Raw genomic sequence first — 72089 nt, 5'->3', positions numbered from 1 at the left:
GTGGTCCCGCGCATGCGCTGTGGCGACTGTAGCGGGACTGTGCACTGTGTGCACCTGTGACCGCTGGTGACGTTTTGCGCAGGCACGAGGTTATGGGGGGCGCTGTGAGTGTCATCAGCAAGTGCCGCCCATAACCTCGTGACCGCACTTTCCCCTCTTCCTCCAGCATTCTGCGCAAGCGCTTGCTGGCCAGATGACCTGATGTCACCTCTTTCCCATCTTGCCCTGCTGCAGGCTAAGATGGGAAGGAGGTGACGTCGGGTTATTTGGCCGGCGAGCGCTTGCGCAGAATGCTGGAGGAAGAGGGGAAAGTGCGGTTACGAGGTTATGGGCAGGCACTTGCAATGCAATCACAGCGCCGCCCATAATCTCGTGCTTGTGACACACGTCACCAGCAATCCTGGCGTGGGCGGCACCTCGGGCGCAGTGGGCGGCGTCCTGATGGATGAAATGGAGCGTGGGGGGACGGCGTCAATGTGCTGGAGGAACAGCAACGGTCAGCAGAGAGCCCGCCGCCATGGACGATTTAGAAAATTTACATAGCAAAAGGTACAAGTTTATAAGGTATTTAATTTGGTTTAAAAGAGGCCACAAAAAGTACAAGAACCTTGCTAGAATGTAGCCCAGGAGCTGCAGAGGGGGGAACTTTTAGGTTTCAAGCTAAATTTCTGATGACAGGTTCCCTTTAAGAACCAGCCTTGGAGAACTTGTGGCAGTGACACTTCGTTCTTTGCATTCATTTTCTTAGTAAGATATAAGAAATGTTTTTCAGTTTTTAGGAAACTAACCAACCTTTTCATTAAAATTGTGAACAAGATAACAGGCTTAAGCTGACCATACACATTAGTTGGCTGTTAGTCGAATGATTCGTTGACCGATTTGGCCCACAGCTACAGTCATATGAAAAAGTTTGGGCACCCCTATTAATGTTAATCTTTTTTCTTTATAACAATTTGGGTTTTTGCAACAGCTATTTCAGTTTCATATATCTAATAACTGATGGACTGAGTAATATTTCTGGATTGAAATGAGGTTTATTGTACTAACAGAAAATGTGCAATCTGCATTTAAACAAAAGTTGACCAGTGCAAAAGTATGGGAACCTCAACATAAAAGTGACATTAATATTTTGTAGAGCCTCCTTCCTGGATCCTGGATGTATATACAGTTAGGTTCAGAAATATTTGGACAGTGACACAAGTTTTGTTATTTTAGCTGTTTACAAAAACATGTTCAGAAATACAATTATATATATAATATGGGCTGAAAGTGCACACTCCCAGCTGCAATATGAGAGTTTTCACATCCAAATCGGAGAAAGGGTTTAGGAATCATAGCTCTGTAATGCATAGCCTCCTCTTTTTCAAGGGACCAAAAGTAATTGGACAAGGGACTCTAAGGGCTGCAATTAACTCTGAAGGCGTCTCCCTCGTTAACCTGTAATCAATGAAGTAGTTAAAAGGTCTGGAGTTGATTACAGGTGTGTGGTTTTGCATTTGGAAGCTGTTGCTGTGACCAGACAACATGCGGTCTAAGGAACTCTCAATTGAGGTGAAGCAGAACATCCTGAGGCTGAAAAAAAAAGAAAAAATCCATCAGAGAGACAGCAGACATGCTTGGAGTAGCAAAATCAACAGTCGGGTACATTCTGAGAAAAAAGGAATATACTGGTGAGCTTGGGAACTCAAAAAGGCCTGGGCGTCCACGGATGACAACAGTGGTGGATGATCGCCGCATACTTTCCTTGGTGAAGAAGAACCCGTTCACAACATCAACTGAAGTCCAGAACACTCTCAGTGAAGTAGGTGTATCTGTCTCTAAGTCAACAGTAAAGAGAAGACTCCATGAAAGTAAATACAAAGGGTTCACATCTAGATGCAAACCATTCATCAATTCCAAAAATAGACAGGCCAGAGTTAAATTTGCTGAAAAACACCTCATGAAGCCAGCTCAGTTCTGGAAAAGTATTCTATGGATAGATGAGACAAAGATCAACCTGTACCAGAATGATGGGAAGAAAAAAGTTTGGAGAAGAAAGGGAACGGCACATGATCCAAGGCACACCACATCCTCTGTAAAACATGGTGGAGGCAACGTGATGGCATGGGCATGCATGGCTTTCAATGGCACTGGGTCACTTGTGTTTATTGATGACATAACAGCAGACAAGAGTAGCCGGATGAATTCTGAAGTGTACCGGGATATACTTTCAGCCCAGATTCAGCCAAATGCCGCAAAGTTGATCGGACGGCGCTTCATAGTACAGATGGACAATGACCCCAAGCATACAGCCAAAGCTACCCAGGAGTTCATGAGTGCAAAAAAGTGGAACATTCTGCAATGGCCAAGTCAATCACCAGATCTTAACCCAATTGAGCATGCATTTCACTTGCTCAAATCCAGACTTAAGACGGAAAGACCCACAAACAAGCAAGACCTGAAGGATGCGGCTGTAAAGGCCTGGCAAAGCATTAAGAAGGAGGAAACCCAGCGTTTGGTGATGTCCATGGGTTCCAGACTTAAGGCAGTGATTGCCTCCAAAGGATTCGCAACAAAATATTGAAAATAAAAATATTTTGTTTGGGTTTGGTTTATTTGTCCAATTACTTTTGACCTCCTAAAATGTGGAGTGTTTGTAAAGAAATGTGTACAATTCCTACAATTTCTATCAGATATTTTTGTTCAAACCTTCAAATTAAACGTTACAATCTGCACTTGAATTCTGTCGTAGAGGTTTCATTTCAAATCCAATGTGGTGGCATGCAGAGCCCATCTCGCGAAAATTGTGTCACTGTCCAAATACTTCTGGACCTAACTGTATATTTGACCATTCCTGTTTACAAAACAATTCCAGTTCAGTTAAGTTTGATGGTCGCCGAGCATGGACAGCACGCTTCAAATCATCCCACAGATTTTCAATGATATTCAGGTCTGGGGACTGGGATGGCCATTCCAGAACATTGTAATTGCTCCTCTGCATGAATGCCTGAGTAGATTTGGAGCGGTGTTTTGGATCATTGTCTTGCTGAAATATCCATCCCCTGCGTAACTTCAACTTCATCACTGATTCTTGCACATTATTGTCAAGAATCTGCTGATACTGAGTTGAATCCATGCGACCGTCAACTTTAACAAGATTCCCGGTGCCGGCATTGGCCACACAGCCCCAAAGCATGATGGAACCTCCACCAAATTTTACTGTGGGTAGTAAGTGCTTTTCTTGGAATGCCGTGTTTTTATGCCTCCATGCATAATGCCTTTTTGTATGACCAAACAACTCAATCTTTGTTTCATCAGTCCACAGGACCTTCTTCCAAAGTGTAACTGGCTTGTCCAAATGTGCTTCTGCATACCTCAGGTGACTCTGTTTGTGGCATGCTTGCAGAAACGGCTTTTTTCCTTTTTTCGCATCACTCTCCCATACAGCTTCTCCTTGTGCAACGTGCACTGTATTGTTGACCGATGCACATTGACACCATCTGCAGCAAGATGATGCTGCAGGTCTTTGGAGGTGGTCTGTGGATTGTCCTTGACTGTTCTCACCTCTGCCTTTCTGATATATTTCTTGGCCTGCCACTTCTGGGCTTAACAAGAACTGTACCTGTGTTCTTCCATTTCTTTACTATGTTCCTCACAGTGGAAACTGACAGTTTAAATCTCTGAGACTACTTTTTGTATCCTTCCCCTGAACAACTATGTTGAATAATCTTTGTTTTCAGATCATTTGAGAGTTGTTTTGAGGAGCCCATGATGCCACTCTTCATAGGAGATTCAAATAGGAGAACAACTTGCAAGTGGCCACCTTAAATACCTTTTCTCATGATTGGATACACCTGCCTATGAAGTTCAAAGCTCAATGAGGTTACAAAACCAATTTAGTGCTTTAGTAAGTCAGTAAAAAGTAGTTAGGAGTGTTCAAATCAAGAAATTGATAAGGGTGCCCATACTTTTGCACCAGTCAAATTTTGTTTAAATGCAGATTGCACATTTTCTGTTAGTACAATAAACCTCATTTCAATCCAGAAATATTACTCAGTCCATCAGTTATTAGATATATGAAACTGAAATAGCTGTTGCAAAAACCCAAATTGTTATAAAGAAAAAAGGTTAACATTAATAGGGGTGCCAAAACTTTTCATATGACTGTATCTCAACCAATTATCCCATACACAGGAGCGCTCACTTGGCCACACTCTTCTGTATTCTCCTTGAGAAAACTTCTAGCTGACATGCTGACATGTTGTTTGGTGGTTTATATCAGAGAGAACAATGCAATAGGCAGTTCAAATTTGTACATGCAAGTTTGACTTCTCTCACGATCATCAGTTGGCCGGTGCCCCCATACGCATTGGAATGTCGGGTGAACCTGTTGATATTGGTCGGTTCAGAGGAAATTAGTCTAATGTGTATGGGGCCTTTAGGGATCATTCACATTGCAATAGCAAGTACCCAGACCCTGCACTACAGTCCAAAGGCCTTATCTATTTGAAGACATTTTATCTAATTGATAGGCGGATTACAATCTAATCTATTCCCAAGGACACACACTAGCATATACAGTATATGTTGGCAGTAAAGACAAGAACTTTCATTCTTTATAGTCTTCACACCCATCTCTTTCAAAGTACAATTAGTGCAGCTAATTACTATGTTACTGTAAACTAGCTGTTTTACTTTTGATTTGCACATAGCAGGTGACCAAGATCCCTTTTGAAGATCATTCTTGAACTTCTGCATAACATTAGTCCTGTTTGCACAAAGTTAAGGTGTCGCGGGCGGAGGAGGGGACGCTGCGCTCTCCCACTGCTCGGGTCCGGCTGCTGCGGCCTGCTGCTGCTCGGTGGCTCGAGCGATGGGCCGGATCCCGGGGACTCGAGCGGCGCTCCTCGCCCGTGAGTGAAAGGAGTTTGGTTTTTGGCGATAGTTTATTGTCCGTGACGCCACCCACGGTTGTGGTGATTGTAGGAACACCACCGCTGCTCTGTATGGGAATCCCGGGAGCGGTGTCAGGGAGCAGCAAAGTTGTTAGTTCTCCCCTCCGTGGGTAGGGGGTGGTTGTCCCGGGGCCCAGTGATGAGTTGGAGGATGAGGGATGGCGGGGCCGGTGCAGGGCTTGGTGGGGTGCAGGGACGCGGGGGCAGCGCTGTGCCTCAGCCTGAGACGGTGACACAGTTCTCGGTAAAACACACGGCTGGAAAGACGGTTCCCACGGACGGCTGCTGTTGCTTTTCCCCGGTAGTTGACGGTGACGGTCCCTTTTCCTGCACCTAAGTCTATGTTGGTAGCGATGGGTTCCCACTGGTTACCCGCTCCCCGGCTTTGATATGTGCCGGAGGAGCCCCTCTTTGCCTGCAGGCGCTGGCCCTGAGAAACTGGTGCCTTGGCGGTGGCGGTGTCTCTCTCTAACGGTCGGACTATTGCCTTCAATCGGGACTTGGTTGTTGGGAGACCCGGAGGTCCCCTTCACTGACGGATTTGGCAAATTCACGGCGACTCCTAGCCTTGCCGGGATCCGAAAGGCCCCTGCCAATGGTGCTGGCTTCTCTTCGTATACCGCTCCGGTACCGCCGGGCCACCACCCGTCCACGGTCCTTTCGGCAACCTCCAAGTAGCCTCTCCTGCAGACAGTCACCGCCGTCTGCTGACCTTGCTGTTCTCAGTCCGGGGCACACACCCGAACCAACTTCAGGCTTTCTCAACTGTCTCTTTCTCTGTCACTACTCTCACTGTCCTCCTTCTCCTTCCTTTCTTGCTCCTCTACCACTTCACTGTTTACTTCTCCACTTCCCTAGCTGAACTCCTGGTTTTCCCGCCTCCAGGGCTGTCAACTTCTCAGTGGGTGGAGCCAACCACCTGGCCCACCCCCTGGTGTGGACATCAGCCCCTGGAGGAAGGCAACAATGATTTTTGTGTATCTTTGGTGTACCTATCCGGGGTGTAGGGTGTGGTGGTGTCATGACCTGTGACCCCTGGCTTGCCCAGGGCGTCACAAAGGTAGGAAAGAGTGATGATCACTGGGTCATCAAGGCAAACAGCAATGAAGGGGTAATTGCAACTCATCAAATACCAATAGGTTGTTAGAAAAGCAGAGTACAAAGAACAAAGAGATATAGAAACCTAATGGAGCTAGAAAAACAATTGAGGGGCAGGGTTAAGCAATTCGAAACACAGGTGAGAGCACAGAAATAATTAATTTCGATTAACCTGTTATCCTCCCCTGTAATAAGTTAGAAGGTAATGTTGAGGTTGTAAGATTGTCTTTTTGTATTTATTGTGATTGCCAAATGGTTGTCAGAATTACAATTCACCCAACAGTAATATGACATCTAATAGGTCCATTGCAAGCTTGGTATTACTGTAGGTGGGCCATCTAGACGTGGACAAGGACATGGCCATGTGGCTTGTCTTCATTTGATGCAAAAGGGATTTTTGCCCAACGATGCTGGCATTGCAATTTGGCTGGCTTCCCCCAGCAGTGTTTTCTGTAGTGTAGAATAAATTTGAAGGACTCTTAGAGGACTTTTATTTATCCCTGCTGCACCAGATGGTCAGATGAACTATTGCATCGTCTACACTGCCCTGAATCTGTGGTGTGGGGGAGCTTTATCTACCACAGTCTGCCTATTAATCAATTTGGAATGGTGTACATATCGGGCCTTCTGATAAACTGTCTTTGGCGGGGAAATGCGTTGAGGCATTTGGGGCGAACAAGGCAACTGCATCATATTAAGAGGACTCTGCAGGAATTGTAGTCCATAATGAAACAGCAGAATTGGCTCCACGGGTTTCCGTGACCATCCAGCTTTTTTTCTATGTGTGAATACAAGGAATCATGAAGGATCTTCCTGTGTTAAGTATCAACGCCTGGAGTTATATGAATCAGTTCTGCTTCATCTAGACTCTGGTCCTACTTTTGCTGTTTTTTGCAGTTTGTCTACTTGTGGTCTGATTCCCTCCCCCCTTCCATTGTTTTGCTTCCCTATAATTAGGTACCAATGTTAGGGAACATGATTGTAAGGGAGGGACAGCCACTGTTGGACGGGGGCGCCATATTTTTGGGCGAACTCCGTTGATAGTCAGCATAATATTGGGGTAGAATGATTTGAGGTTATCCGTAGGCTCTGGGACATCAGAATCTCTGGCATACATATCAGTATCTCTGGTATACTTATTGTGGGTTTTATTGTTTCAAGCCATATGGAGGGGGACCACTCCTAATGCTTCATCTCTGCATATGACAATGATGGAAAGGATACTTTTTCCAGTATGTTTCCTTCACCATTAATTCCACAGTGCAGATATAATCATCACTATTCCCACTAGGGCTCAAACCTAAATTTCAAACAGTATGGCCATATCATAAGCTCAATAGAAGAGAAGATCATTTATGTCCTCCTTATGAAAAATATAAACTTCAGTAGTATTACATCCACAGGTAATGTATATAACATGCATGAACTGTACTGAAAGGCATTTTGGTGATTTTGTACCTACAGGTTCTGTATGTTCAGCCCTTGAAAATTTGTGTCATCATTATGCCTCATCATAAGCAACATTCTGACCCACCAGAAGCCCTATGCTGTTACCTTTCTAATACTGTGCCATATGGTGACAAAGTATTGTTGGAAAAAACTACAGGGAGATTGTATTTCAGCACCAAATTTGTATCTCCTGCCAGAAAAACAGCACAGAAACAGTGTCAAAACTGTTTTTGTGCATTTTTTTTACAAGAGGTGCAGATTTGCTGAAATGTATATACCATATATTATTACATCAAATCTGCATCTCCTGGCAAAAAAATGCAACAATACTGCATCGAGATTAGAAGTAGGTTTTTTTGCCAGAAGATGTAGATTTGGTGCAGGAATTTGGTGTATAAATTTCAGCATCAAATCTGCATCTTTTGCAAAAAAATGTGGCTTTCTGCCAGAAGATGTAGGTCTGATTGAACTCAGTTCACCTGAGGTAAGGTCACTGAGTTCAATTAGATTACCTGAGGTGAGTTTTCCTGCAGTTACAGCTGCAACTGCACATGAACTCACTGACGTCACTGCTCACAGCTGTGGTTCAGTCAGTCTCTGACTACAGCCACAGCGGGCAGTCATGCTTTGTGCCCGTAAGTTGCGACTTCAGGATGTAGCAAAGTCAGGATCATCATGAGACCTCATGTGGATTACGTCGAACCTGAGTGTTTTTGGGGTTAATAAAGGGGGGAAAGGGGTGATTTTTTTTCATTTTATTTCAAATAAAGGGTTTTTTCGGTGTTTGTTTATTTCTTTTCACTCATAGACCCTACTAATTACTAATCTAGGACATAGTGGCAGCTGTAAGCTGTCATTAACCCATTATATTACCCCACTTGCCACCACACAAGGGCAATTGGGATAAGCAGGGTAAAGTGCCTGGATCGTCGCATCTAATGGATGTGACAATTCTGGACAACTGCAGGCTGCTAGTTTTAGGTTGGGAGGCTCAATAACCATGGGTCTCCCCAGCCGGAGAATATCAACCCCATCTGTCAGCTTTATCTTGGCTGGGTATCAAAATGAGGGGGGGAAGACCACATGCCTTTTTTAAAATATTTATTTAAATATTTAAAAAAAAAAGCTGCATGGGGTCCCTCTTATTTTAATATACAGCCAAGATAAGCACATGGCTGGGGGCTGCAGTCTGTAGCCATATGCTTTATCTGCTCTGTGTATCACAATATGGGGGCACCCTATGCCAATTTTTAAATTTATTTATTTTTATTACCATAGGTACACAAGCAGCGTGTGTGATTCCAACCAATCACAGATGCTGTCACAAAGGGTGGGGCGCGGTCTGAATGCAACCAATCAGAGACATTGGGACAGTTGGTTGGCATTGGAAGCAATTAATTTGTATGAGGGTTAATATTTGGACTTGGAAGCAGTAAGAGGTGTTTTTTTAATGGCCTGGATTTTCGGTCTGGGTTTTAGGAACGTCTGCTAGATCTGGGAGAGACTGGCCATTCTCCTACCTCCAGCTCCAGATAAGAGGCAGCTCATCTGCCTCATTTCTCTGTCTGGGAGTGGAGGCGAAAACTCCTTTGTTAGTTAGCTCTGCTAGAGACAGACTGCGTGTGAGGACGTGTGAAAGGCCTATATGTAACTGTTTTGTTTATTGTGTCTTTCCTTATACTTATGCGGGAGAAAGGCTGCTTATTTTCGTTACTTGGACGTGAATGGACTTTTATATCAAAACCACAAAGATTTATTTAATCACCCTACCTGTGTTACGGGGGGACCGGCAGATTAGGACCAGGGGGTATATATCCTAATTGCCAGTCGGGGCCCACCGTGCTCCAGATGACAAAGGAGCTGCTGGCACCTGAGGGTTAGGCGGAGACTATAGAGCTGGATGGCTCTTAGATAACCCAGGAACTCTGGGAACCGGTCACGTGTGTTGGGACACGTCAGACCGGATGACAACCCGATTAGCGTTTTGGTGCACCTAGCGCTACACCAACCACGTGTGCAGGAAACACGTCAGGCCGGGTGGTAACCAGGTAGCGTTGACCGGAAGACCGCCACGAAAGCGCCCTGTCGGCCACGTGTGTAGGACACGTCAGGCCAGATGGGTATACCAGTAGCGTTGACCGGGAAGCCGAGGAGGATAAGGAACACCCTGTTAACTCCACAGGGGTCCTGGGGCACGCTGTCCGTGCGCGTAGGGGGCACAACCGGACAGGTGGCTCAGCAGGTGCGTTGTCCGTGTGCGTAGGGGGCACAATCGGACAGGTGGCGCAGCAGGTGCGTTGTCCGTGTGCGTAGGGGGCACAATCGGACAGGTGGCGCAACAGGTGCGTTGTCCGTGTGCGTAGGGGGCACAATCGGACAGGAAGCACAGCAGCCGCAGCCCAGTTAACGCCACTGGGCTGCTATAGCAAGACTGGAACGGCAGGAGGGAAGCACGGCGCCTGACCCTGATGTGCCGAGCCACGAATCTTGGCGTGACAGGCACCGTTCGCCTATCCCTACCTACCGCTTCCCAACATAGGCTTATGCCGCAATGAGGCTCTAACATGGAGGTGTGCTCTGACTGAGCAAAAGTGAAGACTGCGCACCTCCATGTTGTCTCCAGCCCCTTTTATAACCTGGGTCCGCCCCAACCCCAGGGTGGAACCACCAAGGTCAAATAGCAGAGTGCCATGTGTCATCAGTGACGTCACATGCGACTTATCCGGAACCGCCACGTCATTGATGACCTCATAGCAGCCACGCCCCAAACACTTCACCAGTCATCGTCTGACGACCAATACTGAGGTGCCAGATCATAGGGGCGGGCCTCTGCGAGCCAGTCCGGAGTTGCCACGTCATCAGGACACCTGACACCCTCTGTCCTATCAGGGCCTGCCACCTCACGGACATGCTCAGTGAGGTCCTTACCGGACCTAGCCTCTGGTGCACTAAGTGCCTGAGCATGCCCAGTAGCCTGAGCAACAGGCTCAGAAAGCAGACTATCAGTTTGAGCATGCTCCGTAGGCACATCCCAGAACTTAGACACAGCACGAAGTCCAAGTACCTGTGCAAAGAGGCTGTTAGGGTTAATTGTGGGAGCATGCTCAGTAGCCTGAACTGAGGACTTAGTCTCAGACATAACACAATCAGTCTGAGCATGCTCCCTAGGCAAAACACCGGGCTTAAACTCTGGCTGGGGTAAATCGGCGCACGCATGCGCACTAGCCGCCTCTCCACACTTAGACGTGGTGGAAGGAACAGCCAACTGGATGACCCGAGGCACGGCCAAGAACGGCAGCCGGCGCCTGGGCGCAACAGGAACCGCAGCAGGCTGCTTGCGGCTATGGCGGCGCCGGTTCGTAACAACCTGTGCCTACCTTGACTGCTGCTGGTGAGCGAATCCCTTACATCGCATAGTGAATAATATGTGACGCCCTGGGCAAGCCAAAGGTCACAGGTCACAACACCACACGCACCCCACATTCCCTGCAGGTACACACAAGGTCAAAACTAAAATCCTTGTTGCCTTCCTCCAGGGGCTGGTGTCCACACCAGGGGGTGGGCCAGGCGGTTGGCTCCACCCACCGAGGAGTTCACAGCTCTGGAGGCGGGATAACCAGGCAGATGAGTGTTAGAGTTGAAAGTGAAAGGAAGTGAAGTGAAGTGGCAGAGGAGCCAAAGTAAGAGCAACAGAGAAAGTGACAGCAAGAAGCCTGAAGTTGGTCCGGGTGTGTGCCCCGGACTGAGACAGCAAGGTTGGCAGACGGCGGTGACCGTCTGCAGGCGAGACTGATTGGAGGTTGCCGAAAGGACCGTGGACGGGTGGTGACCCTGTCGCGGGTGGGGAGGAGTGTGTCAGCACACTATGCTCACCCCTTCTGCTCGGGTCCGGCGGCTGCTGCTCAGTGGTGGCTCGAGCTGTGGGCCGGATCCTGGGGGTTCTCGAGCGGCGCTCCTCGCCCGTGAGTGAAAGGGGGGTTGTTGGGTGTGGGAATAGTTTATTGTCCGTGACGCCACCCACGGTTGTGGTGATTTCACCACCGCTGCTCAATATGGGGATCCCGGGGATGGTGATGCGGAGCAGCCAGGTGTTGTGTTGCCCCTCCGCGGGTAGGGGTTGGTGATCCCGGGGCCCGGTGATGGTGAGGGAGGTGCAGGGCCTGGTGGGCGCAGGGACGCGGGGGCAGCGCTGTGCCTTGCGGCACTGTGGTACTCACTCAGCCTGAGACGTTGACACAGTTTTACGGTAAACTACACGGCTGGAAAGACGGTTCCCACGGACGGCTGCACTTGCGCTCCCAGTAGGTGACGGTGACGTCCCTTTTCCTTGCACCTTTGTTTCTGTGTTGGTAGCGATGGGTTCCCACCGGTAACCCGCTCCCCGGCTTCAAGCTGGACCGGAGGAGCTCTACTCTTTGCCCGCAGGCGCTGGCCCTGAGAAACTGGTGCCTTGGCGGTGGCGGTGTCTCTCCTACTCTGGTTGGGCTGTTGCCTTCAATCGGGACTTGGTTGTTGGGAGATCTACGTCCCCTTCACTGACGGATTTGGCAAATTATGGCGACTCCTAGCCTTGCCGGGGTCCGAGAGGCCCCTGCCCTGGTGCTGACTGTCCTTCGGAACACTGCTCCAGACCGCCGGGCCACTACCCGTCCGCGGTCCTTCCAGGAACTTCCAAACGGTCCCCCTCCAGACAGTCACCGCCGTTGCTGACCTTGCTGACCTGTCCTGCACACAGCTGGACTACTTCAGGCTTCCTTTCTGTCACCTTTCACCTTCCTTCAGTTTCTCCTACCCCTCCTTTACCACTTCCACTTCTACTTCTACTTTCACTTCCTTAGCTCATCTTAGCTGTTTACTCCTTCACTCCCCTAACTGTTCTGCCTGGTTTCTCCCGCCTCCAGAGCTGTGTCCTCCTCGGTGGGCGGAGCCAACTGCCTGGCCCACCCCCTGGTGTGAATCATCAGCCTCTGGAGGAAGGCAACAAGGATTTTTGGTTAGCTGTGGTGTTCCTAACTGGGATGTAGGGTGTTGTGGTGTGTGACCTGTGACCCCTGGCTTGCCCAGGGCGTCACATTCCCCCTTAGCAAAATGCAGACCGTCCGCGGGCTGCCCGTCCAACACCGGTTTTATTTTTTCTGAAAAATATAACATGGTCAAATAATAACATAAATACATTTTTAATAAATCTTCCCATAACGGGAGGCACATTTCTTTAACGTTGCATAACGGTTCACGGTTACGGTTTCCGCTCTCTCCCACCCAAGCAACCTGGCCCTGATGCTGCCCCTAAAGCCCAGGCTGCACCCCTTGACCCACAGTCCAGCACACCATACCCGAGCGGGATCTGTCCTTTCCCTCCAGAGGGTAGCCGCCGGTTCCTTTGGTGGCTGGGCCCCAGCCTGCTATGCTGAGGGCCCTCCCTCCAACCTGCCTCTCCGGAGGCGGCATTGCGGAAAACGGTAACGGCAAACAACTTATTTACAAGCCACTTAACGTTTGTGGTTGCCCTGCAAGTTCACGGGCTTGTCCATGGATAGTTCCCATGCAACTTTTTAAACGGTCCCCACGGGGACAACGGTGCCGGCTCCAGCCGGTTGCAAATCAAGCAGACAATCAGGTTAGGTACTCGGTAATCATTTTCATCATTTTCAACTTTTTCAAACTTTTAAACAAACAAACAACTCAGTAGTGGTCCCAACGGGGACTGCTGCAGCGGGCATCCGCTGCCCTTTTGCGGCTCAACAGTCCATTCTCATTCGTGGGACCCTAGTGTCACCTTCACATGGTGCACCGCTCTGGACCCCAATGGTAGCTCGCTGCAGGCGATCTTCTTCCATATTCATGCGGGCATGCACATCCGCTCTACACCCCTCTCGGGCATCGATCTCCCTGCGCAGCTGCTGTTGCCGTCGCTCCCAGCCGGGAGCACTTTCTGTTTGCTCCGGTTCAGCGTGTGCGGGGAACGGGCCCAGCCAGAGTCCCTCCGTGTCGGCTACGACCGGCACCTTCAGCAATGAGGGACCCCGCTGTGACATGGCCTGCTCTGCCCCCTGGCAGCTGCATCCCCGCCGTGCCTCCGGTGCATCTTTGCTGACGGCTTCAGCCTTCGGCTCCTTCCATGGAAGCGGATCAGGGCGGTCACGAGCTTCTGCTGCAGGTCGGTCCGCCGGGGCGGATTGGCAGGGTACCGCTACCGGTGGTGGTGGTAGCGGGCCTAGTGGCGGGGCAGCAGCAGCCAACACGGGTAGCAGGGGAGGTAGCAGGGCGAGCGGGTATGGACCGGGTCCCTCAGCCGCGATGACCGACCCACTAGGGGCACAGGGGCGTGGGTCACTTACCCTCCCTTCCAAGACTCCCTCCACCTCGCGTCTCCGTATGGCCGCCACCACTGCCGCCATGTCGGCCTCCCACTCCTCCATGAGGAGCTGCATCTTGACCTACAGACGGCTGCTTTGCTGGACGGTCCGGACTTCCACCCGAGCTGCGGGGCCAGGCGCGGGGACCACGGTGTTGTCGGTCGGACTCAGCATCTTTAGCAGCGGCCCCTTCCAGGAACCAGTCAATGGCCGCAGGGTCCTGGCGTCCCTGCTTCTATAGCTGCGCTCACATACAGCCAGCCGCCATCGCGTCCCCCTTAGCTCTTTCCGGCCCCTCCTCTCTCGGGGCGGGGTTTTGGCCTTCGCGCCTCTGCTACTCGAGAAGATGCTCGAGCGGGAACTTTTCGCGCCAAAGATGGCGACTTCTGAAATTTTTCAGCCGGATACCTCCGGCGGTAACAAGGCGCACCTCTACCAAACGGCAGAGCGTTAAGATCCTGTTCGTGACGCCAAGTTGTCGCGGGCGGGGAGGAGGGTGTCAGCACACTACGCTCACCCCTTCTGCTCGGGTCCGGCGGCTGCTGCTCAGTGGTGGCTCGAGCTGTGGGCCGGATCCCGGGGGTTCTCAAGCGGCACTCCTCGCACGTGAGTGAAAGGGGGGTGTTGGGTGTGGGAATAGTTTATTGTCCGTGACGCCACCCACGGTTGTGGTGATTTCACCACCGCTGCTCAATATGGGGATCCCAGGGATGGTGATGCGGAGCAGCCAGGTGTTGTGTTGACCCTCCGTGGGTAGGGGTTGGTGATCCCGGGGCCCGGTGATGATGAGGGAGGTGCAGGGCCTGGTGGGCGCAGGGACGCGGGGGCAGCGCTGTGCCTTGCGGCACTGTGGTACTCACTCAGCCTGAGACGTTGACACAGTTTTACGGTAAACCACACGGCTGGAAAGACGGTTCCCACGGACGGCTGCACTTGCGCTCCCAGTAGGTGACGGTGACGTCCCTTTTCCTTGCACCTTTGTTTCTGTGTTGGTAGCGATGGGTTCCCACCGGTAACCCGCTCCCCGGCTTCAAGCTGGACCGGAGGAGCTCTACTCTTTGCCCGCAGGCGCTGGCCCTGAGAAACTGGTGCCTTGGCGGTGGCGGTGTCTCTCCTACTCTGGTTGGGCTGTTGCCTTCAATCGGGACTTGGTTGTTGGGAGATCTACGTCCCCTTCACTGACGGATTTGGCAAATTATGGCGACTCCTAGCCTTGCCGGGGTCTGAGAGGCCCCTGCCCTGGTGCTGACTGTCCTTCGGAACACTGCTCCAGACCGCCGGGCCACTACCCATCCGCGGTCCTTCCAGGAACTTCCAAACGGTCCCCCTCCAGACAGTCACCGCCGTTGCTGACCTTGCTGACCTGTCCTGCACACAGCTGGACTACTTCAGGCTTCCTTTCTGTCACCTTTCACCTTCCTTCAGTTTCTCCTACCCCTCCTTTACCACTTCCACTTCTACTTCTACTTTCACTTCCTTAGCTCATCTTAGCTGTTTACTCCTTCACTCCCCTAACTGTTCTGCCTGGTTTCTCCCGCCTCCAGAGCTGTGTCCTCCTCGGTGGGCGGAGCCAACCGCCTGGCCCACCCCCTGGTGTGAATCATCAGCCTCTGGAGGAAGGCAACAAGGATTTTTGGTTAGCTGTGGTGTTCCTAACTGGGATGTAGGGTGTTGTGGTGTGTGACCTGTGACCCCTGGCTTGCCCAGGGCATCACAACCCGGCGGTACCGGAGCGGTATACGAAGATTAGTCAGCACCAGGGCAGGGGCCTTTCGGATCCCGGCAAGGCTAGGAGTCACCATAATTTGCCAAATCCGTCAGTGAAGGGGACGACTGTCTCCCAACAACCAAGTCCCGTTTGAAGGCAACAGTCCAACCGTAGAGGGGAGACACCGCCACTGCTAAGGCACCAGTTTCCCAGGGCCAGCGCCAGCGGGCAAGAGTGGAGCTCCTCCGGTTCATATCCAAGCTGGGGAGCGGGTTACCGGTGGGAACCCATCGCTACCAAACAACAACACATAGGTGCAGGGAAGAGACCGTCACCGTCAACTGTAGGGGACATCGGCAACGTAACCGTCTGAGGGACCCGTCCAACCAGCCGTTTGTTTACCAAGAACTGTATCGTGTTTACTGGCTGAGTGAGTACCTCCGTGCCGTGCGGCACAGCGCTGCCCCTGCGCCCCTGCACCTCCACAGGCCCCATAGCCCGCCTGTCCACCATCCCAACTCCATCACTGGGCCCCGGGATCACCAACCCCTACCCACGGAGGGGCAACACAACAACTGGCTGCTCCATACCATCACTCCCGGGATCCCCAGCCAGAGCAGCGGTGGTGTACACCCAATCACCACAACCGTGGGTGGCGTCACGGACAATCAACAATCCCCACACCCAAACCCCCTTTCACTCACGGGCGAGGAGCGCCGCTAGAGTCCCCGGGATCCGGCCCATCGCTCGAGCCACCGAGCAGCAGCAGGCCGCAGCAGCCGCGGCAGCCGGACCCGAGCAGTGAGAGAGCGCGGCGTCCCCTCCTCCGCCCGCGACAAATATTTTAAAAATATCTCATGCACTTGCTGCAAAATATATCTGCAGCGTACATCGACATGAGCTTCGGGTTTGAACATCAAAGCCCGTCAATTTATACTGCATATACAGGTGTGAATTTCACCCTTTTCTGTGAAGGTGTGAAATGTGCGGCTCCTCCATGCCTTCTTCACAATGATATTTTCAGCAGTAAATACAACTGTGGTTATTGCTGCAGCATCTGCAATGTGGAATCCTTACCTACGTGGAAACCCACATGGGAACCTACAGTAACTTAAAAAAGAAGGCTGCTATTGAAAGCTGTAGGCTGCTCACTTTGTGTAACACTGATCAAGGTCTTCCATTTAACAGAACAGTTAATTATCATCAGACTGTAATCTTTACTCATATATACACTGGTGGTGGGGGTGGAGAAGCGAGACTGAAGGTCACTCTACAGCTTCTTCAGAACGCCAGTGCAGCCAGGCTCCCATTGGGAAGCAGTCCATATACCAGAGCAGGGAGGGGACACGGCAGCACTCTGTGAGTTCATACAAAATATACCATAGCGTGAATGTTGTGTTTAACAATAGATTATTATGTCTAAAATGTATATGTATGTAATGCTTTTCTCACTAATGAGTAAACAATTCCCAATTAGACAGTGGTGACCATTGCTTCTTTATTTTTCTCATTTAAAGGTAAGGACTCACTAAAAGCTCTCATTTACATTATAATAAAGATGGCTGAGCTCGCCAATATTGGTGGGTTCAGTCGACAGTCTAATCTGTACGGAGGCTACCAACTCTCCCCAGACAGAAGATGGGGAAAGAAGGATCCACGTGTTAAATTTCAGCATCCAATCCTTGTTCTCCCTACTAGGTGTCCCTAGAAATAAACAGCTTCCAGATCAGCTTGGCACAGGCTCTCACATGGAGAATACAGGGGCATTCGGCCAAGCCAAGCTTTCCTACGTATAGTGGAGTCAGAAGAGGTAGCTCTTGCCCAAACTATTGTTCATTTGACAGCTATTTATCGTGTATTGGGGACTACAGCAGCTGCTATTCAGCTAAAGTAATATTTATCTGTGAACAAAAAACTGCACAGCCATTAGGAAACATTTGAGATTTAAGCTAGAGCATGATTGTGAGCTGAACCTTGGCCACGGTGTGTGTAGTTACCTGTTTCCTGGGTTCAAATATCTTCAAGGAGTTTGTATGTTCTCAGTGGGTTTCCTCCAGGGTCATACTGATAGGGAATTTAGATTGTGAGCCCCAATATGGACAGTGATGATCACGTCTGTAAAGCACTATGGAATTAATGATGCTACATAAGTCAGATATATAAATAAAGTATACTAATTTCTGTTTTATAGAACAGTCTATACTTCTGACCAACTAAAAACTAGGGTACCCTGATTATAGGACAGATATTATATAGGAATCCTGATATATGTGCTGGGGTCAGAATCTTGTTGAGTTAAGGCCCCGTCACACACAGAGATAAATCTTTGGCAGATCTGTGGTTGTAGTGAAATCATGGACATATTGTTCCATTTGTACACAGCCACAAACCTGGCACTGATTGTCCACAATTTCACTGCAACCACAGATCTACCACAGATCTACCACAGATCTACCACAGATCTACCACAGATCTACCACAGATCTACCACAGATCTACCACAGATCTACCACAGATTTATCTCTATGTGTGACAGGACCTTTAGTGCACTGTATTTAATCAACTTTCAACCTCAACTTAAGACATGTTGTAAGGGAGGCAGAAACACTAATGACGGGACCACACTGGGTTATGTGTGACCCTCGCATGGCAGCACAGCAGGAGGCAAGTGTCATGCGAGTGTCATTGCGACTGTGGTCCGATCGTGCGATCAGACCACATCTGCGGGGGGCAGGCCGGTGCTGCGGAGGGGAGGGAGGAATTTATCTCCCTCTCTCCCCAGTAGCCGGCAATTGCAATTCTCGCACTGCTCTTGCATTACACCAGTGTAACACAAGATCTCGAGCGCGATAGCACCCGCCCCATCGTACGGCCGACATGTGGTGACCGCTGCCGTAGCGAACATTATCGCTACGGCAGCGTCATGCGCACATACCTGCCTAGCAACATCGCTGTGACCGTCGAACCGCCTCCTTTCTAAGGGGGTGGTTCGTTCAGCATCACAGCGACGTCACTAAGCAGCCGCCCAATCAAATCGGAGGGGCAGAGTTGAGCGGGACGAACATCCCGCCCACCTCCTTCCTTCCTCATTACTGGCAGGACACAGGTAAGGAGATGTTTGTCGCTCCTGTGGTGTCACACGTAGCGATGTGTACTGCCGCAGGAACAATGAACAACATTGTTACTGCAGCAGCAACGATAATTGGGAAGAGGGGGTGATGTCACCGATGAGCGATTTTGAACGTTTTTGTGACGATTCAAAGTCGCTCATAGGTGTCACACACAACGACATCGCTAAAGCGGCTGGATGTGCGTCACAAATTCCGTGACCCCCAACGAGATCGCTTTAGCGATATCATAGCCTTAGGGTGGCTTTACACGCTATGTGCAATCGTGGCATTTTTCCATGAATTTTTCCTTGTTTATTTTAATCAATAAAAACAAGGAAAAAGCATCCCAGCAAAGTCTATGAGAATCCTGACTTGCTGTGCACACGCTGCTTATTTTTTCATTGCAGATTTTGTTGCTGAAAAAGAATCAACATGCCAATTGTTTCTGTGTTTTTTGTTTGCTTTTCTATAATCCTCTGCAATTCTTTATCACTACAGTGGATTATAGCGCAGCACTTCGCTTCACACACCGTACATACAGCATGGTGTGTGAGGCTCTAAGTAGCTAAGTAACCCGGGGTCGTCATGGTGATGACCCAGGATTACCATGAGTACAAGGAAAAATGAAGAGTACATGACTCGCCCACCCCAGGGCTGTGGGACACCCGGTGCTGGGCCGGACTAGTCCGGGGGTCGTCAGTGGTGGCGGGGCCCGACTCCGTGGCCCTGGTGGGTGTCAATTAAATATGGCTAGGTGAATAAAGTTTGTGTTCGTGACGCCACCTGTGGTATGCGGCTATTTAGACGCCGCTGCTGTATGAGGCCTCCGGGGTGATGGAATGGCAGCAATGGTGGTACTGCTCCCCACAGGTGGAGCGGTGCCCCGGGGCACAGTTGGTGCTCGTGAGAGTCTATGGTGTGATGTGTGAATAATACGGTGTAGGGCCGACAGGCAGTGAAAGAAACAGGCACAAACAGTAGTCTCTTTACCTTCTCCTCTTTTACTTGGCAGAAGTTTAGTCCAGGGAGACCGTCACAGATGGTAAAGATGATCCGGCCGGCCTGGAAGTGCCTGGGGGTGATCTCTTTGGCCAGTTGAGTATGAGGCCTGCTCCCTGATCTTTCCTTTTCTTCTATAGGACCCTGCACTCTGAATTTAGCAATGGCCCTCTTGCTGCTGGGACCAGTGGTTCATCCCTTTTTCTGTGTGGTAGGCTGCGCAGGCCCTCTCTGGTGCTTCTCTGCAGGAGTCCACACCGGGCCCTTGGGATGCAGCTGTACCTTCAGATTGCTTCTGGGCCAGGGGGGCTTGCAGCTTTCCTGCCCTCCGGATTCGGCCACCAGGGAAGGATTTTATACCCTGGCAACCACAGACTCCGATGTCTGAGTCTCTTCTGTGCCTCTCTGCAAATCTTGCTTCACTGGGCCAAGCTACTCCAGCTCCAGGCCCCAGTTCCACAAGACAGCACTACTCTGCGTCTGCTTGCTCTGACTTCTCTCTACAGACTGACCACTAACTCCTCCCTCAGGCCAGACTTAGGGAATGCTCCCTGGAACTCCAGGTTCAGAGCTCCCCCTGCTGGCCTGAGGGAGAACTGCGTTGGATGTTAAACTTACTGGCCAATAGACCCCCCAATTACCTCCAGGCTCAGCATTAACCCTTTGGAGGGGCAATGCTGTTGTGGCGACCAGGTCCTGGGGCGCCACACTCCCCCTTAGTTAGACTCAGTACTCCCGGACTGAAGAAAACAAAACATAACATGTTAGAACATTTCATCCCATTATGGGAGGCACATTACTTAAACGTTACAACTTAAACAATACTATAAGAGTCCAGTGTGGCTCCCTGCCGGGTGTCCATTACACTGCTCTATGGGGGACCCGCCGCGATAAAACCCCCAACGTAGGCTCTGGGCGTGCGTCAGACATTGATGACCCCACTCCATGCACGCCGGACGGGTTTTTCTTCAGGGGTGCTGAGCACACTGGTGCTAACTATGTACAGCTAGAGTGTTGGCCACCCATAGTCCAGTGGCCCAATTGTCCATTTACTTAATCACCTAAGACAAAAAAACATTTTATACAAGACATTTCAACTAACTATATACATTCTGTTAGGTATTTTACTTTCTATGCTCTATACCTTGGAGGGGGCTGTCCCCGAGTGCTACGTTGGGACCGGCGTAGCTCTGGGGTTTGTCCCTGACTACTTGGAGTGTCTGCCCCCTCTGTGTTACTGGTAGGCCTAACCCTGACAGGTGTGCGTGATGGTTGCCTACGGGGTCTCAGATTCGCCAAGGGTACGACAGGTTCACCACTGGCAGGGGGTTGATTCTCCTGTTCTACTGCTGGTGTGTCATCTGGTGTTGGGACGGACAGTTCCTTAGGTGGATCTGGAACCTCTTCTGTCTCCGGCTCGACCAACTGCGGGAACGTCAAGACTGGTACCACTATGGCGTTATTGATTCGGGTCCAAGTTTTGGGGAATTTTCCGAGGATTGTTTGGATCATCCCTTCCTCCTTTTCTTGAATTTGCGGACTTTCTTGTGTTTCTTCTTTTTGGATTTTGCACCGCTCAGGGCACGCTTTCAGGCGGTCTCTAGAAACTGTTTGATAGGGCTTGCCTTCATCCTTGCTTATGAGGCATACCTTACTATTGTCAAAGTTGGAGGGGATAATGGTGTAGGGTTCATTCTCCCACTGATCATCTAATTTATGCGCCCTCCGCTTTTTCTTGAGGACCTGTTCTCCAGGTGCTAAGGGAGTTGCTGGGGGCCGTTTGATTGTAGTTCTGTTCTTGTCTCGTTCTTGCTTGGGACAGGCTCTTTTCTACGCATTCCTGAACTCTGCAGTACTGCTGTTGTCGCTCTGTATCCCAATCTTCTATCTCTTGAACCGCTTCAGGTGACACAGTTCCCATCTCCAAGTCTACAGGTAACTTGCCAGGTCTTGCTCGCATCAGGTAAGCAGGGCTGCAGTTGGTCGAATTTACTGGGATATGGTTATACAGGTCTACCAGATCTGGTAACTTCTCTGGCCATTGGTTTCTTTCTTCCAGCGGTAGAGTCTTGAGCATATCAATAACCACATGGTTCATCTTCTCGCACAATCCATTGGTTTGGGGGTGGTACGGTGTTGTTCTGATTTTCTTACAACCGTACATGTTACAGAACTCTTGGAACACTTCTGCCTCGAATGCAGGACCTTGATCAGTCAGTACCCTTTCAGGGTAACCGTGAGGTCGACAAAAGTATGCCTGAAACGCTCTAGCTGCTGTTCTGGCCGTCTGGTCTTTCACAGGCACTACTACCAGGAAACAAGAGTAATGGTTCACAATGGTGAGGGCGTAGACATAGCCTGACCGGCTCGGTGTCAACTTCACGTGGTCCAGGGCCACGAACTCTAGGGGCTGCTTTGTGACAATTGGCTGTAGGGGAGACCTCTGGCTGGCACCATCTTTCCGCCTCAAGTTACACGGACCACAGTCTCGGCACCACTTCTCGACTGTCTTTCTCATGTGCACCCAGTAGAACCAATCACGGAGTAGGGTCTCCAACTTCTTCCACCCGAAGTGTCCTGCTTTATCATGGTAAGCTGCTAGGACCATTGGAGCATCCCTCTGTGGGACCACTATCTGCCAGACGAGTTCATTCGTTCGCCAGTTGACATATCTCTTGCATAGCTTGCCTTGGTAGGTGAACAGTCGTCCCCTCTCCTTCCACAGCTGCTGGGCTTCTTCTGGAGCATCTGGGCCAAGATGGGTCTCAGCTTGTGCTAGCTTTTCTTTGACCAATCGCACGGCCGGGTCACCGTTCTGTGTTTCTTCCCAATTATGGTGGAGTAATGGGTTGACCGAGACCTCGTGCTGGCTCGAGCGCTTCTCTCCTACAGCATGCTCACACTGGGAAACACCTTGGTGATGGAAAGCCGGTAACTCTATCTCTTCGAATTCATCCAGGTCTTCTCCAGATTCGGGTAAGTGAGGCATTCTGGACAGCGCATCAGCATTGTTATTCTTCTTGCCAGCCCGGTACTTGATGGTAAAGTCAAAGTTAGACAACCGGGCCATCCATCGCTGCTCTAACGCACCTAGCTTGGCTGTTGCCAGATGTGTCAACGGATTGTTGTCCGTGAAGATGGTGAACTTGGCCGACGCCAGATAGTGCTTGAAGCGTTCAGTCACTGCCCAAACAATAGCGAGGAACTCCAGTTTAAAGGAACTGTAGTTTTCTGGATTCCTTTCTGTGGGACGAAGCTTCCTGCTGGCGTAAGCTATCACCTTCTCTCTGCCTCCCTGCACCTGGGACAGAACTGCTCCCAGGCCCACGTTGCTGGCGTCTGTGTACAGTACAAACGGCTGGCTGTAGTCAGGGTAGGCCAGAATTTCTTCTCCCGTGAGAGCCCCTTTCAGCCGGACAAAAGACGTTTCTATTTGGCTGTTCCATTCAAATGGAGGGCTTTGCTTCTTAGCCTTCTTTGGCTGGCCCACCAGGAGATCTTGAAGAGGCGCTGCTATCTTGGTGAAACCATCAATGAACCTTCGGTAGTAGCCCACCAGCCCAAGGAACTGCCGCACCTCCTTTACCGTGGTGGGTCTCGGCCAGTCCTTGATTACTGTGATTTTCTCTGGATCAGGTGCCACACCTTCTGCGCTGACCACATGACCCAAGTACAGTACCTTTGGCTTCAAGAGGTGACATTTGGACGGCTTTATCTTCAGGCCATACTCCGACAGGGACTCAAACACTTCTGCTAAGTGCCTCAGGTGGTCTTCATAAGTCTTGGAGTAGACTATGACGTCATCCAGGTACAACAGCATGGTTTCAAAGTTGTGATGGCCCAAGCAGCACTCCATCAACCTTTTGAATGTCCCTGGGGCGTTGCAGAGCCCGAATGGCATACAGTTGAACTCGCAGAGGGCCATTGGTGTCGTGAATGCAGTCTTCTCCTTGTCCGCCTCTGCCACGGGAACCTGCCAATACCCACTGGTGAGATCCAAGGTGGAGAAATAGTTAGCTGACTTTAAGGCTATTAGTGACTCTTCTATTCTGGGTAGTGGATAAGCATCTTTATGTGTAATGCGGTTAATTTGTCTGTAATCTACGCACATTCTCATTGTACCATCTTTTTTCTTTACGAGCACTAGTGGAGCTGCCCAGGGGCTACAACTATCTCTGATAACCCCAGCCTCCTTCATTTCCCATAACATTTCTTTGGCACGCTGATACTGTGCTGGTGGTACAGGGCGGTATCTCTCTTTAATGGGATGATGATCACCCGTGGGGATTTGATGTTTAACCCCTTTTACCTGCCCAAAATCTAGGGGGTGTTTGCTGAAGACCCGCTCGTACTCCTGTACCACCCGGTAAACCCCATGCTTTTGGTGTGAGGGGGTGGAGTCGGTGCCCACATGTAATTTTTGGCACCAGTCTTCCAGCTGCCCCTTGGAGCCATTGTCTTCCGCCTGGTCGGACGGGATCAAGGGTTCCACTGCTTTGATGGTATTGTTACTGACAGTGTACAGTTTTGCTACAGTGGCGTACCAGGGCAATTTGGCTTCCTCCTCCCCACAATTCAGGACGCGGACGGGCACTCTTCCCTTGCGGACGTCTGCTACCCCTCTGGCTATCAGGACACCAGGCCTACTTTCTGAATACACAGGTTCCACCAGGGCCTGGTAGTCTTGACCCTTGAGGCCTATTGCTAACCCGACACCATATCAACATTTCACTTTTGGGGGGAATTGCAATGGGGAGAGGGTCACTTACCCTTACACTGCTGTCACGCTTCCCGGTCCCCTGGTCCCGTCCTCCGGTTCCTGTGGCCCGCTCCCCGGTTCCCGCCGGCGTCCTCTGCTCACCACCCCGATCCCGGTCCCGTCCTCCGCGCCTGCACCCTCCTTGTGTCCTGCTCCCCGCTCCCGGCGCTCCTCTGCGTCATGGGACACACAGCCGGGCGCTCCTGCTTCCTCCTCACAGCTTCCTGGACTGGCTTCTGGCACACGGGTCTCGCGCATGCGCATTAGGGCGCGCGCGTGGTCATTGACCCTTTCTTAAAGGGCCAGCACCCAGAAACAGGATATTGCATAGACAGGTACAGGGTATATAAGGTTTCTCTTTCCTGGTGGGCGGGGCCTGTTCTACGTGTTTAGCAAGCTAGTGTTCAGGTCCCCGTATTGCTTTGCTCTGTGCTTTGCCTTGCATTAACCCTGTCCTGTCTCGTAGAGCCTATCCTGCCACGCCAGTCGCTCCGAACCAAGTCTATCCCTGGACCCTAACGGTGACTTCGGCGGATGTTCCACCACCTCTGCAGCTCTGCCAGTCTCCAGTCTCTGGCTCCGTTCGGTGACCCGTTCCATCGCTCAGCAGGTTCCGGATCCCGCCTGACCCTATCACCCGGCCTCGGACCCTGAGCCTCGTCACCCGGACTACCGTCCAGAACTCCGTGGGTTCAGCATCATCCATCTTTCCTGCTTCTCTACGGACTGTCCAGCTACCTATAGTGCTTTGGCTGCCGTGCATCAGGACCCTCTGGCGGGGTGACCAGCTTGGCTGCCTTCTCAGGGGAAATCGGTGTACGGTCCAGTGCTTCCACCACCCGGACGTAACAACTGCCAATTTCTCCTCCGGCCAGCTCTACCTGCTGCCTCCTCATCAGGGCTCTGATCTCTCTCTGTAGGGCACACTGCTGCCCGGAGCTGGCACCTTCAGACGCCTGCTGCAACAAAACTATCACTTCGGCAAGACAATTTTCCATCACATTTGTACCAATGGTTAGCAGTGGGTTAGACTCTTTGCGATCAATATCTACAATTATCATCCCCTGACATGGCAATTCTACCCGCCCCACTTTAATGGTTACTTCCTTATACCCAATTTGGGGCAAGGGCTGACCATTACTGGCCACAATTGTTAAATCATCATCTGGGCCATGGTCAATGTCTGAATCAGCCCAATATCTTTTGTACAGTTTATAAGGGATGGTTGTTACCTGTGACCCCGTATCCAGGAGGGCATTCAAAGGGATCCCATCCAGCACAATAGGAAGGACCGGGCGTCCTCCCACATACTTGCTGCGACTGGGGGTTGAGCCGGGCTTCCTTACACCTGGGGGTTGGCTCCTGGCCCCAAGCTCGGCACATTTAAAGGACAGTGTCTTGCAATATGGCCCGCCTGACTGCAGCGGCGGCAGATCGGTTGTCCCGTTGAATCATACCGGTCTGTATCTTTTCCTCGGGTCGACGGAATCCTCCTCTGTCGCATCCATGGGACGTCATCTGGGCTGGAGGCCAACTCGATTCTTGCAGGTGATGGGGTCACTTGTAGAGACTGCACGGTCTTGGCAAGGGCAGCTACAGTCTTGGTCAGCTCCTGGACCTGCTGTCTGAGCTCTGCAGCGGGATCCTTATCCAGGGACTGCGCCTCAGCCCCTGCAGCGGCTCGTGTTGCAGGCACCACCCCTGGGTACGTGATAGCAAGAGGCCGGAGGGGTACTGGGTCATTCGGTGTAGATTCTCTCAGTACCCAGATGGCCTGGTCCTTAAACTTTGCAAAGTCCAGATCAGGGTTCTGCAGGACCATGATACGCAGCTGGGTCCTGTGGGCGTCTGACAGGAGCCCCTCTATGAACTGCTCAGTTAGGAGTTTGTCTTCTTCACGTACACTCTCTGGGTCTACCTGTTTAATTGCTCTCAGGGCCTCCTGCAAGTTTAAGGCATAGTCCCTTATGCTGTCTGTGGCCCGTTGTTTGCACCCAAATAATCTCATCTTTATTTCTGCTGCGGTTTGTCAAAAGTACTCTTTAACTTGGCCAGTATCTGGGTTGCTGTCCCTTTATCTGTATCAGGCCAGGACTTCACTTCACGCTGGGCCGCGCCGGCTAGCTGCCCCATTAATATGCCCACCTTCTGGCTCTCAGTCAGCGGATACACTATGAACAAGCTGTGCAGCCTTTCTCTGAAGTCGCCCAGGGTATGTGACTCCCCGGAGTACTGCGGCAGCCATTCTGCTCCCGGGATGTACGGCAGTGTGATCGGCATTACCGGCGCTACAGCGGGGGCTGGGGCGACAGCGACTGGGATTACATCGGCCGGTGCTGCTGCGTCTTGCGCTACCACAGCCACCTGCTCTCCCTCTGTGTCGGACATCTTCCTCCCCCTTAGTGAACCTCACCAGGCTCCGTTCACTTTTAAAAATCTTTTCCGGGTAGCGCGGGGTTACCGACCCTTCGCTCTGATGGCGCGCTCCCTTCGTGCTCTTTTTCGGGCACGCCCCCCTTCTTCCTGCGCTCAGCGAGGCTAATGGCGGTGGCAGTTTTCAAACAGTAACACAGTCTTTTAGGCACAGTTTCTGCAGGCGCACAGTACCCGGTGGGGCCGGGCACGAAATCCTGTTCGTGACGCCAAAGTTGACTCGCCCACCCCAGGGCTGTGGGACACCCGGTGCCGGGCCGGACTAGTCTGGGGGTCGTCAGTGGTGGCGGGGCCCGACTCCGTTGCCCTGGTGGGTGTCAATTAAATATGGCTAGGTGAATAAAGTTTGTGTTCGTGACGCCACCTGTGGTATGCGGCTATTAAGCCGCCGCTACTTTATGAGGCCTCCGGGGTGATGGAATGGCAGCAATGGTGGTACTGCTCCCCACAGGTGGAGCGGTGCCCCGGGGCACAGTTGGTGCTCGTGAGAGTCTATTGTGTGATGTGTGAATAATACGGTGCAGGGCCGACAGGCAGTGAAAGAAACAGGCACAAACAGTAGTCTCTTTACCTTCTCCTCTTTTACTTGGCAGAAGTTTAGTCCAGGGAGACCGTCACAGATGGTAAAGATGATCAGGCCGGCCTGGAAGTGCCTGGGGGTGATCTCTTTGGCCAGTTGAGTATGAGGCCTGCTCCCTGATCTTTCCTTTTCTTCTATAGGACCCTGCACTCTGAATTTAGCAATGGCCCTCTTGCTGCTGGGACCAGTGGTTTGTCCCTTTTTCTGTGTGGTAGGCTGCGCAGGCCCTCTCTGGTGCTTCTCTGCAGGAGTCCACACCGGGCCCTTGGGATGCAGCTGTACCTTCAGATTGCTTCTGGGCCAGGGGGGCTTGCAGCTCTCCTGCCCTCCGGATTGGGCCACCAGGGAAGGATTTTATACCCTGGCAACCACAGACTCCGATGTCTGAGTCTCTTCTGTGCCTCTCTGCAAATCTTGCTTCACTGGGCCAAGCTACACCAGCTCCAGGCCCCAGTTCCACAAGACAGCACTACTCTGCGTCTGCTTGCTCTGACTTCTTTCTACAGACTGACCACTAACTCCTCCCTCAGGCCAGACTTAGGGAATTCTCCCTGGAACTCCAGGTTCAGAGCTCCCCCTGCTGGCCTGAGGGAAAACTGCGTTGGATGTTAAACTTACTGGCCAATAGACCCCCCAATTACCTCCAGGCTCAGAATTAACCCTTTGGAGGGGCAATGCTGTTGTGGCGACCAGGTCCTGGGGCGCCACATACACATACAAGTGTTGAGGAGAGCCATAAGATGAAATACTTAATTAACCTCTTGACAAGGGATTGTGGGAAATATGTCGATTTGCCTTACATAATTCAGGTTTCAGATCATATACATGACACAGATTTAAAGATGGCTGCCATTTCCTGTTCTCCACACCTTGCCTGGAATGCAAAGAATGTCTAGATGTATGAAGACCACCATATAAGGAAGGACCCCTGGTCAAGCTAGAGGACCAACCCACAGATCAGATGACACCATGGATTCCTTCACTGAAGTCAGACCCACCCATCAACAGCAACACGGATCTCCCCATTGGCTAGCCCATGAACTGTCCCACTAAATGGGCATATCTGAATTTGTGTACGCCCCTAGCCTATATCAGAAGACGCACGCTCTGTACTCAGTCTTTTTGGCTGCCATTTTTACTGTGACCAAGAAGAGATTTCATATCCGACTGTGTCTGGTGTGAATTCTTTATGCATGCACTTGGTCTATACCAATTAGGCCAGGCAGTAGGCAACTAGTGATCTCTAGTTAAGAGTTCACCCCAACACAAGCACTTGAACTCTAGTAAATAAGATGTGCTACTCCTGTATATCCAAAGTGATACATATTTTATTAACATGTATGTGTACTCATTTTTTCCTTGTTCTCATGATTTTTGGTACACTGCACGGATACTCTGTTTATTGGTATTATTATTATAGGTGGTGTCTGTCTAATTCTGTTTGTCTACAGGATTACCATGGCAGCCATCGGGTCACTGTGATTGCATTACAGTGACCTGATCGCCAGGGAGAGGTAAGCTATTCCTCCCCTTGCCTCCTGAATGCTGCAATCGCATTGACCACAGCATTCAGGGGATTAAACTGCTGGGAGCAGCACCGGCACCACTCCAGGCAGTGAGAGTCGGGTCCTGTGACCTGGCGGCAATTGCGCAGTTACAGTGCCTGAACCCCTGCAATTGCCATAACTAAAATAAAGCACAAGAAGTGTGACGACCTGGCCTATCAGGTCATCACAGGGTATTGTGCAATCTGCCCTTCTGTGCAATATCCATCTCCTCCTTGGTTAGGGGTCCCCAACCAATGGTGTTGCCAAAACCAGCTAATCAAAATCCTAGGAACACTCTGCACCACACCCACCAGACACACCAGTGGACGGCCTGAGTGGAATAGGGTCGCCCACTTGGGGGATTGGTAAGGGGAGGTCAGGAGTGTCAGAAGTAGGCCAGTGTAGAGTTGGAAGTGAAGGAGAGAGGAGGTCAGGAGCCGGGCTTCTTGGAAGTAACTAGGTAGCAGACGATGGTCTGGGCCTAGTAGGAGCTGGACCCCCAGGCGCAGGGGATCGTGACAAGGGGCACGGTATTGTCGAGGAGGACAGCCGGTGGCATTGTACCATCACCGGGCTGGGATCAGGGCACGACGGGGTACGTGGACCTTAGGTCAGGGAGTAGCTTCAGGCAACCTGAAAATTCACCTGACGAGAACGGAGCCTTCAAGACCCGCTCTCCACCCGCTCCAAAATTGGGGGTACTAGCGCAACGAGGAGGATAGGACTTTCCACTAAAACGATCCAGGAAATCCCAAGCGTGAACCCTGAGAGCAAGCTCCCACAGTTAGCCAAACTGGGGAGCAGGACCCAACTAGTTTAAAGCTATAGGGGCCAACTAAGAAGAAAACAAAGTGCCAAGGGAAAGGTCAAAGATCATCAGGCAACACCACCGGGGACGGGACCTAAACTAGCTCCCCTCGGCGGCAGCGGTGTCCAGAACTTTTGTTTACCAGGTTGTCGGTGTAAGCTTCATGAACTGAGTGAGTACACAACTGACCCTTCCACCCCTCAATGGCACCTCTCAACACCATCACCGAGTCCCGGGACATTCCCCCTACCCGTGGAGGGTCGCAACACCTGGCTGCCCCTGTCATCACCCCGGGTACTCCCCAACGGCAGCGGTGGTACTCCAACCTTACCACACACCACAGGTGGCATCACAAACTGTAAATACACAATCCCCTGTAAATACCCCCTTTATTTGAGTGGCCACACGACCCCCGGGTTTGGACGCCACTCGAGCCACCGCGGGTCTGGATCCGAGCAGCTTGGCTGCTGACGTGGGAGCAGCACAGAAGCAGGAAAGAAACACATGAAAAAAACGTGCAAACGCTAGAAAAAATACGCATTTTTTTCTGCTGCCTTTTTACTGCCAAAACATGCTTTTCTATGTGCAGAAAAGAAGCACATAAATAAAAGCAACATGGGCACATAGCCTAAGGGGTACTTTGCACGCTGCGACATCGCAAGCCGATGTTGCGATGTCGAGCGCGATTGTCCTTGCCCCCGTCGCAGCAGCGATATGTTGTGATTGCTGGCGTAGCGAACATTATCGCTACGCCAGCTTCACATGCACTCACCTGCCCTGCGATGTCGCTCTGGCCGGCGAACCGCCTCCTTCCTAAGGGGGCGGGTCGTGCGGCGTCACAGCGATGTCACACGGCAGGCGGCCAATAGCAGCGGAGGGGAGGAGATGAGCAGGATGTAAACATCCCGCCCACCTCCTTCCTTCCGCATTGCAGCCGGGACGCAGGGAAATGTTCCTCGCTCCTGCGGCTTCATACACAGCGATGTGTGCTGCCGCAGGAACGAGAAACAACATCGTACCTGTCGCTGCACTGGCATTATGGAAATGTCGGACCCTACACCCATGATACGATAACGACGCTTTTGCACTCGTTAATCGTATCAAAAAGGATTTGCACACTACGATATCGACTGCGACGCCGGATATGCGTCACTTTCGATTTGACCCCACCGACATCGCACCTGCGATGTCGTAGTGTGCAAAGTACCCCTAAAAGTGATTAAAGGGAACCTGTCATCAGAAATTTAGCTATAAAGCTAAAAGTTCCCCCCTCTGCAGCTCCTGGGCTGCATTCTAGGAAGCTTCCTATAGATTTTGTGTCACCTTTTATCCCAAAATAAACACTTTATAAACTGGTACCTTTTCGTATGTAAATTTCTTAATTTTCCATGTGGGCGGGCTGTCTGATGTACGTTGCTGTTCCTCCATCATATTGACGCCGCCCCCGAACGCTGAATTTGAAAGTTCAGGACACCGCCCCTGGGTGCCCGTGGTCCCGCGCATGCGCTGCTCCACTGTAGCGGTGCCGTGCACTGTGTGCACGTGCGACCGCTGTGACGCTTTGCGCGGGCACGAGGTTATGGGCGGCACTGTTAGTGTCATCAGTAAGTGCCGCCCATAACCTCGTGACCTCGTGCTGAGCATGATGGGAAGGAGGGGACGTCCGGGCATCATTCCTCCAGCGCTTGCGCATAACGCTGGAGGAATAGGGGAAAGTGCGGTCACGAGGTTATGGGCGGCACTTACTGATGACACTAACAGCGCCGCCCATAACCTCGTGCCCGCGCAAAGCGTCACAGCGGTCGCACGTGCACACAGTGCACGGCACCGCTACAGTGGAACAGCGCATGCGCTGGACCACGGGCACCCAGGGGCGGTGTCCTGAACTTTCAAATTCAGCGTTCGGGGGCGGCGTCAATATGATGGAGGAACAGCAACGCACATCAGGCAGCCCGCCCACATGGAAAATTAAGAAATTTACATACGAAAAGGTACCAGTTTATAAAGTGTTTATTTTGGGATAAAAGGTGACACAAAATCTATAGGAAGCTTCCTAGAATGCAGCCCAGGAGCTGCAGAGGGGGGAACTTTTAGCTTTATAGCTAAATTTCTGATGACAGGTTCCCTTTAACAACATGCACTGACATCCATAAAAGGATTTTCTTCAGCCTAAATATTTCAATACTTTGTTACTTTACAGAGAAAAAGGACTGATGACATTACAGAAACATATCCATAATAAAAGTTAAAAAAAAACCAAAACTGTGACTTTTCATCTTTTTTTCTAAGAAAATATAAAATTGCTGTAATTATATATGGGACACAGAAACACTAAGGCTAAGTTCACATCAGCATATTAGAAAAAAATCATTCAAAGCCAACATACAATGTGTTTCTGAGTCCAACATATTGCATACATATACAACAAATGTTCACTCCTTAAGGACAAGCTGTTTTTCATTTTATGTTTACATTTGTTCCTCTCGTTATTCAAAGAGCCATAACATTTTTATTTTTCCCTTCGATAAAGTCATGTGAGGGCTTGTTTTTTAACGGGATGAATTGTACTTTTGAATGACTCCATCAATTTTATCATATGATGTAATTGTAAGCAGGAAGAAAGTTCTAACTGAGGAAAAATAGCGAAAAAAGTGACATTCTGCAATTGCTTAATTTCACCATAGAACTGACCTTGTACTATTATTCTTCAGGTCAGTACAAATACCGTAAGTAGATGCCAAACATGCATACTTTTTGTTTTCTGGTGAAAAAAATTCAAACATTTTGGGGAAAAAAATCTTGCTTGTGTTGCAACTTTCTGAGAGAATTTTTGGATTATGGAACTGCGTGATGGCTTGTTTTTTTGTGCCCGAGCAGATATTTTATTGTTATGAATTGGGATATATACAATGTTTTGATCACTTGTTATTACATTTTTTTCTGTGGTTGCGGCAGCCGAAAAACTAGAATTCTAGCATTTTGATTTTTTTCTCTATTGTTATGCTGTTTATTCAGACTGATTTTAATATAATATATTAGTATAATTAATATAATATATAATTATATAATATTATAGTATAGTCAGACTAATTTTATTTTAGATTTTGGTAGATTGGACTTTTTTGCAATTTTTAATGTAGTAAAAGGAGGTTGATTTGAACTTTTACTTTACTTTTTTTTCAGATCTATTTCTACTTTGTACTGACTTTAATAGTCCCCTATTAGGGACTTCAATAGTCTAATCACTTGTTCCGTATACAGCAATGCCACAGCATTGCTGTATATAGAAGAAATCACAGTTTCCTATGAACTTCGGCCACGGTAGTGATGGACGAACCCGCATATATCAGGAATCGATGGGTCCATCCCGACATTAAAAAAAAACAGCTCACGAGCGGAATTAATTGGCCGGACACTGATCCCCATATAAGTCTAGCGGACCTATACATTGTGCTGTAAAATAATGGTAAAAAGGGCTAGGGGGATTAGAGCAGGAGAGGTATATTTATAAAATCTCCCGTGCCGCTGTAACACTACTTGCAGGGCCACTCATTATCCCCTAAGCATATGGACCACTTCCTCCGCAGTGCGTTTTTTGCCAATAGATGCAGATCTGTATCTCTTGCAAAAAAAATCACATTAATCCTACATTAAAACCAAATCATGTTTTGATGTGTTTTTTTTTGCCATAAGATGCAGATGTGGTGCAGGAATATGGTGTAAAAATTTCAGCACCAAATCTGCATCTCTTGGCAAAAAAACCCACAGTTTTCTGCAAGAAGATGCAGGTCTGTGAACTCAGTTCACCTGAGATGAGGTCACTAAGTTCAATGAGCTCACCTGAGGTCAGTTTACCTGCAGTCACAGGTGGGATGCCATGGGAACCTCCAGCGGTGACCACAGATAAACTGAGTGACATCACCGCTCACAGCTGAGGCTAAGTCAGTCTCTGCCTGAAGCCAAGGCATGCAGACATGTTCTGTGCCCGAGCACTGTGACTTCAGTAACTAGCAGAGCTGGAATCATCATGGCAACTTGTGTAGATTGTCAGAAATGGGTGTTTTGGGTTAATAAATTTGAGAAAGAGGTTTTTTGCATTTTATTTCAAATAAACACAAACACCAAAATAATCATTTATTTCTTTTCACTTACAGATTAGTAATGGACGCCTCCCATTACTAATCTAGGGCTTAGTTTAGTTGTGACCTGTCAGTAAACCCTTATTACCCTGAATGTCAGCACACCAGGGCAATCAGGATGAACCGAGTAAACTACCGAGATTGTTGCCTTTAAAGGATACGACAATTCTGGGCACCTGCAGGCTGCTGTTTTTAGGCTGGGGGGCCAATAACCATGGACCTTCCTCGCCTGAGAATAGCAGCCCTCAACTGTCAGCTTTATCATGGCTAGGTATCAAAATTGGGTGGGGGGACCAAAGTCCATTTAAAAATAAAATTATATATATATATATATATATATATATATATACACACCAATTTTTTTATTTATTTATTTTTACACTACTATAGAGACACAAATAGAGTGTGTGATTGCAAGCAATCACACACGCTGTCACACAGGGTGGGGGTGTGGCCTGACTGCAACCAGAGACACTGGGACTGCCGGTGGGTGAGGGAAGCAGTGAATATGTATGTATGTATGTATGTATGTATGTATGTATGTATGAATCTGCGTTTGGGAGTTGGCGCACAGATACTACCATATGGATTCCATATTTTACAGTCTGGGTTCGCCCATCACTATTCATAACCCATAAACTTTTCAACATTTTTTCATGTTATACCCACAGACTTATATATATTTTATTTTACATGATAAACCAACACAAAGTAGTAAGTATTTCTGAATTGTAAAGGAAATGATACATGATTTTCCAAATATTTTAAATATATAAATCTGAAAATATGACGTGCATTTCTATTCGTCCCCCTGTAGTCTGATACCTGTAAACAAAATCCTGAGTGACTGCCTCCAGAAGTTGCCTAATTAGTAAATTGAGTGACTCTTGTGAATTTATTCTCAGTTCTAACTAAAGCAATTCTGTGAAGGATCCAGAGGTTTGTTTTAGAACATTAGGAATCAAACAGCATCATTAAAAACCAAGGAACACACAAGATAGGTCAAGGACAAAGTTGTGTAACATTAAAATAGCTCAAGCTGTGAAGTGTCATGGAGCACTGTTCAATCCATCATTAAAAATTGAAAGACTATGGCACAACTGCAAACCTACTTATACATGACCATTCACCTAAACTGACATCCCAGGCAGCCAAGAGGTCCATTGTGACTCTGGAATAGCTGCAGAGATCCACAGGTCAGGTGGGGGAATCTGGCACAGGGCAAATTTTAGTCGTATACTTCACATATCTGGCTTTTATGGAAGAGTGTCAAGAAGAAAGACATTTTTGAAAGCAAGTCATAAGAATACCCATTTGCAGTTTGTAAGCAGTTATGTAGGGGGCACAGCTAGCATGTGGTAGAAGGTACTCAGGTTAGGTGAAAACAAAGTAAATTTTTTTGGGCTAAATGCTATTTGTGGTGGAAAACTAACACTGCACATCACTCTATAAACAGCATCCCCACCATCAAACATGGTGGTGGCAGCATCATACTGTGGGGATGCTTTTCTTCGGCAGGGATAGGGAAACTGGTCAGAGTTGATAGGAAGATGGATGGAGCTAAATACAGGGCAATCCTGGAAAAAAAAGATAATTATGGGCTGCAAAAGACTTGAGACTGGAGCGTAGGTTCACCTTCCAGCAGGACAATGACCCTGAATGTCCTGACAAAGGATATTCATGACTTTAAATGGCACATTTACAGTCCAGACCTAAATCCCATTGAGAATCTGTGGCAAGACTTGAACATTGCTGATCACAGTTGTTCTCCATTCAATCTCACTGAGCTACAACTAGATTGCAGAGAAGAATGGTTAAAAATGTCAGCTTCTAGATGTGCAAAGCTAGTAGGGACATCCCCAAAAAGACTTACAGCAGTAGTTGCAGTGAGAGGTGATCCTACAAAATATTGACACAAGGGCACGTAATACAAATGCACATCACAATTTTCAGATTTATATTTTTAAAATATTAGGAAACCATGTATCATTTCCTTTACACTTCACAAATACTTGTTACTTCGTGTTGGTAAATCACATAAAATCCTGATAAAATAAATTTAAGTTTGTGGGTGTAACATGAAAAAATGTGTAACTTTCACATGGAATGTCTACTTTTTTAATGCTTATTAAGTGTAACATTACGAGAAGTTACAAGTAGCAATAATTTTTCGATCCAGAGTAAAGGGTGCTTTACATGCTGCGACATCGCTAACGATATATCATCGGGATCACGTCGTTAGTGACGCACATCCGGTACCGTTAGCGACATCGCAGCGTGTGACACCAATGAGCGACGGTCAACGAGTGCAAAAACATGAAAAATCGTTGCTCGTTGACACGTCGTTCATTTCCTTAATATCGTTGCTGTTGCAGGTACGATGTTGTTCATTGTTCCTGCGGCAGCACACATCGCTATGTGTGACACCGCAGGAACGACGAACATCTCCTTACCTGCGTCCACCGGCAATGAGGAAGGAAGGAGGTGGGCGGCATGTTACGGCCGCTCATCTCCGCCCCCTCTGCTATTGGACAGCTGCCTTGTAACGTCGCTGTGACGCCGCACAAACCGTCCCCTTAGAAAGGAGGTGGATCGCCGGCCAGAGTAACATCGCAGGGAAGGTAAGTCTGTGTGACGGGTGTTAGCGATGTTGTGCGCCATGGGCAGTGATTTGCCCGTGACGCACAACCGACGGGGGCGGGTACGCTCGCTAGTGATATCGGTACCGATATAGCAATGTGTAAAGTATCCTTAAGTTAGTTATGGTAGTTTTTGTCAGATTTAGCCAGTCAGCAACTACCCCAGTTATATGACGTGTGCCTTCAGAATCCATCCACCACATACATTTTAACATTCTGTTAGTATGTCCTCATTTTTAGCACTCTAGAATGCATGTTTGGCATTATTGCTAAAAAGTAAGATGAAAATGTCTCAAAGTCAACTAGAGACTTGCTGTACTTTCTTCAGAATTAATTGATATTTCTGTTTGAATAGAACAGTGATTCCGTTCCACTACAACCATGTGGTTCCTCGCTTTAGCATTGTTGGGTTTGGGCCTCTTGTACAGATGGTACAGACAGAGTCAGATATTGGAGAACCTCTCAGATAAATATGTCTTCATTACCGGATGTGACACTGGATTTGGAAACCTGCTGGCCAAGCAACTTGATAAACGTGGGATGAAGGTTCTGGCGGCTTGTCTAACAAAGACGGCAGCTGAGAACTTGAAGAAAGAGACATCCAGTAGACTGCAAACCATAATTCTTGATGTCACTGATAGTGAAAATGTGAGATCTGCTTCTAAGTGGGTCGCAACTATAGTTAAAGATAAAGGTAAGAATTATTTTTAGTTGTCCTATGTTTGAACTAATATGTCAGAATTTCTTAAGCCTGATTTACACATACAATCATATTTGGGATTTGTGGGATACGAATGTTGAATACACTGTGTCACGCCATCATGTGCAAATGTGTCACGGCATTACCAGCTTCCCAAAAATGTTTGTTCTTTAAATGTTTCTAAATGTATGTGTTAATATTATTGTGCCTGCGCTCCCCCTACAAATATAGATATTTATGTATATAGAGTATATTGCCATAGGGCCTTCTCTTTTATGAACATTACCATGCGTTACATATAATGAATTTTGGGGTGGGTTGAACATTAAGGACTATATTATGAACTGTGTAGTGGGAAGGACACTGAAGACCAAATAAAGAATTGTGGGGTAGGAAGGACTCTGAGGACCACATAATGAATTGTGGGATGGGGAGTACGGTATCAGGTCCATATTATGAATTGTGGGATGGGGAGGACACTGAGGACTATATAATACATTATGGGATGGGGAGGACTTCCCCACATATGTAAAATTACCCCCTTCCCCACATACATAACATCACCCCCTTCTCCACATATGTAACATTACCCATTTCTCCATTCAGCCCCACATAAGTAACCATAACCTTTCCCCATTCAGCCACACCAGCATGGAAGTCCCCGCGTAGAACCTAATCCCTTTCCCTACGCAGCCTCATGCATGTAACATCACCCTTTTCACCTCGCAGGCCCACAGTACGCAACATCACCCCCTTCTCCATGCAGCCCCTCAGCTTGCAGCCCCACACATGTATACCTAACCATAACCCTTCCCCACTCAGCCCCCCAGCATGCAGCCGCACTGCAAGTAGTCTCCCAGCACGCAGCCCCCAAGCACGCATCCCCTTACAGTTGTAACATCCCCCCTCCTTTTCCAAGAGAGTAACATCACCCCCTTTCCTGCACAGCATTCCATACAAGATCACCACTTTCCCCATCCAGCCCCATCTATGTAAAATCACTCTTTCCCTGTACAATTCCCATATATGTGTACCGCCACGCGGTCTCGGCTGCGGCTGCCGAGCCGCTCGGATCCGTGCTCGTGTACTGCGGGCGGTGGCTCGAGCCTCTCACGGACCCGGGGGTCACGTCGCTCTGAAAGGGGGGTAGTGGCAGTGCACGCAGGGGTTTGGTGGAATAGGTAAAGTTTGTGACGCCACCCACGGGTTGTGGTGATTGTATGGTGGACACCACCGCTGCCGTTGACTAGGCCTCCCGGGGACGGTGTTATGCAGCTCGGTGTTAACCCCTGTGTGGGCAGGGGCGATGGTCCCGGGGGCCCGAGGGAAGGGTGCTGAGGCGAGGGAGCGTGGGCGTACTGGACGCAGGTGCGGTGCGCGGCCCGAAGGCGCTGGTGTACTCACTCTGATACACAAGATACCGGAGTCTCTGGTAAACCAAACGGCAGAATGGACGTGGCCCACAGCCGGCTGCAGTGTTCTCCCTGGACGGGTTGGTGATGGCTGTCGTTTCCCTGCACCTGTGTTATGTAGATGTTGACTCCTGTGCCTGGACACTAGTAGTCCGCTCCCCGGCGTGTAAGTGTCGGAGGAGCCCGTTTGCCCGCAGATGCTGGCCCCTTGGATCTCTTGCCTTTGGCGGTGGCACTTATCCTGGATGGTTGGGCTGTTGCTTTCAATCGGGACTTGGGTGGGAATGAACCCCTGAGGTCCAGACCGCAATCAGTGAATTTGAGTATCAGGGCGGTTTCTAGCCTAGTCGGGGTCTGAGTACTCTGCCTGGTGCTTGGCTCCCAATCGGCTCCCTGGTTCGGTACCGGCGGGCCACCACCCGACCCTGTTCCTACGGTTCCACCGACCATGCTGCCAACTCCTGCAGACGGCCATCACCGTCTGCCGACCTTGCTGGAGGTGCCTGGGCTCCGACCCAGACACCTAGCAGTTCCACTGGCGGGCCTGGTCTCAGGTCCGCCTGTGCGTGTCTTTCCTCCTCTGCCTTTCCTCTCTCCTCCTTCCACTCAACTCCACTCAACTCCACTGTACTGTACTCCACTGAACTGTACTGTACTGAACTGAACTGTTGTGTTTTCCTGCCTCTAGGCCTGTGAACTCCTCGGTGGGTGGGGCCAACCGCCTGGCTCCGCCCCACCTGGTGTGGACATCAGACCCTGGAGGGTGGCAACAAGGGTTTTTGTGTGACTGATGTCACCTATCCAGGAGAGGGGTGTGTGTGATGTTGTGTCTGTGACTCCCTGGCTAGTCCGGGGTGTCACATATGCAGTACCTTCCCTGGGCAATTCCCCAATTTGCAGCACCTTTCCTATGCAATTCCCCAATATGCAGCAGCTTCCCTATGCAATTCTCCTATATGCAGCAGCTTCCCCGTGCAATTCTCCAATATGCAGCAGCTTCCCTATGCAATTCCCCAATATGCAGCAGCTTCCCTATGCAATTCTCCTATATGCAGCACCTTCCCCGTGCAATTCTCCAATATGCAGCACCTTCCCTATGCAATTACCCACTAAGCATTTTCCCTGTGAAATTCCCCAATATACAGCACCATCCCTGTACAATCCTCCAATATGCAGTACCTTCCCTGTACAATTCCCCAATATACAGCACCTTCCCTATACAATTCCCCAATATGCAGCACCTTCCCTGTACAACCACCTTTCCTATACAATTTCCCAATATTCAGCACCTTCCCTGTGCAATTCCAATTCCCTGTACAATTCCCCAATATGCAGCACCTTCCCTGTACAATTCCCCAATATTCACGACCTTTCCTATGCAATTTCCTAATATTCAGCACCTTCCCTGTGCAATTCCCCAATATGCAGCACCTTCCCTGTACAATCCCCCAATATGCAGCACATTCCCAGGGCAATTCCCCAATATGCAGCACCTTCCCTGTACAATCCCCAATATGCAGCACCTTCCCTGTAAAATCCCCCAATATGCAGCACCTTCCCTGGGCAATTCCCCAATATGCAGTCCTCATGTAGGAACATCCAGTTATCCTGTGCACCCCCCAAGAAACAAACACTGTTTCCCATTACTCCCCCTTAGCCCCTCACTTCTTGGTGCAGCCCCTCAATCCTCTATGTGACCTCACCACAGCTTCTCATCATTTCCAACAACAGCTAGAGCACAACGCTGAGCACTGATCTGATAGTAATGGCAAAATCCCAGTGGACAGAGGGACCTCTGCTGATGTCATGCCTATGTGACCAGAAGGGGCAGGGCCTCCATCAGCATAGCTGATACCAGTAAGAAACATTATTTTCTAAGTCCACGTGGTCATGGAGGTGTGTAGAATAGAAGCGGGGGTCTGGGGGTAAGACCCCCATATAGGAGGTGTGCAGGGGGAGGCAAAGCCCCCCTTGCATCATTATAGTGGAAGAGAGGAAACAGCACCATGCCCATCAACCAAGCCAGCCACGCCCACCAATCAAGCCAGTTATGCCCACTAACCAAGCTGGTCACACCCAAGATCCTTCTAGCCACTGGGATTTAGCCACAACCCTGGGATGATGGGATCAGCTCCGCACTGGATGAGGAGGCCCCAACCCTTCTGGTGACATTATCACTTCACAGGAGCAACAAGATTTTAGCCCCAGAGAATGGATTCCTGCGGCTCTGCTGCCTAAGTTGTGCAGCAGGATTGTTCCCAGCCCTACACACCACCTATGACAGATGAGGGCAATCTGACCATGGGCCCCCAGAGCCTCAGACTCCGAACAACTGGCCACATTGCCCTTATTACTAACCGCTCTGTATGGGTCCCCCTTCATCTCTGGGCACCGGCACCGGCTGAACCAGTGATATGTCCACCAATGCCTGACCACATCCTTAGGCTGAAATGCAATAACTGCAGTTCCTTTGCACCTTCATTAGGCATATCCCCTAGTATTTGCCTCTGGATTTTGATTTGTTGTCATATGTATTGAGCTATATATTCCTCTTTATTTTTTACTATTCTGTCTTTGCCTTGGTTGCACTTGTAGTGCTTGTAGCCACTCTTGTCTGTTGATACTTTTTGCTGAGTGTTTAATAGTTCATTTTTAATTATATAACAATAAAATGATTGTGTTTTTATAGCATTTCTGAAGCTTCCTTTTTTATGGACTTACTTTGTCCAGGATTAGTCTGTTATGTTCTATATTGATTCTTTTCTTTATCAGAAACTTTCCTTGATTTTTCTCACCGATTTTGCTAAGTTTAAGTTTTTAACAATTTTTTTATGATAGGCTTGTTTCTATCAATCCAATCAGTGCGATTAATCAACTTCATGGTAACCATAACATCTCGTATCTGGCTCCTTTCATTTCCAGGTCTTTGGGGTCTGGTGAACAATGCAGGCATTGGTATTCCAGGAGCCACCAATGAATGGTTGACCACAAATGACTTTTTGAAGGTTCTGAAAGTAAACCTATTGGGAGTTATTGATGTGACGCTCAATATGTTGCCGATGATACGGAAAGCACAAGGACGTCTTGTAAATGTGGGCAGCGTGGCCGGCAGAATCAGTATTACTAGTGGAGGATATGGCATGTCAAAGTATGGAATAGAATCCTTTTCCGACAGCCTTCGGTGTGTATCCTGTTAGATACCATTTTGTTTTGATGCAAACATTACTATAACTATAAATCAAGGCTAAATTAAAGCCAAACTGTCAATACAATGGACTCATCTAGAATGGCATTTGATTGCGAAAGGAAATGCTGAAAGGGATATATTAATTAATATATGGGAGTGGTTGTGTGTAAGTCCATAGATCTCCATGACCATACAGCGGCATCGTTAGTACCCACTCAACACATAAGTCATCAAATCTACAAAGGACATTACTTAAAGGAGCTTTCCCATCAAAATTTATATCTTCTTAAAATATTGCACTGTGTACTTACAATTGCTCATTTCTCCTTTCTAGCTAGTTCTAACCACTTAATTCTTCTCGTTTCCATTTGATCTATGATTAATTTAATCCTTCGAGGCTCTTTGTAGAAACAGGAAGTCTCTTTTCCCTTCTTCACTCATCACTGCAAAAGTCAATGGCAGGGAGGAGGAGTGGAGAGGGGGATTACTCATGCAAGGAAAAGTGACTTCCTGTTTCTATATAGAGCACAGAAAAGAGAAAAATGAACCGAGTAGAAGGTCAAAATGAGCAAAAAGTACATAGTGCCATACAGTATATCACAAAAGTGAGTACACCCTTCCCATTTTTGTAAATATAATATTTTTTTATGGGACAACACTGAAGATCTGACACTTTGATACAATGAAAAGTAGTCAATGTACAGTTTGTATAACAGTGGTGTGCCCTCTAAATAACTCAATACACAGCCATTAATGACAAAATTGCTGGTAAAATAAGTAAGTACACCTTTAAATGAAAATGGCCAAATTGTGACCAAAGTGTCAATATTTTATGGGCCCACCATTATTTTCAAGCACTGCCTTAATATTCTTGGACATGGAGTTCACTAGTGCTTTGCAGGAGCCACTGGAATCTTTTTCCATCCTCCATAGTGACATCATGGAGCAGGTGGATGTGAGAGACCTTGTGCTCCTCCATCTTCCCTTTGAGGATGCTCCACAGATCCTCATAGGGTTTAGGCCTGGAGACACGCTTGGCCAGTCTTGCACTTTTACCCTCAGTTTCTTTAGCAAGGCAGGAGTTATCTTGGAGGTGTGTTTGGGGTTATCATGTTGGAATACTGCTCTGCAGTGCAGTTTCAAAAGAGATCATGCTCTGCTCCTTTATATCACAGTACATGCTGGAATTCAATGTTCCCTCAATAAAATGTAAACTCCCACAACCGGCAGCAGTCATGCAGCCCCAAACCATGACACTACCACCATCATGCTTAACTGTAGACAGGAACTTGTCTTTGTACTCCTCACCTGATTGCTGCCACACACAGTTGACACCATCTGAAGCAAATAATTTTATCTTGGTCTCACCTGACAACAAGACATGGTTCCAGTAACCGAAGTTTTTAATCTGCTTGTCTTCAGCAAACTGTTTGCTTGCTTTCTTGATGCTGCATCATCTATAGAAGAGGCTTCCTTCTGGGATGTCAGCCATACAGACCAAGTGATGAAGTATGTGACGTATGGTCTGAGCACTGACAGGCACTGACAGGCTGACACCCATCTATCCCTTTAATCTTTGCAGCAATACTGGCAGCACTCATATGTGTATTTTGAAAAGACAATCTCTGGATATGACACTGAGCACGTGCACTCAACTTTTTTGGTCGACCATGGCGAGGCCTGTTCTGAGTGGAACCTGTCTTGTTAAACTGCTGTATGGTCTTGGCCACTGTGCTGCAGCTCAGTTTCAGGGTGTTGGTAATCTTCTTATAGCCTAGGCAATCTTTATGTAGACCAAAAATTCTTTTTTTGAGATACTCAGAGATTTCTTTGCCATTTGGTGCCATGTTGAGCTTTCAGTGACCAGTATGAGACAGTGTGTGAGTGATAAAACTAATTAAACACACTTACTCCCCATTCACACCTGAGACTTTATAACACTAATGAGTCATATGATACCGGGGAGGGAAAATGGCTAATTGGGCACAATTTGTCTATTTTCGCTTAGGGGTGTTCTCACTTTTGTTGCCAGTGGTTTAGATATTAATGGCTGTGTGTTAAGTTGTATCAAAGTGTCGTATCTTCAGTGTTGTCCCATGGAAGATATAATAATAAAATATTTACAAAAATGTGAGGGTTGTACTCACTTTTGTAATATCCTACAATACGATAATTGGAATATATCAAGAGGATAAAAACTTTAGGAGTGCTTCTGCTAGTTTATTTTTTTTATGTTAAATACATTGTATATTTAATGTTTACTTTTAGTGGAGTAACTGGGTTTGTTATATTTACAGTGAGTAGCGTAACTTGTAATGACTGGGATACAGTTGGATTTTAATGCACAGCTAATATATTGAAGCAATTCATTCATAAACATTTCTAGTATATTTATGCTATAAATATCTGATCAATGGGGGAAACCCACAAAAATACTGGTAGCTTTCGGAGTTATTGCAGGAAATAAGATTTTCCTGTGTAACACTAGATATATTTATTCATATAAAATAGAACAGTAGGTGAGGCACATTTTTAGATGTTCCTGTTTCCACTCCTATCAGAAGTGGCATGAACAGCAGACCTTGGGACACTGAGTTAGGGTGTGTATTCCTCATGGAGTACATCGCTGGCACCATGTTTCTAGCACTTTATATAGGTGTCTCGCTCCAATCATACTGTAGGGATGTAAACATTTATGTATCATTTGCATTATTCACACATCCTATATTAGTCTTAGGCTGAGGCTACGCGGAGATTTGTGCGACTGCTCAGCACACGGTTGCAACACAGCGGGAGCCGAGTGTCATGCGATTCTCATACGACTGTGGTTTGATCGTGCCATCAAACCATAGCTGTGGAGGGGAGGGAGGGATTTATCTCCCTCTCTCCTCTGTTGCCGGCTGATGCGAGAATCTCACTGCTCTCGCATTACACCGGTGTAACGCGAAAGCAATGTGATGTTTCTCTCTCCCCCATAAACTTGAATGGGTGCAAGTGAAACAGAATCAGATTGCACCCGCAGCATGCTGCGACTGTTTTCTCAGTCCGACTAGGGCTGAGAAAATAATCGCTCATGGGAGCTGCCCCATAGAGTAATATTGGTCTGAGTGGAATGAGATTTTTTTATCGCATTCCACTCGCTCCGTATTACTCACTGTGTGTGCTGACCCTAAAGCCTGCTTTACACGTTGCAATTTCGCATACGATTTAGTATGCGATTTGCAACGCCCCCATCGTATGTGTGGGACGTTCAATTTGTTGAACGTGCCGCACATACGAGTAACCCCCGTCACACGTACTTACCCGCCCATACGACCTCGCTGTGGGCGGCGAACGTCCACTTCCTGGAGTGGGAGGGACGTTCTGCGTCACAGCGACGTCACACGGCAGCCGGCCAATAGAAGCGGAGGGGCGGAGCTAAGCGGGACGTAAACATCCCGCCCACCTCCTTGCTTCCGCATTGTGGGCCGAGAGCCCAGGACGCTGGTAAGATCTGTTCATCGTTCCCGGGGTGTCACACACTGCAATGTGTGCTACCCTGGGTACGATGAACAATCTAACGTGCAATTCTAGAAACAGGTACGATGTGTATGCGATGAACGTTTTAATGTTCAATCGCAATCGAACGTACCTGTCACACACTGCAATGTTCTTACAATGCCAGATGTGCGTCACTTACGACGTGACCCCGCCGACACATTGTAAGATACATTGCAGCGTGTAAAGCGGGCTTTATTGGTGTACACATCGTAACGCCTGAGAAAGCTGCGGAAACAGCGATATTCATGGGGCTTCTTGCGTTCTTTTGTCCTGCCTCCGCACCATCTCCCCCCATTTTTTTCTTCAGCTTTTAAACTGTTCAGTATTGCATGATCTTTTTTAGGTGCATGCTATTCGCATACATATGGAGTATATTGGCCCCAATTCATCATTTGCATTTTTTTTAAAGTCACTTTCCTTTTTTGTCTGGTGGTATTCATTGTCATTTTAGGCGCCTTCACGACCAATGACGGATATATCCGTCATGGATCGTGTGAGGTTAATCCACGCCCCCTGCCGTGGGCAGTTTGAGGCGATTTGCTCACATATGAGCTGTTTTCAACAGCTGACATATGTGCCTGCATGTTACGAGTGGAATCGCATTCCACCCGCAACATGTAACCCCTTACATCTCGCTGCCAAAGTCTGGCAGCGAGATGTATATGCGCGCGGCCATTACTTTCACTTATCGCCGCCCCCACCGGAAGTCATGTGCGTGATCACGTGACTTTCGGTGGTTGCCATGGTAGCACAGGGTCATGTGATGACGCCTGTAGCTAACATGAGTCACTTTCTTTCAGTGCTGGCATAGTGACAGCACGGAGAGTAAAGCAGCATATCTGCAGATCTCGGCTCTGTAGCTGAGATCTACAGATAGGGCAGAGTGATCGGATTATTGATCTCTATAGCCCCCTAGGGGGATAATAAAATAAAATAAAAAAAAGTTAAAAAAAACAGTTTTAAAAAATAAAAAAAAACCTAAAAGTTCAAATCACCCCCCTTTCGCCACCAATGAAAATTAAAGGGTTAAAAAAAATAAATATACACATATTTGGCATTGCCGCGTTCAGAAACGCCCGATCTATCAAACTGTAAAATCAATTAATCTGATCAGTAAACGGTGTATCGGCAAAAAAATTCCAAACACCAAAATTTAGTTTTTTGGTCGCCGCAGGTTTTGCGCAAAATGCAATAATCGGCAATCAAAACGTAGCATCTGCGCAAAAATGGTACCATTAGAAACGTCAGCTTGAGACGCAAAAAACAAGCCATCCCTGAGCCAATGATCCCAAAAAATGAGAACGCTACAGGTTTTGGAATATGGCGCAAAACGTGCGCCACTTTTATTTGACAGACTTGTGAATTTTTTTTAACCCCTAGATACAAGTAAACCTACACATGTTTGGTGTCTACAACTCGCACCGACCTCAGGCATCACAGTGATACATCAGTTTTTCCATATAGTAAACACGGTGAATAAAATATCCCAAAAACTAATGTGCGATCACACTTTTTTTGCAGTTTTTCCACACTTGGAATTTTTTTGCTGTTTTCGAGTACACTATATGGTAAAACTTATGGTTTCATTTAAAAGTACAACTTGTCCCGCAAATAACAAGCCCTCATACGGCAAGATTGATAGAAAAATAAAAAAGTTACGGCTCTCCGAAGAAGGTTAGCAAAAAAAACCTCAAAAATGGAAAACGCTCTGGGGCTGAAGGGGTTAAAATGACGCATGCGATTCATGAATACGGCACAAAGTCAAAAATGGGCATTCTTCTTGTCTGGAAATGTTTTGTGACTTTCGGAGGCAAAGAGAAAAAGAGCAGAGGAGCAAGAAAAGTGCATTAGGTCTTATCTGGTGGTGAACGGCAATATGGTATAAAAAATTGGTCACCTGCTACAGTTGTATAGTAGACAACAATATAAAGAGCTTGGATGTAATCAGCTACTATAGACTCACATGTTGAAAAACCATAGTTGCCAAAGGAAGAGATTAAAGCATACCCGTCATTTTAATTTTTAATGCCAAAGGAAGAGATTAAAGTGCAACCGTTATTTTAATTTTTATCTCATAAATCAATAGTATACATTATAATACATAACTTTGTAATATATCATGTCAAATAAATTTGCTTCTTTTTCTGCCAGAACTGATTAGTCTTTATTAAAATTATCAGTTCTGAAGTAATATCTGTATTCAGTGAAGACTTTCCCATTTCCGAGATAGGATATGGCAGTTACTGATTAGATTCTATGTAGCTAGAAAAGGGAGGAGCTAGAGTCAGAGCTCCGCCCCCTCCTCCTTCTTCTATCTACATTGAATCTGTAAGGGCCCAGGGACAGAGGACCTCAAATGTTCTATATGTCACAGTTGCTGTTCTGGCACGAGGTTGCAGGGGCTGTGTTCCCTGGGTGGTCTACCAGGCCCTGATGTTCCCTGCTATCCACCCCCACACAGTATCCACAGCTGATGGACAGTGCACAGACACGGTCTTGGGGATAACAGTTGCTTTAATACAGCGGTAACAGAGGAAAACAACACGGAATATACTGTATGTTTTAGTCTTTTGTGGGTAGGCCACGGTAAATACAGCTTGGAGTTGAATGATGAAGTGCAATTAGGGTTCTGGAGCTTTTAAGAGCCCGATTTGTTTCAGGTTTAATTCTGGTATGCTTTTAGCAGGTTCAGAGTCTCTTGAGCTTAGAGGGTAGATATGATACAGTAATAAGATTGTACAGACCTGGAGTCCTGGGGTTGATTTCACTGCTAGTTCAGACAAGTGCAGTACTTGTAAGCAAATGTAGAAAGTTGCACAGCACGCTACGGGGACCGGACGGCTGGTGCGTGGACAAAGGCATGCAAGCCACTAATATTGCAGTGGGTTGGGAGACCCTCAAACTTCCCCAATCTGCGTGCAGTAGGGTTTGGTATATGCTCAGTATGCCCTACTGTCTGAAGAGACGTATATCTGGCCAGTTAGGATTCAGGATAGGAAGCCTTCAGCACATTGGCTGTAAAAATCAGTAAATGGTGAAATTCTAGGCCTCGGGCCTAGCAGGAGTCTTGTGGTGAAGAGAAACTCCACATAATGTCTTCCCTCAGAGGAGACTCAGCCAGAACCAGAACATTCCAGTTCTTTCCAGACAGAGGCTGGAGAATAGCTCCACCTATTGAGCCATGTGACCAAGAACTAGCCAATAGGATAACACCCAATGCACACTTCAGATTCTTACAGTTTTCACCAGTAGATGGTGCTAGAACACAACAAATGAAAAATGCTTTACTTATAACATATAACATAATATTACATATAAGTAAATGTAATTAAAGAAACAGACACAATCTGGACCGGGCCACTACAAATCTCCTCAGCACCAACTGCCATCCCCTATCTCAGTAATGGGAAAGTCTTCACTGAATACAGATTTTATCTCAGAATTGAGAATTTTGATAATTAGAAAAAAGTAAAATTTGTCTGATAAGATATATTACAAAGTTGCTTATTTCCATGTGCACTATGGATTTATAAAATGAAAAGTAAAATGATGGTCACTTTTTAAGTGGTTAATCTGTGCTGTTGATAGAAATCCACAGGAAAACTCCAAGAGATTAAAAAAAAAATGTATACTGATCCCAAAAGTTGCAAAAATTGCTCCAAAGAGCTGGTGTACCCAAAAATACACCAGGGAGGGACTGGAGTGAAGTTGCACCAAATTTGTCAACTTTTTAATAATCATGCTAAAATCTGTGGAATTACTAGACTCAAAGCGTAAAAGAGAAAATAAAAAACAGGTGAGGACATATAAAATTAATTTCAAAACAGCCACAAATATAATGATTTTTGTTGAAAACAAAGAAGGCACACGAAAAACACAAAACTAGACAAAAAAGGCACGGGGGTAATAATGTACTGGGTCCTTTTCATCTGGACTGCTTATTCCATGTACCGTAGTTATTTTATTTTTGCTCTGACACTTTGATGTACTGTATATTTGTGTGGTTGATTAGGGGTTGTTGCAGGTATTAGGTGGGTAACCATATTGAGGACATAGGCCAAACAGGAGGGGGGGGGCAAATTATTTGTGTGTTCCAGGACCTTAAACAGATTTTTAGAGGGGACCTGACACCAGATCAAATGTGGATTGTTTTTTTCTCTTATTTTAGCTGCTACCCTGAATATTAAGCTTTTTGTATTTTATTTTTTTTTTTAATCCGCCATACGGTTCCAGTGATATGGGTCTTGTTACGTCACAACTGGAGTCCGGTCCATCGACTTCTGCTCCGATCGCCAGGCGACGCCATGTTCCTGCCGTGGTTAGTGCTGGTGATGGGAGAGGAGTCGATGCCGGCGGCGCTGGTGGGCGCAGGCTCCGCTCATCCACTGGTCTGGGTTTCCTGGGGATCTGCAGTACCACTGGCTGACTGTAGGTGGCGGATGTCTGCTAGCTGAAGTACCATCATTCAGCTACAGCCAATGGGAAGACACCACACCCTTCTTATTTCCCCTCCTGTCAAATGACCACTGCCAGAGATAGTTCTGAGAATTCTGGCTCCTGTTTTGTCCTGTGATATTGTGTGCTGAATACCGCTTATTTCCTGACTACACTCCTGCCTGCTGTTTTTGTACCTCGCTGCCCGATCCGGTTTTGACCTCTGCTTGCTTGTTTCTGATTACGTCTTTGCCTGCCGATTCTGTCCCTGTTCTGCTATTCCTGGTTTGACCCTGCCTGGCGACTACTCTCCTCGGACTGCAGCCTTCCATAGGTAGTGATCTCCAGGGCCCTGTGTAATTCCAAATCCCTGTATAGGGGTTAAAGGGCTTCAGGTTTCTAAGGGTCCTGCTTGGTGAGTGGATTCCCTCTAGCCTCCTCATTACAGCCCATCTAAGTCTGTTGATCCAGGCAGGCGTTACAGGTCTTTTTAGTTAGTGCTAACTTTTATGGCCTTCCCAAGAGGGCGTTGTTGGCAGGATTTTCTGGGGGCATGTCATTGGGCTGCTCTGTATAATTACCCTGTGAGCCACACCCCCTTTGTAACAACAATAAAATTTAGCACTAAATACAAAGACCCGTGTCTCTAGAAGCATATGGCAGATGTAAAAAAAGTAATACTCGCGAGCAGCAAGAATAAAATAATAGCAAAAATTGCCCACTTATGACCTGATGATAGGCCCTCTTTAAAGAGATTGTCCAGCCTTGGGGTTCAAATCTACAGTCACTCTATATGACTGACGACTTGTGGATCCTTACATTGTGTACACTGCGCACTGTCAGGATTCTAAGCGCTGAGAGTGAGCGGGCGCAGCGTCGGACTGGCTACAGGAGGAATCTCCAGTAATGCCAGGCCTGGATTCAGTTACCTGCTTTGCACTCCGGAGTTCTCAGCTGTAGCCTAGACTGATCTCAGAGTTTGCATGACTGAACCGCGAGCGCCGAGTGATTGATTCCCCGGCGATTGTGGTTCAGTTCATGACAGCTGCGGACAGGCCGGGCTGTAATCCGGAGCTCAGGTGAGAGCACCAGAGATCAGCCCGGCCTGTCTGCAGTCACCGGGGAATCAAACACTTGGCGCTCGCGGTTCAGTCTAGGCTGCACTCTGGAGCTCAGGCGAGAGCTCTGGAGTGCAATGCAGGTAACTGAATCCAGGCCTGGCATTACTGGAGATTCCTCCGCTAGCCAGTCTGATGCTGAGCAGGCGTGTGACCACAAGTATGTGATTTGCAGACATGCAGTCACATGCCAACTAGACATGTGCAACCTCCATTAATACAAGTAAAATGAGTAAGGCCAGACATGTCTTAACAGAATGTGCAAGTCGCATCCAGCCAAACCTGGACAACCCCTTAAGTGTTTTTCATTGTGTGTTTGGGGAAGTGTTGTTTGAAATTTTGTATATTATGTGTTAATAAAGAATCAGAATCCAATTCTGGATGTGCACTGTTTGTTTGTATAGCTAGGGAAGATAAAGACAACCATGAAGAACTACAGGTAAGAATGACACAGGTTTAGTGATTGTGGTACATGTTGTATAGTTACATTATGCCAATGTATGTAAAGCGCTGTGGAATTAATAGCGATATATAAATGAATACATATTATTATTATTAATATTATTATTCCTCTCTTTCAGCCGTGAAATGCTGCCATTTGGAGTGAAAGTTTCTATCATCGAACCAGGCTTTTTTAAAACTGAATTGACAAATCCTCAGTCACATAAGCACAGTATTAAACTCTTATGGGAACAAGCAACAGACGAGGTCAAGGAAAGTTATGGAGCAGAGTATTTCAATAAAAGTGAGTATGTTTGGCCTAATCTTTGACAGTTTTACATCCTCATGATCTGTAAAACTATTTGAGAACATGAGGCTTTGTTGTCTAGTAAAAAAAATATATCTATGTAATACAAAGCATGCTATGGAAAAGGGGTTCCTATTCTGAAAGGACAGAATCCTATATAAATGAATAAATATTATTATATTATTAATTATTATTATTATTATTAAACCTATAATGTCCTTGGCACTAAATATACAACTCAATGTGGTGTTAACATGGAGGTGAGCACAGAGCATGTCTAGAGATGAGTCTAAGGCCCCTTTCACATTGCGTTTTACCTTCCGCTCACAGGTCCCGTCGGAGCATCCGTCCGAACCGCCCCTCCCCCTCTCTGCAAAGCGTGTTCCGGACGCATGCGCCTGACAGGGCCATTCACTGCTATGGAGCGCACTGCGTTAGCGTGTGCTCTGTTTTGTGCCATTTTTTGCACATATACTTTTCTGCAGACGGACACCCGAACGTAGGTGGACTACGTTCGGGTGTCCGTCTGCAGAAACGTATATGTGCAAAAAATGGCACAAAACAGAGCGCACGCTAACGCAGTGCGCTCCATAGCAGTGAATGGCCCAGTCGGGCGCATGCATCCGGAACACGCTTTGCAGAGTGGGGGAGGGGCGGTTCGGACGGATGCTCCGACGGGACCTGTGAGCGGAAGGTAAAACTCAATGTGAAAGGAGCCTTATTGGTTTATTGTACACTTGTATTAGGAATAATTTATAGACTTGTGTATTCCATTGCTCATTCTCAGTTTATCTTCCAGATAAAGAAGAAAAAATCATGTGGCACTCACCAGTAATAAAACGTCTTCTTTAATCTTCAATATATAAAACCGTGCAAGCAGGGCCGTATTTGCCACTAGGCACCCGTGGTCCCGTGCCTAGGGCGGCACGTTGCGGGGGGCGGCACTTTCTGGCAGCAAAAAAAAAATATATATAATTTTTTTTTTTTTTTTACATCCCCGCCCCCCCGTCCCTCCCTCCGTTACACTTGGCTGTGTTCGTGGGGGGGTTGAGAGGGAGGAGAGGCGCACTTCTGTCTATTTAAATACACGGAGGGCGCCAGGCATAGTGAGCTGATTAACCCCGGAAGTTCCATCGCCTGCACTTCCGGGGTCAGAGGCGCGCGGGCGCGACAATCAGCTGACTGCCCCGTGCTGCAGCGTCCAATGCTGCAGACGACACACGCCGCGGAGGAGGACGTGTCTGAAGCTGGAGCCAGCCAGAAGAGGAGCCAGCCAGAGCAGGGCGGCGGGCACCGGAGCAGGTAAGGCAGAGGCAGAGCCTAGAATGTATGGGCTCCTTACAGGTTAGTTGATGATCGTTGCGATGCCTCTTTTTGTCCACTATAATCATGCAAGGGGAGGCTGGGGGGAGAGAGGCTGAGGCTGGGAAGAGAGAGAGGCTGGGAAGAGAAAGAGGCTGAGGCTGGGGGGAGGCTGGGAAGAGAGAGAGAGGCTGGGAAGAGAGAGAGGCTTAGGCTGGGGGGAGGCTGGGAAGAGAGAGAGGCTGAGGCTGGGGGGAGGCTGGGAAGAGAGGCTGAGGCTGGGGGGAGAGAGGCTGAGGCTGGGGGAGAGGGAGGCTGGGGGGAAAGAGACACTGAGGCTGGGGGGAGAGAGGCTGAGGCTGGGGGGAGAGAGGCTGAGGCTGGGGGGGGAGGCTGGGGGAGAGAGAGGCTAAGGCTGGGGGGAGAGAGGCTGAGGCTGGGGGGAGAGAGAGGCTGAAGCTGGGGGGGAGGCTGAGAGGAGAGAGGCTGATGCTGGGGGAGGCTGGGGGGAGAGGGAGGCTGGGGGGGAGGCTGGGGGGAGAGATAGGCTGAGGATGGGGGGGAGAGAGAGAGGCTGAGGCTGGGAGGAGAGAGGCAGATGCTGGGGGAGGCTGGGAGGAGAGAGGCTGATTCTGGGGGAGGCTGATGCTGAGGGAGGCTGATGCTGAGGGAGGCTGGGAGGGGGAGGGGGAGGGTTGGAGGAGGGAAGCTGATGCTGAGGGAGACTTGGAGGAGGGAGGCTGAGGGAGGAGGGAGGCTGATGCTGGGGGAGGCTGGGAGGAGGGAGGCTAATGCTGGGGGAGGCTAGGAGGAGGGAGGCTGATGCTGGGGGAGGCTGGGAGGAGGGAGGCTGATGCTGGGGGAGGTTGGGAGGAGGGAGGCTGATGCTGAGGGAGGTTGGGAGGAGGGAGGCTGATGCTGGGGGAGGCTGGGAGGAGGGAGGCTGAGGCTGGGGGAGGCTGGGAGGAGGGAGGCTGAGGCTGGGGGAGGCTGGGAGGAGGGAGGCTGAGGCTGGGGGAGGCTGATGCTGGGGGAGGCTGGGAGGAGAGAGGCTGATGCTGGGGGAGGCTGGGAGGAGGGAGGCTGATGCTGGGGGAGGCTGGGAGGAGGGAGGCTGATACTGGGGGAAGCTGGGAGCAGGGAGGCTGATGCTGGGGGAGGCTGGGAGGAGAGGCTGATGCTGTGGGAGGCTGGGAGGGGGAGGAGGGAGGCTGATGCTCTGGGAGGCTGATGCTGGGGGAGGCTTGGAGGAGGGGGGCTGGGAGGAGGGAGGCTGATGCTGGGGGAGGCTGGGAGGAGGGAGGCTGATGCTGGGGGAGGCTGGGAGGAGGGAGGCTGATGCTGGGGGAGGCTGGGAGGAGGGGGGCTGATGCTGGGGGGAAGCTGGGAGCAGGGAGGCTGATGCTGGGGGAGGCTGGGAGGAGAGAGGCTGATGCTGGAGGAGGCTCATGCTGGGGGAGGCTGGGAGGAGAGAGGCTGATGCTGGAGGAGGCTCATGCTGGGGGAGGATGGGAGGAGAAAGGCTGATGCTGGGGTAAGCTGGGAGCAGGGAGGCTGATGCTGAGGGAGGCTGGGGGGAGAGAGGCTGATGCTGGGGGAGGCTGGGGGGAGAGAGGCTGCTGCTGGGGGAATGGAAGAGAGGGGCCAATGCTAGAGACAGAGGACAAGGGTTGAGGGATAGAGCAATGACAATATCGATGGGGGGGGAGTGTAAGGACTCAGAATAAGAGGGGGGCAGCATTGGGAGCTCATTATGGAGAAGGGGCAGCATGTGTGGCCTCAGTATGGAGTGGAACAATGTAGGGGAGTCAATATCAAGAGTGGGGTAGTGTGTGTGTGTGTTTCTCAGCATAAGCGCTAGTGTGGTGGTCTTAGTATGATGAGTGGGGCAGCATGGAGGTGTCATTATGGAAAAGAGGAAGGCAGCATGCACGGGACACTGTGAGGAGGGGGCAGCATGTGTGAGACATTGTGAGGAGGGGGCAGCATGCACGGGACACTGTGAGGAGGGGGCAGCATGCATGGGACATTGTGAGGAGGGGGCAGCATGCATGGGACATTGTGAGGAGGAGGCAGCATGCATGGGACATTGTGAGGAGGGGGCAGCATGCATGGGACACTGTCAGGAGGGGGCAGCATGCATGGGACACTGTCAGGAGGGGGCAGCATGCATGGGACATTGTGAGGAGGGGGCAGCATGCATGGGACACTGTCAGGAGGGGGCAGAATGCATGGGACATTGTGAGGAGGGGGCAGCATGCATGGGACATTGTGAGGAGGGGGCAGCATGCATGGGACATTGTGAGGATGGGGCAGCATGCATGGGACACTGTGAGGAGGGGGCAGCATGCATGGGACACTGTGAGGAGGGGGCAGCATGCATGGGACACTGTGAGGAGGGGGCAGCATGCATGGGACATTGTGAGGAGGGGGCAGCATGCATGGGACACTGTGAGGAGGGGGCAGCATGCATGGGACACTGTGAGGAGGGGGCAGCATGCATGGGACACTGTGAGGAGGGGGCAGCATGCATGGGACATAGTGAGGAGGGAGCAGCATGCATGGGACACTGTGAGGATGGGGCAGCATGCATGGGACACTGTGAGGAGGGGGCAGCATGCATGGGACACTGTGAGGAGGGGGCAGCATGCATGGGACACTGTGAGGAGGGGGCAGCATGCATGGGACATTGTGAGGAGGGGGCAGCATGCATGGGACACTGTGAGGAGGGGGCAGCATGCATGGGACACTGTGAGGAGGGGGCAGCATGCATGGGACACTGTGAGGAGGGGGCAGCATGCATGGGACATTGTGAGGAGGGGGCAGCATGATGTGAGGACAATGTGCAGATCATATTTCATAATCGAGGAAGGTGTGGTGGATATAATTTATAAGGGAGGGCAGTGTGTAGTTTATTAGGGGCAGTGTGACAGTCACAGTATATAAGTGGGGACGGTTTGGTGGGAATATTTTATACTCATGCTATGTTTTGATGTGCCTGTGGTGATCCCCATTGGGGGGGGGGGGTTAGTGCCCTTCGTTTCTCATTGGTACTTTTTCAAGTGTTTTACAGAGTAGATCTGCCTTAAACAGATGTCGTGTGCGAAAACTCAGTTTTACGTTGTCACTAAGGGGCGCCACCACTTAAAGTGCCTAGGGCAGCACGAAGGCAAAATACAGCCCTGCGTGCAAGGCAAAGGGGCGAGAGATGTAAGGAATGTCCTGGATGTCCCCCGAATCTCTCCCCTCCTTTACCTTGCTCGGTTTTATGTATTGAAGAACAAAGAATAATTTTTAGCTCATCAGTGAGTGCCACTTGATTTTTTTTTCTCTATCTGAAGGATTACATGCAGTGACTTAAAAAAACTGAGGACCACATATGATTGCTGTTGGAAGGCAGCTCTGAATCCCTGGTAATCCGATCCCTTTTTAAGTCGGTATAACTTTAGTGCGGAGCCACTTTTCTTTCTGCCACGTAGTTCTTTCTCAGTTTATCCTTTGTATGAAAAACTCTGAAATTATTGACTAAAATGTTAGACTGCAACTGTCTACCATAGCTGGATGGTACATATGCTCATATTCTGTGAAAAATTCTGAATATTTTTATCTCAAAACCACTAAAAAAAAATCCCTGCATTGTGCAAACACTTTTTGAACCTAATACCGTGTTTCCCCGAAAGTAGGACCCCCCCTAAAGTAAGGCAGGGTGGGGGTTTCAGGGGGGTCCGCCAATGTAGGACACCCCCCGATTGTAAGGCAGGGTAGCGGGGGGAACCGGGGAATGTAAGGCCACCTATGGGTGGTGGTCGCGGTGTTACTTACCGCTGCCGCTGTTCCCTCGCTCCATCCTTCCTGCTCGATGCTGATTGGCCGATCAGCCTGTTCGTCACAGGCTCCCTGCTGGCCATCAGCTCGAGCTGTGATTGGCCAGTCAGCCGGCTCGCAGCTGATTGGCTGAATCAGCCGCGACGTCACCGCCTGCAGGCTCGCTCCGATTGGTCCAGCGTCCCCGGCATCCGAATCGTCAGCCCGGCACCGCAGAGGAGATCGAAACAGAAGGAAAGTAACAGTAAGTTCCGAAACTCTCTCTCTGTGTGTGTGTGTGTGTACGGTATGTGTACGGTATGTGTATGGGTGCCGTATGGGGCTGTATTTGTCAGTGTGTGTGTGTGTACGGTACCGGTACGATATGTGTGTGGGTGCCGTGTGGGGCTGTACCGGTACCGTATGTGTCAGTGTGTGTGGTGGCAGAGTGGGGGGCAGAACCACTGTATGGGGAGGCTGCAGGGGGGAGGATGGGGTGGATGCCGGATTCTCAAACAATGGGGAGGCTGCAGGGGGGAGGATGTGGTGGATGCCGGACTGTGAAACAATGGGGAGGCTGCAGGGGGGAGGATGGGGTGGATGCCGGACTGTGAAACAATGGGGAGGCTGCAGGGGATGTTGTTGAAAATTGTTTTTTTTTTCCAATGTAAGGCCTCCCCCGAAAGTAAGGCAGGGTGGGACTTTTGGGGGTAAAATTAATGTAAGACAGGGCCTTACTTTCGGGGAAACACGGTAGTATGTATTTTTATTCTCATTATCGAATTTTAAGTCCAGAGTATCATACACCGATCAGCCATAGCATCAAAACTATTTTCAAATATGGTATAGGCCCATTTTGTGTTGCCAATGTTATTCCTCTCTCTCAGATCCAGCACTGGGTGCTGCATGCTTTGTCTGCGGCCTCCGAGTCCCTCTGCATGGCAACCTGACATACTTCAGTGACATTACTCTCTAGGGCTATAAAGCCTGGCTCATGCTGTTCCCCCCCCCCCCCCGACTAAGTACTCATGAAGTTGATGTTCATTCCGCTACAGTGGATTTCTTCAACCCTACAGCACAATGACAAACCAGCTCTGCTATATCTCTGAGCAAATCTGCTCTACTACTGGTCAGCTCTGCCTCGTACTCTATAACAAATCTTGCTGTGCCACATTGCTGGGTATCTCTACCATACTACTGGTCAGCTCTGCCTAGTTCTCTATGACAAACCTAGCTGTATTACCAGGGCCAGCGTCAGCACCCGGCACACCCGGGCAAATGCCGGGGGCCCCGGAGAGCCGGGGGGCCCACTCGGCCTCGTCAGTTCTGCTGCCCCTTGGCCAGGGCCCACTCGCCTTAGTCAGTTATGCTGCCCCCGGGCCGAGTTCCGGGGACCGCAGTCCTCGGCAGGAATCTGCGGTGCTGTCCCTTTAAGGCGCGCAGACCTCCTGGTTTGAACTTCATCTGTGGGCGGAGCTACCGCACGGCGTCCTGCTCAGTCCCACAGATGAAGGAGGCACACTGCCAGCCAGCGACCCCCAGCACAGTGCTTCTCTCCGGCGCTGTGTGGACCCCCCCTCCACCGTGATCTGAGCGGTATGTGCCCTCCTCGCCCCCCCGATTTATGGGCCACAGTGAGCTGTATGGGCTTCTCCCCCCGAGATGTATGCCCTGCCACCCCCCTCCCCGGAGCCGTATGTGCTGGCCCCCAGAGCCGCAGGTGTGGACCCCGCAGAGCCACGTGTGTGGGCCCCGCAGAGCAGCGTGTGTGGCCCCCCAGATACGCATGTGTGGGCCACCCAAAGCCGCGTGTGTGGCTCCCCCAGAGCCGCGTGTGTGGCCCCCCCCCAGAGCCGCGTGTATGGGCCCCCAGAGCCACGTGTGTGGGCCCCCCAGAGCCGCGTGTGTGGGCCCCCCAGAGCCGCATGTGTGAGCCCCCCAGAGCCACGTGTGTGGGCCCCCATAGAGTCGCGTGTGTGGGCCCCCCAGAGCCGCGTGTGTGTCTGTCTGTATGTATGCAGCAGAGCAGTGTGTGTCTGTATGTATGCAGCAGAGCAGTGTGTGTCTGTATGTATGGTTGCAGAACAGTGTGTCTGTATGTATGCAGCAGAGCTATGTGTGTCTGTCTGTATGTATGCAGCAGAGCTATGTGTGTCTGTCTGTATGCAGCAGAGCAGTGTGTGTCTGTCTGTATGCAGCAGAGCAGTGTGTCTGTATGTATGCATGCAGCAGAGGTGTGTGTGTCTGTATGTATGCAGCAGAGCTATGTGTGTCGGTCTGTCTGTATGCAGCATAGCTGTGTGTGTCTGTATGCATGTATGATGTGTATCTATGTATGTCAGTGTATATGACTATAGATTTGTCTGTTTATATGTATTTTTGTGAGTTTGTCTTTAAATATGTATATGTACGTGTACGTATGTGTGTCTGCGTGTGGATGGGGCCCACTGGGACTTTTCTGCCCGGGGCCCACAAAAACCTGGAGCCAGCCCTGTACATTGCTGGGTATCACTACCATACTACTGGTCAGATTAACTTTGCACATGGTAATAAATTAAGCTCTACTATATCACTGCACACCCCTACCTTCTCACTGTGCCAGTTGTGCCTCAGACTCGTGACAAACCCAGCTCTGTGATCTTGTTATATTGTTTTCACTTAACAATCCCTCCCTTTCACGACCAATGACGGATCTTTCCGTCATGGATCGTGTGAGGTTAATCCCCGCCCCCTGCCATGGGCAGGTCGCAGCGATCCGCACACATATCAGCTGTTTTCAACAGCTGACATGTGTGCCTGCATGTTACAAGTGGAATCGCATTCCACCCGCAATATTTAACCCCTTAAATCTCGCTGCCAAAGTCTGGCAGCGAGATGTATATGCGTGCAGCCATTATTTTCACTTACCGCCGCCCCCACCGGAAGTCATGTGCGTGATCACATGACTTTCGGTGGTTGCCATGGTAGCACAGGGTCATGTGATGACGCCTGTAGCTATCATGAGTCACTTTCGGTTTCACTCGGCCTGGAGCAGAGTGAATCAGGAAGTGATCATATCTGCTGTTTACAGCTGTATAGCTGTGATCAGCAGATAGGGCAGAGCGATCGCATTGTTGATCCATATAGCCCCCTAGGGGGACTAGTAAAATAAAAAAAAAAAGTAAAAAAAAAAAAGTTTAAAAAATAAAGAAAACAAAAAAAACTAAAAGTTCAAATCATCCCCCTTTCACCCCATTGAAAATTAAAGGGTTAAAACAATAAAAAATATACACATATTTGGTATCACCGTGTTCAGAAATGCCCGATCTATCAAAATATAAAATTAATTATTCTGATTGGTAAATGGCGTAGCGGCAAAAAAATTCCAAACGCCAAAATTACGTTTTTTGGTTGCCACAAGTTTTACGCAAAATGCAATAACAGGCGATCAAAATGTAGCATCTGTGTAAAAATGGCATCATTAAAAACGTCAGCTCGAGACGCAAAAAATAAGCTATCACTGAACCATAGATCCCAAAAAATGAGAACGCTACAGGTTTCGGAAAATTGCGCAAAACGTGCGCCACTTTTATTGGACAAGCTTGTGAATTTTTTTTAACCCCTTAGATACAAGTAAACCTATACATTTTTGGTGTCTACAAACTCGCACCGACCTCAGACATCACAATGACACAACAGGTTTACCATATAGTGAACACGGTGAATATTACATCCCAAAAACTATTGTGCGATCACACTTTTTTTGCAGTTTTTCCACACTTGGAATTTTTTGCTGTTTTCCAGTACACTATATGGTAAAACTTATGGTTTCATTTAAAAGTACAACTCGTCCCGCAAAAAAACAAGCCCTCATATGGCAAGATTGACGGAAAAATAAAAAAAGTTACGGCTCTCGGAAGAATGGAAGCAAAAAACAAAAGCGCAAAAACGGAAAATGCCCTGGGGCTGAAGGGGTTAATACTGAGAGACAGAGAGAAATGGCAGCAATATCAACCTAACTTCTAAAGGCCCTGTCACACACAGTGATAAATCTGCGGCAGATCTGTGGTTGCAGTGAAATTGTGGACAATCAGTGCCAGGTTTGTGGCTGTGTACAAATGGAACAATATGTCCATGATTTCACTGCAACCACAGATCTGCCAAAGATTTATCTCTGTGTGTGACGGGGCCTTTAGTTCATGTTGAATTGAAGTAGAGCCGGTTAGTTTGATTGTATGTTCTGTATTCCTGCACTTCTTAGTAATAGAATATATTTCAAAATAATGAATAATCCTCACTTTTCTTTTGTGTGCACTGATCTATAATCTCATCCTTCATGAAAAATGCATATTATTCTCTATGTCTCAACACAACGATAAACTTTGCATGTTTGTATTTCTATTGTAGGTTATGGCTTTGTGGACGCCATGGCGTCATTCTGCTCCCCGAAGTTGTCGCAAGCTACAGACTGTATGGAGCATGCATTGACAGCAGTCCACCCCTGGACACGTTACTCTGCCGGATGGGATACTAAATTCATTCTGCTCCCACTCTCATATATGCCTACAGTTCTTACAGATTTCCTGCTAACCATGGGGCAGCCTAAGCCGGCCCAGGCATTCTCATCTTCGACAAAGTGAAAAAGAAACACTGACCGATTATTGCGAATGAGTTTCTTAAAGAGAAAATTTGCAACATTACTTGAGTGGCACTCCGGACTTTACAGCTAACTGGCACTTTAGACTGTAAAATTTCTACAACAGATTTTTATAGCAGATTTCAACCTTTGTGATGCAAATTGTCAAGACTAAACTAAATCCATAGAAATAGACACAATTTTCTATTTGTACAGATGACATGTTCTAGAGGTATTTTCATCTTAAAATATCACCATATTTACATACCCGATATGGATGCCATATGGCTTCATACTAAGGAGCCTTATTGCCTCCATGCACTGTGATATGTTCTCTATGACTGTATCCATAAGTCTATATCACCATCCATAAGCAATAACCCTTAACACCAAAAAATACACTGCTCAAAAAAATAAAGGGAACACTTAACAAGACAATGTAACTCCAAGTCAATCACACTTCTGTGAAATCAACTTGTCCACTTATGAAGCAACAATGATTGTGAATCAATTTCTTCTGTTGTGCAAATGGCACAGACAACAGGTAGAAATGATAGGCAATTAGCAAGACAACCCATATAAAGGAGTGGTTCCATTTCTGTCTTTTCATCCTTTTTGTCTGTTTTGGTTATTTTTGCATTTTGTTATTTCTCTCACCCCTAGAGCTAGAATGGGGTGTCTACAGCCCACAGATGTTGCTCAGGTAGTGCAGCTCATCCAGGATGGCACATCAAGGCGAGGTAAGGTTAGCTGTGTCTGTCAGCACAGTGTCTAGAGCACAAAGCAGATACCAGGAGACAGGCGAGTACACCAGGAGATGTGGAGAGGGCCAAAGGAGGGCAACAACGCAGCAGCAGGACCACAACCTCCTCCTTTGTGCAAAAATGAACAGGAGGAGCAATGCCAAAGCCCTGCAAAATGACATCCAGCAAACAACTAATATCCATGTTTCTGCTCAAACTGTCAGAAACATGAGGTAGTATGAGGGTTTGACGTTCACAATTTGGTGTTGTGCTTACAGCCCAACACTGTGCAGGGTGATTGGCATTTGCTAGAGAACACCAAGATTGGCAGATTCGACTTTGGGGTCCTATGCTCTTCATGGATGAGAGCGGGGAAAGCAGTGAATATGCATGAGAGCTAATGATCAGACACGGAAACAGTGTTACAGCCGCGTGGAAGGTCGGTAAGTATAACTGTCCTGCTTTATTCCTTTTATTCTTTCTTTTTTAAAAAAAATTCTATCATTATCCGGGTGGCTGAAGTCGTACAGTAAGACTAAAGGACACACGGAGAGTGAAACAAAGCGAGTGCACCATGATAAAAAAAAAAATCGCTTTCCATCCAGACTCATGTTACTCTACGGGGCCACTCCCATGAGCGATTTTTTTCTCAGCCTTAATCGGACCGAGAAAACAATCGCAGCATGCTGCGGGTGGAATCCGATTCATTTTCACTCACACCCATACAAATCTATGGGTGCAAGAGAAACATTGCACTGCATTTGCATGACACTGGAGTGCAGAGTGATATACACATCAGCTGATAATGGAGAAGATGGGGAAATTAATCCCTCCTTCTCTGTGATCCGATCGCAGGATCAGATCACAGTACAATGACACTTGGCTTACACTCCAGCAGAGCGGGAGCCGAGTGTCATGCAATGCACTCGCAGTAATGCCCGTGTGTCCTTAGCCTAACACAACTTCCCTGAAAAGTCCGTTTTTGTAGGTGTCCAGTACGGACCCTGAACTTTACAGTTCGGGTTCGCTCATTCCTACTAACCACAGATCTTCTGTGGATGTAGGCTTGCAAAAATCCTCATTTCTTTTCATGTAATCCCACACTGGCTCTATATTTATCCATCATGTAATAACATCAGAGAGTCATCTGATTTCAAATTTATTCTTGAGCAGAACAACAACCCAAATCAATCAGCCAATGCTCTCTTCAGCATAAAGAAGGACAAGGAGTCCTGGAAGTGATGTAATGCCCAAGGTTCTCCAAGATTTTTGGAACAACCTCCCTGCCAAGTTCATTCGAAAACTGTATCCAAGTGTATATGATAACCAAAACAAAAGAAAAGAAACCAAGTTATGGTCAAGATAATTAAAATGTTCGAATTTCCAACTTAGCGGGATGCCATATAGATGTGGTTAACTTATTGCCATGATGCTTCTTATACATATTTAATTCTATTTTGGTATCTACAAGTGCCCTTTTTCCCTTTATTCTGTTTTGTTGTATATCCATTTGCCATTTTGTTTTTACCCATTGTTCAATAAAATTTATAATCATTTTAATTATTTCATCCATATCTCGTTTTATTTTCTCTTTTTGTCGTATTATATTTTCTTTATACCGAGGGTCTGTACCACTAAGTTTAGTCCTTACAATACTCATATCACATATCATGGTTATTATTTTATATTCAGTATTGTTGAATTGATAAATTCTGATTTGTAAGTTTCCGATTCCTGCTTGCCTTCAAATGTGTCAAGAAGAATTGAAGGTGTGATTCAGATTGAAGGCAAAGGGCGGTCACATCAAATATTGATATGATTTAGATTTCTCTTTTGTTCATTCACATTGCATTGTATTAATTGATCAGAATAAAATAACAATTCTATATTTTAAAGCATTCCTGCAGCATTTTTTTCACACCTACCTAAGCATTTTGCACAATACTGTACATCTGACATTGTTGCACAAATTGTGCGACATTTTAGCAAAACATGCAAATTTTTACTCTAAGTAAGCCAAATAAGATGGCATAAGATGTATGTATGTCCCCATCCTAGGGCCATCCTGCATGTCCTCATCATGGACCTATCCTAGTATATATGTCTCCAGCCTGGTATGTGTGCCCTCATCTTGGTATATACATATGTCCCTATCCTGGTATATATGTCCTTATCCTGGTATATATGTCCTTATTCTTGTCCCCATCCTGGTATATATGTATTTATCCTGGGTCCCATCCTGTTATGTATGACCTCATCCTGGGCCCATCCTAGGGCTATCCTGCATGTCCTCATCATGGGCCTATCTTGGAATGTACGTCCCCAGCCTGATATGTATGTCCCCATCTTGGTATATTAATAGTTAACCTGTGATCATCTGTTCATCTGTGCTATATACAGCAATACTGTAGCATTGCTGTGTATAGCAAAAAACAGTCTCATTTGAAGCGCAGCTACAGGCAGCGTTTCAAAGGAATGCTGCCATGACAAGCACAGAGGTCTTCAGCAGGACCCCTTCTGGCATAGCAACCTATCGTCAACCATGATCACATCACGAGAGTGCCACGGGGACCCTAAAATGGCGCTTTTCTATGCCGGCGTGTGTTAAATGTCGATGTCAGAGTTTGACAGCTGGATTTAACAGGTTAACAAACATGGACAGAACTCCGCTCCACCCTCAATTGTTAGAGGCAGGTGCTGGCTGTAATACACCGCCATTACGTGCCGAGTATGGGGTGGGCTTACCCCCCGTGAGCCTGCTCCTCACTGTATACACCTGCTTCTGAATTACGCCATATATGTACGGTGGATGTCGTGAAGGGGTTAATCAGCTTTTAAAGTTTTCTGCTAATAAGATTTCGTTGCACAGGGGCTGGACTGTATACGGGGCCTTCTCCCTGTCTATAATTGACCTGCCTCCTCTGTTTGAAATCTGGGGAAGAGGCTGGGGAATCACAGACAGGGGGGAGAAGACCCAGTTTACAGTCTGGCACATGTGCACTGAAGTCTAATTAGAACTTCAAATGTTGATTAAAGAACGACAACAAAGCAGCTTTCTCCAGCAAAGATATCAATATAATCAGTATTACAGAGCCATTTCAGCAATGTCTTTACATTACAAAATAGTGCTGACAGGTTCTCTAAATACTACAATGCCTTTTATCTGTAGCCACTGTGAGACTGTGACCAGGGTTATCTATGACGGCCGGTATGTCTCACCCCGGTTGTGCTCACTCCATGATAGAAAACAACTCCACTCCAGGGTTAATCCTGTTTCCCTACAGGCTTAAGGAAGGGTTAAAAGGAAACAGGAACGAGGGCAGGTGTGCCGGGTGTGAGGGAGTGATCACATCTCCCTGAGTTCTCTGCCGGAAAGGCACATATGTACTATTATGGACTTTGCTTTGGATAATAAACCGTGTGCTGTGAACCTTGGTGCCTGGATCCCGTGTCTTCTGCAGCGCAGCCGACGACGCTACCTCACATATGGTGGAGAATCGGCGGGCATGCCAGCCCGGTGAGGTGTAGCATCCATCCCTGGTGACCCAGCAGCGCATGTCCTGGATTCGAGCGGCTATACTACAGCCCAAACCCGGCGACGCCATGGAGGACATACTAAAGCATTTGGCTCAGGCTAATGCACAGCAGCAGCAGACCAATGCACACATACTCCAATCCTTGAAATCGCAGGAACAAAGACACCAAGAACAGATGGTTCTCCTGGCCAAGTCGATCCGTGCCGGACCGGCAGCAACAACCCCGGGATCGGGTGACGACGGCAGCGTCCGGAAAGCGGTGAGACAAGCGTTGCAAAAGATGACCCCGGGGGATGATGTGGAAGCGTTCCTAGCGGTGTTTGAGCGGGTGGCCGAGCGGGAAAAACTGCCGACCCCCCAGTGGGCTGAGGTATTGTCGCCCTATCTGACGGGGGAGCCCCAAAAGGCATACCTGGACCTCTGTACCGAGGACGCCTTAGAATATGCGACCCTGAAAGCCGAAATACTTGCTCGGATGGGGGTGAATACCTATGTACGGGCTCAGCGGGTAAATCAGTGGTTCTATGAGGAAGCCAAACCCGTACGCTCACAGGCCTATGACTTGTTGCATCTCGTAAAAAAGTGGTTGCAGCCTGACACTCTGAGCCCGGCACAAATGGTGGAAAGGGTAGTTGTTGATCGTTTTGTGTGCACCTTACCCGTCACCATTCAACGGTGGGTAGGACAGGGCGACCCAAGTACCATGGACCAATTAGTGGGCCTGGTAGAGCGGCATGTGGCTACGCAGGACTTGATACGGGACACTGAGACTTTGCGTACCGCCCGTCGGTCCGGCCCCTCCAAGCCTAGGGCCAAGGACCCACCGCTGACACCGGTGCGGGAGTCCGCTACCGTCCCGTCTGAGGCCGCACCCTCCGTCCCTGAGGTCCGGAAAACTATGTACCCTAAACGACAACTCGTCAAGGGGGTGTCCTTCCCTATTAGATGTTGGCGGTGCCAGCGGGTGGGACATATGGAAGCCCAGTGTCCACTCACCACGGAGCCCATGGATTGTGGGGTTACCCGGCGGGGTTCAATGTATGCTCAGGTGGTGTGTACCGCTGACCTGGTCTACCCAGAGACTGAGCCCCACTTGTGCCAAATACAGGTGAATGGATGTCCGGTTACAGGCTTGTTGGATTCCGGAAGCTTAGTGACCCTTGTGCGATCAACCCTAAGGGCTAAAGTAAAGGCCACAGGACGTACCGTGGGGGTGGTTTGCATACATGGGGACCGCCGAGACTATCCCACGGGGATAGTCACCATCACAGCACCTTGCGGTCAGGTGCAACATGAGGTGGGACTTATTAATACTCTTCCCTATGATGTGATCCTAGGAAGGGATCTGCCCTATTTTTGGACTTTATGGAAGGGACCTCCTAAGTCCCCTCAGATATTGGTCAGTCCGGGACCTGAGCCCTACAATCCTGAATCCGGGACACCTGCCGTAGGGGTCCCCATGATAGGGACAGAATGTGAACCTGATAGGTCGCCCCTAGAGGTATTGGCAGGAGAGGCTGAGACGGTCGAGCCCATCCCGGAGCTGGAGGCGTCCCCGGATACGTTTGGGACAGCCCAACTCCAGGACCCTACATTAATACATGCCCGGAGTCGGGTGACAGTAGTTGACGGGGTGGCACAGGTGCCCAGGTAAGGTACCCCCATTTCGCTCTTAAGCAGGATTTATTCTACCGGGTAGATGAAGTACGGGGCGTAGGGGTAGAGCAGTTGGTGGTACCCCAGCCGTATCGCCGGCGGGTCCTCGACTTGGCTCATAAACACCTGATGAGTGGTCACCTAGGGGTCAAGAAAACGCAGGAGCGAATATTGCAAAGGTTCTATTGGCCCGGGGTCTTTGGGGAGGTAAAACGGTTCTGCGAAACCTGCCCGGAGTGTCAGCTTACCGCACCCCTGACCCACTTTCGCAGTCCGTTGGTACCGTTACCCATTATAGAAGTCCCTTTTGAACGGATAGGGATGGATCTGGTGGGGCCCCTCGTAAAGTCTGCTCGAGGGCACCAGCATATCCTAGTGATCGTTGACTATGCCACCCGGTATCCAGAGGCGATACCTCTCCGACATACTGCGGCGAAGCTTATAGCTCGGGAGTTGTTTGCTGTGTTCTGCCGGGTGGGGTTGCCCAAGGAGATCCTTACGGATCAGGGGACCCCATTCATGTCTAAAGTGACGAAAGAGCTATGCCGGCTACTCCAGATCAAGCAGTTGCGTACGTCTGTGTATCATCCTCAGACGGATGGTTTAGTGGAACGATTCAATAAAACCCTGAAAACCATGCTCAAAAGGGTGATTTCCAAAGACGGGAAAGACTGGGATATGATGCTTCCCTATTTGATGTTTGCCATACGAGAGGTGCCACAGGCATCCACGGGGTTTTCGCCTTTTGAATTGTTATACGGGCGACATCCCCGGGGATTGTTGGACCTGGCAAAAGAAACATGGGAGCAGGAGCCCACCCCCCATAAAAGTGTGATTGAACACATTTTAGGAATGCAGAACCGCATAAGCGCAGTCATGCCAATTGTGAAGGAGCATTTACAGGAGGCTCAGGCCGCGCAAAGCGGCCACTACAATAGACAAGCCACCGTGCGGACCTTTAAACCCGGGGATCGGGTGTTAGTATTGATCCCCACGGGCCACGGCGGAGAGTAAATTCCTGGCTCAGTGGCAAGGCCCCTACGAGATAAAGGAAAGAGTCGGGGTGGTCAACTATAAGGTATTGCAGCCCGGTAGGCGGAAACCTGAACAAATATACCATGTCAACCTATTAAAACCTTGGCAGGAACGGGAAAGCCTGATGGTTGATTTTCCCCCATCCCCCTCCTCTTCGGGTCGTTCAAACCCGGCTCCAGCAACCTCCGGAGAGGACGAACCGGAAGTAAGGATTGGAGAAGCCCTCACCAAGCAACAGAGGCGAGAGGCCAGACGGCTGGTTCAACAGAACCCCGATGTCTTCTCCGAGTTGCCGGGTAGGACCAGTCTGATACGACATGACATTGTCACCGAGCCTCACCTGAAGGTACGCCTGAAGTGATACCGGGTGCCGGAGGCTCGAAGACAAGCCATATCAGAGGAAGTGAAGACAATGCTACGCCTGGGGGTCATCAAAAAATCCCGGAGTGAATGGGCTAGTCCTATTGTCCTAATACCAAAACCCGATGGCTCCTTAAGGTTCTGCAATGACTTTAGAAGATTGAACGAAATATCCAAGTTCGATCTCTACCCCATGCCCCGGGTGGATGAGCTGATTGATAGGCTGGGACAGGCGCGATATTTTACCACGCTCGACCTGACCAAGGGGTACTGGCAGGTGCCACTGACGGAGTCCGCCAAGGAGAAAACCGCTTTTGTTACGCCGGAGGGTCTCTTCCACTATGTTGTCTTGCCTTTTGGGTTACATGGCGCTCCGGCCACGTTCTAGAGGTTGATGGACTTAGTGCTGGAACCCCACCAGGCGTATGCATCAGCGTACCTTGATGACATCATTATTTACAGCTCCGATTGGCACACCCACTTGGAACAGGTACAAGCGGTGGTGGACGCGCTTCGAACAGCCGGATTGACAGCCAATCCCAAGAAATGTGCGTTGGGACTCACGGAAGCCCGCTACTTGGGCTACGTAATAGGCCAAGGAGTGATTAAGCCCCAAATTAACAAGGCTGAGGCGATCCAGAAGTGGCCTAGACCCCTGACCACGAAGCAGGTTAGGGCCTTTCTGGGTATCGTGGGGTACTACAGGTGGTTCAGGGGGAGGAACACCCCGTCACCTTCTTAAGTAGGAAGCTCACCCCTCCCGAGCGGAATTATAGCGTAGTGGAGAAGGAGTGCCTGGCGATTAAGTGGGCCTTGGAGTCCCTACGCTATTACCTGCTGGGGCGTCAGTTTCGCTTGGTGACGGATCACTCTCCACTGGTCTGGATGAGGTCCGCCAAGGAACGGAATGCCCGGGTTACCCGGTGGTTCCTTTCACTGCAGAACTTCCGGTTTACAGTTGAACACCGGGCCGGTAGGTTGCAGGGCAACGCCGATGCCTTGTCCCGCGGCCCGTGTTTGATGGCAGGAGATCAACCCCGCACGCTTGAACTGAGGGGGGGTATGTGAGACTGTGACCGGGGTTATCTATGACGGCCGGTATGTCTCACCCCGGTTGTGCTCACTCCATGATAGAAAACAACTCCACTCCAGGGTTAATCCTGTTTCCCTACAGGCTTAAGGAAGGGTTAAAAGGAAACAGGAACGAGGGCAGGTGTGCCGGGTGTGAGGGAGTGATCACATCTCCCTGAGTTCTCTGCCGGAAAGGCACATATGTACTATTATGGACTTTGCTTTGGATAATAAACCGTGTGCTGTGAACCTTGGTGCCTGGATCCCGTGTCTTCTGCAGCGCAGCCGACGACGCTACCTCACACCACTCATATTTACAGCTATAGAGTGCTACATTTCTACCTCTTATGTCCTGTGAAATGTTCGGTGACCTTGGTAAACATGTTTTTTTTATCAAACATTTATTTGGTAATGTTTCAATTTATCTTTGCTAGTCCACACTGAACTTTGTATCATTATTTGTGCAATACTTTATCTGTCCAAGATAACATTAGTACCAGTGATTATTTAAAAGAAAGTCCTTTAAGGACATAATTGACAACAAAAAAACTACATGATTTAAGGCCTCCTTCACATGTCCGTTCAAATAATGCACATGTTGCACAGTCCATTTTGTCTATCCATGTGGCCATCTTTGTGTACATGTGTGTCATTCGTGTGCTATCTTTGTGCTGTCCATGTGATTTCTTTGTGACACGTATTGAAAAAGAAAATGCATGATACTGTCACAAAGACAATGGGATAAGCTGTCCTTCAAGCTAGGGGATGCTATGGTATCCCTAATCTCAGGGATACTCCTGATGGTGGAGAAGCCGGAGTCTACTTCCTGACCCTGCTCCTGACCATTCCTGATCTATTTCATCCTCCTACTAGGGAGGGATAAGACAGGAATGTAATAAAACTCACAGATTTATACAGACAAAGGAAAAACAAAAATTCGTCACACATCACGCACACACTAAGATAATGACAATAAGAAATTCAGGAGGAAGCACAAGAGTTGAAAGGAAGCTACAAAATAACAGGGATAAAACTTCCACAACTGCAACAAGCAAATTGCACAACTTTCACCAGAGAGTCTGGGACACTACACCAAACACACCAACATAGAAACTATAGCTGACATGGGCAGAAAATTCATACAGCATAAATAGGAGGGGAGCAAATTTAATTGGCTTCCACACCACAAAGTGATCTAAGGAGCCTAAGGCCGGAGTCACACTTGCGCATATCTCGTGCAAGTCGTAAATCGCATCATCTGGCACGACCGCACTCTCCTGACAGGAGTGGATCGCCTGCATGTATTTCTATACAGCTGAGACGCTCCTGTCCGGAGAGCATCAGGCCGAACCGGGTGATGCGATGCGAGACTCGCACGAGATACGCGCAAGTGTGACTCCGGCCTAACGGGCAGACTAGCAGAGATTAACTGCCTCTAGTCTGCCTATGAATTAGCACACAGCAGGTCGACGCCTAAGTCTGCCTTTGTGGATCCCAGACACTAGAGAAACTAATCAGGCAGAGTTTCAGAACTTGCAATGTGAACAGAGCCCAATGCTGCCATAACAGTTGGCTAAGCTTGTGCAAAACTCCGTGTGATAGTAACCCTCCTGCTAAGGAGCCTATGGATCCTCAGGACCTTTTCTCTCTGGATGGAAATAATGAAATGACCTAACCAGACATGGATCTCTGAGGCTGGTACTCAAGTCCTCTCCTCAGGACCATAACCTTGCCAATGAACCAAGTACTGTAATAAACGGTGAATAAAATGAGAAACAATGATCTTAGATAGCTGAAATTTCAATGACCTATCAACTAAGACCGGAGGCAAAGGTAAGGGAAGTTAGGTTCCCGAACCCACACATTTTTTTAACAGGCATTTATGGAAAACATTATGAATCTTGTAAGATACCAGTAATGCCGAGTGAAAAGCCAGCATATTAATGACTGTAGTGTTTCTGAATGGACCAATATACTGAGCTCCTAACTTAAGGGAAGGTACCTTAAGCTTAATGTTTCTTGTAGTTAACTACACCAAATCACCCACACACAAGTCCAGACCAGGTACATGTCTACAGCCAGCTGCATGCATATACTTAAAACCAATGTCACTCAAATTCTGCTGAACCCTCTCGCATGTAGATGATAATGCTGAGAGCAATTGGTTCTCTCTAGGTACCTGTAACGCCTGCCTGGATCCACAGACTCAGATGGGCTGTAACGGGGAGGCTAGAGGGAAGCCACTCACCAAGTAGGACCCCCAGAACCC

At 48.7% G+C, this 72089-nt stretch overlaps 1 protein-coding gene across 1 annotated transcript; it reads left to right on the top strand.

Annotated features, from left to right (window-relative positions):
* Positions 1–16846: 16846 nt before the first annotated feature.
* On the top strand, positions 16847–64028 carry LOC142292006 (retinol dehydrogenase 7-like). Its single transcript, XM_075337040.1, has 5 exons — positions 16847–16904; positions 36915–37253; positions 41594–41852; positions 51532–51695; positions 61191–64028. Exons 2-5 carry the CDS (start codon positions 36941–36943, stop codon positions 61421–61423), a joined length of 969 nt encoding a protein of 322 aa, XP_075193155.1. The 5' UTR covers positions 16847–16904; positions 36915–36940; the 3' UTR covers positions 61424–64028.
* The last annotated feature ends 8061 nt before the right edge of the window (positions 64029–72089 follow it).

This window comes from Anomaloglossus baeobatrachus, chromosome 2 (assembly GCF_048569485.1).
Source record: "Anomaloglossus baeobatrachus isolate aAnoBae1 chromosome 2, aAnoBae1.hap1, whole genome shotgun sequence".
NCBI lineage: Eukaryota > Metazoa > Chordata > Amphibia > Anura > Aromobatidae > Anomaloglossus > Anomaloglossus baeobatrachus.
This window is presented reverse-complemented; position numbering and strand designations above follow the sequence as displayed.

What these genes read in the sequence shown, in the direction of transcription:
- LOC142292006 (XM_075337040.1), top strand. Translation starts at nt 36,941, where the DNA reads ATGTGGTTCCTCGCTTTAGCATTGTTGGGTTTGGGCCTCTTGTACAGA. An exon ending in AACTATAGTTAAAGATAAAG is followed by an intron (nt 37,254 to 41,593) that starts GTAAGAATTATT and finishes TTTCATTTCCAG; the next exon opens with GTCTTTGGGGTCTGGTGAAC. An exon ending in AGCAGAGTATTTCAATAAAA is followed by an intron (nt 51,696 to 61,190) that starts GTGAGTATGTTT and finishes TTTCTATTGTAG; the next exon opens with GTTATGGCTTTGTGGACGCC.